The 72,089-nt window shown below is 42.2% G+C and overlaps 1 protein-coding gene across 2 annotated transcripts; it reads left to right on the plus strand.

Annotated features, from left to right (window-relative positions):
• Nucleotides 1–28,161: 28,161 nt before the first annotated feature.
• On the plus strand, nt 28,162–34,871 carry SEC61G (SEC61 translocon subunit gamma). Of its 2 annotated transcripts, none has more exons than XM_010331750.3 (4): nt 28,162–28,249; nt 29,803–29,902; nt 31,438–31,540; nt 34,598–34,871. In XM_010331750.3, exons 2-4 carry the CDS (start codon nt 29,809–29,811, stop codon nt 34,605–34,607), a joined length of 207 nt encoding a protein of 68 aa, XP_010330052.1. In that variant the 5' UTR covers nt 28,162–28,249; nt 29,803–29,808; the 3' UTR covers nt 34,608–34,871. The 2 variants fall into 2 exon arrangements, with proteins under 2 accessions (XP_010330052.1, XP_039318052.1); XM_039462118.2 differs by having other exon boundaries at nt 28,169–28,249; nt 29,800–29,902.
• The last annotated feature ends 37,218 nt before the right edge of the window (nt 34,872–72,089 follow it).

Below are 72,089 nucleotides of genomic sequence, written 5' to 3' on the forward strand. Positions count from 1 at the left end.
CAGGAGGGGCCTGAAAGGCACGTGCTGGGGTTTGCTAGAGGAGCACAGCTCTGGGGTGAAGGAAAGGGGACTGCAGGAAGGAACGCTGGAGAAGCGTTGTTCTTGGTTTTCAATGTGATCGACTGTTCCTGTCCTAAACCATCCCCCCCCCCGACCCCCCAACAGACACAGATGCACGCAATAGCTGCTGGGGGCAATGGATGTGTTAATGTGAAAATTATTACACAATGAGTATGTGTATCAAATTATCACATCTTATACCTTGACTGTAACCGCCTTTTAAAATATTTTGGTGGTTGCACTGGGTTTCTTTGCTACCCGAGCCATGAATTTCACAGACGTCCGGCAGGGCTGCAGAGTGCACGGGGGTCCTCCTTGTGCCTCGGGTAGGTGCTGGGATGGTGTAGCCCACGGCGTCGCCCTCCAGTGCCTCTCATGCCAAGAGGGTGAACTTCTGGGCAGCAAGGCCATGCTGAATGGCGAAGGGGAGGTTGGTTGGGAGTCCTCTCTGCTGGGCTTTTTCCAAGGAAGGGGAGTGAAGGCAATGTCTTCACCATCCACGTTGCAGGCTAAAAGCTGCCAAGGAGAAGAGCATTTCCACAGGGAGAGGGATCGTGTGCCAAGGACATCATGCTCTGCAGAAAGGCACTGAAATGCAGAGGCAGTCAGTATTAGTTCTCTTCGGGGGCAATACTTAAAACATTCAAGTGGGGCCGGGTGCGGTGGCTCAAGCCTGTAATCTCAGCACTTTGGGAGGCCGAGGCGGGTGGATCACAAGGTCAAGAGATCGAGACCATCCTGGTCAACATGGTGAAACCCCGTCTCTACTAAAAATACAAAACATTAGCTGGGCATGGTGGCGCGTGCCTGTAATCCCAGCTACTCAGGAGGCTGAGGCAGGAGAAATGCCTGAACCCAGGAGGCGGAGGTTGCGGTGAGCGGAGATCGCGCCATTGCACTCCAGCCTGGGTAACAAGAGCGAAACTCCGTCTCCAAAAAAAAAAAAAAAAAAAAAAAAAAAAAAAAAAAAAAAAACATTCAAGTGGTTAGGGTCTAACCATTCTAAATTAAACATACATTAACCCTGTGGCTGTTGGAAGGGGGAAAGATAGTGACAGGGTGACAGGGCACTGGGAAAGGGGTGAGTTTGGAGCGGTGGCCATTTACCAAGCAGCTGGAAACATCTCAACATTTTAACAAGAAGCAAGGCCATCTCAGCGCTTATTAACCAGTTACCATCCTTGGTCCTCCCTCTTCTATTCGTCTTCTTGGCGGCTACAGCCTCTCTCCGTTCTTTATTTGCCTTCACCAGCTGAGTGCAATTCCTTCTCCCTCTGTTCATGAGTCACGTCACGTGCTTCCCTTTCTGTATAGTAGGGACTGGGATCCCACATGTGAACTTATTGCTTAGGTGAGATGAGGGCAAGCCAGCAGTGAGGCAATAGCCAAACTAAGACCCATCATCACCAAGGAGGCCATGGTCTGTTCCTGTTGTGGCCAGGAAGCCAGAGGGCACCATAGTGGCCAAGCAGTGTACACAGGGACGTTCCCAGTGAGAAGCGTGTTCCATGGCAGGCACTGGCTCAGGCACACTTGCAAACCACTCCCCACCTGGATCACAGCGGGGGGCTGGCATGAATTCTCGTCCAGTGATACTGACTGAGGAGGCCCGACACTGGCTTTCTCAGCGTGGTAGAACCTGGGCTGGCAGCCTGAGACCAGGAGAAACCTCCTTCTGGTCTCCAGCTGGCCAGGCATGGTGGGCAGCCATCAGGTTGTCAGTGCTGGAGTCAGACGCTTTGGGGTGCAGTATCGGCTCCCCAGGTAACTGCCTGAGTGTCCTTTGGTTACCTCGTCGCTCTGAACCAACAGTTCCAAAATGAGAAGAGCGATTGTACCTACTGCCCTAGGTTAGTGTGGAGGTTAAATGAGTTTGTGTTTGAAGAGTGCTTGGTGCGCAGTAAGGACTCAGTAAAAGATCTCTTTGGTATTACCACATTCCTCCTGTTTTATGCTGGAGTTGCTGAGACTCGCTTGACTCCTTCACCCCAACCCTCTCTCAGTTACACTCACATCTGGATATTGACAGTAGCCTACTTTGTCCTTAGTTTATCAGCCTTTGTGGCCAGTGCAAACTTATGATAAGCACAAAAATAGCATGCGCGGTTCTCCAAGGGGATTTTGACCTACTTCTCTGTGGGACTCGCCCCAGGGGTGAGAATCGTTTATTTTTTAATGACAAATGGATCCCTTATTCAATTTGACTCTGAACAAAAATCCCAAGTACATGAAGAATTCATTCAGCATTGGCTCTTAGCCTTCCAAAGAAAAAATGTTACAGTACTTTGGAGGCCAAGGCGGGAAGATCACCTGAGGTCGGGAGTTCAAGACCAGCCTGACCAACATGGTGAAACCCCGTCTTAAAAAATGTTAGAGAACACTCACACAAATGCACAGAGATCTGAAGAGCTGGACCTCCAAGAATGACCTGCAGGGTGAAGCCTGTGATAGACTCCAGAGAACCGTGTTACGGGAGGAGGAAGGTGGACGTCAGGCTGAACAAATCCAAGAGGAGAGACAATGGAGTGTTGAACCAAACGATGCAAAGCCCAACCTCAGATCCAGATTCACTCTGGGAATAACCCCCAGAGTCTGGATCCAGAAGAGAAGGAAGAGCAGAAGGAGCAGGTGGAGAATAAGCAGAAAGTAGAGCCTGGAACAGTGCTATTGCCTGGGCCTGGCTTTCGCAGGGAAGGCTTGGAGGGGCCCGTGTCAGCACAGCTGGCCTTGAAGGACCAAGGACCAACCACACGGGAGAGCAGGCTGACACGTTATCTCCCGGACATTCTCGAACCCAGCTCTAGATTTTGTGCCCATGATGACACTTTAAAAGACCAAAACGGGGCCGGGCGCGGTGGCTCAAGCCTGTAATCCCAGCACTTTGGGAGGTCGAGGCGGGTGGATCACGAGGTCAAGAGATCGAGACCATCCTGGTCAACATGGTGAAACCCCGTCTCTACTAAAAATACAAAAAATTAGCTGGGCATGGTGGCACGTGCCTGTAATCCCAGCTACTCAGGAGGCTGAGGCAGGAGAATTGCCTGAACCCAGGAGGCGGAGGTTGCGGTGAGCCGAGATCGTGCCATTGCAATCCAGCCTGGGTAACGAGAGCGAAACTCCGTCTCAAAAAAAAAAAAAAAAAGACCAAAACGAAAATCACCATTTGACAAACCACAGTAGCAACTGTTGCAGGCAAAGGTCATTAATAGGTGTTAAAACCAGTAGGGGCGGGGTGGGGAGACAGTACCGAGAAACAGGACGCTTGCTTAGTTTCAGCGCAGCTCTCTATAAGACACTTAATAATTGCCAAGGGAAAAATAGTGAATGTTATGGTGGAGAAACCTGCCATATACTACCTTAACCCAGACACCAAAATTACTAGACTTGAGAAACGGAGCAGATCATACACATTCTGATATGACGCATTTAGGAGGCACAACAGTCACGGTGGGGGAGACCGAGACATGACAACTAAATGCCACTGTGGTCCTGACCTGGATCCTGAACTGGGAAAAAGGACATCAGTGGGGCATTGCAATCTGAATAAAGTGTACGGATGTATTCCTGGTATTCTGTCCATTTGACGTCCTTGCTTTGATGATTACACTGTAACTATTCAGGATAGTGACACGTTGGGAAGGTATGAAAAGGGTGTATTTTTTGCACGATTTTTGTAACTTTTTGTTGTCTAAAATGATTTAAAAATAAAATGTTAAAAATAAAGAGTAATTTTTAAAAAGACAAAGACCGCAGCAGTGGAAATTAGAGCCAGTGATTGCCGGGCACCGTAGTTACCTAATGGAAGTGGGGGTGGAAATTCCCAACCATGACGGAGCCGTGGAGGGAGGCTGGGACCCAGCCAGTAGCCCGCAGAAGCCTTGTGCTCCGAAATCAAAGATCCTGACTGACCTGGAGAGACAGAGGAAATGTATTAACCCTAGGGAAAGCGCTGCTACCTGTCCAGCCCAGCTCCATGCTAGAATGCAGAAGGGGTGGCTAAAGTCTATGCAGCCCCGGGGTAGAAGCCCTGTGCAGACAGCGAAGCTTTAGAAACCTGGGAGGTGAGTCACCCTTTCAGAGGACACTGTGTGGCTGCCACTAAGGGCACACGCTGCCTGTATGCAGGCTGCCTTCACACACAAAGAAAAGAAACTTCTACCTTGTTCAAGCTATTGCTAGTTGAAATCTTTGTTTTGCTATTAGTTGCAGCTACTCCTCTATTGCCATCTTGTCCTTGCCCAAAGATACTGCAGAGAACAGCACTCCCTCCACCACCCAAGAGCCTCTTTCTGAATGGTCACATGTGTACCCCGTTCTCTGACCTCACATGTACCACTCCTGTCATCTCCACAACCCCCAAAGGCCATGAGGCTAGCGCATGGGGAGCGAGGTGCACATGGCCTCCCCGGCGGTGCAGTGGTCACATGCAAAGTCCTGTGTCAAACAAGGAGAGGCTGTGTAGGGCCTTGGGGCCCTTGGGTTTCCGCCCCATCCATGCACACCCCCTCCTCCCGATCCTGTGCCTGTACCCCGTGCTCTCGGCACACTGTACACTTCCCTGCAATCTGTGGGTTCTCCGATGCCTCTGAGCCTTTGATATACAATACAGCTTCTTATGCCAGGAGCATCCTCGATTCCACCTTTTCACCTGTGCCACCTATTTTCTTCTTCAGGTTTCTGCTTAAATATCATCTCTTCCGAAAAGCCTTCCCTGATCTCGGAAGATGGGTTGGACGCCACTCTGGTGTGTGACTATTTTCACTTCATCTTCTCCATCACAGCATCCACCACATCCCGTTACGATCACTTGCTGATTTGTCCATGTGGACTAAGGAGCAAGCAAGCTGAATGCCCAGAACCTAACGCAGTACCTGGAATATGGAACGGTTTGAATAACTAATTGACAAATGGGTTAACGGCAGACTGTGTAAGTCACATATTGATCGTGATTTATCCCGGTGGTGTGAAATTGGACGGCCTGCCACACTTCTAGCTTCTCAAAGTTACAGCTATTGCTAGCTTTTGTGAGACCACCCAGACCCCCACCGAGCCCAGCTGTGGCACTGTTTCATAGCAGTGGATTCACTGGACCATATTCTGAAGTCGGGGTGAGACTGAAAATGGGAAGGCTTTATTGATTTCGTGAATCTCATCCTCACTCCATGCAACACCCACGAGAACGGAAAAGTGAAGTTATTTGTGCTGCTGTCTCCAATTCGAGCTGGGAGGGAAAAAAAGAAGTAAGTGTTTCACATCATAAAGAGAAACAAAGGAAAAATAACGATGCTTTCAAAGAGGTTGACGATTTCAACACCTCCAATCCACTCTCATTCATTCAGTACAGTAAACTCTACTTAGTAAAGTAAGACAAAAAATGTCCCGTTAAAGAAGCGCACGAAACATTTGCATTTGAATGAGTGAAATTCCAAAACCCCAGTCTGTAAAGCAGCAGCTGTGGTGGGGGAGAAAAGCTTTGGACTAGGAACTCCAGGCCTGGCTCTGCTTCCAGCAGCTTGGTGACTTTTCCAACTCAGCCACACTGGACTTGGGTTTTCTTTCTGGTATATGAAATGTTGAACTAAATAAATGACCTGTAATAATCCCAGCCAAGTTTATCTCATACCGTTGTGTGCAACAGACACAAATGGTAGTTTCTAATCATCTCCCTTAACTAGTCCCTGCCCAGAAGAGCCTGGAGGTCAAGGAGCGGCACCTTCAGGGAAGGATTAGGCAGCTATATTTTCCCCAGTGCCTCTGTTAGATCATGAGTAGCGGTGGAAATGCTCTCAAAACTGGAAGTCCCTGGGCATAGGTGAGAGGTGAGTCTTAGACTAATCTTATTTAAAGATCATAAAAGTCTATAAACATTTCTCACTTTTTTCTTTTTTTGCTTTGTGCTGCAAAATCTTCTTTTTCAGGAGCTGAAGAGTCAGAGAATGTTTGGTGTGTGGTGCTGCTGTGTCTAGGTGGGGGTTTCCTGTCTGTAATTTCTTTCCGCTCCAGACAATCTGGGTTCCTTGAGGAATGGCTGTCAGCACTGTTCCTTGGCAGACGGGGTGGATTCTTCATGGCATTTCTATTATTGTTTCCTTAAACTGTTATTTTAAACTATGACTGATATTTTACTTTACAGTATAAAAGTCTTGTGCTTCTAAGTAATAATAATTATGATTTGATGATAATGTTCCATGTGCAAGTTTGGGGGATGTAAGCTTTATATGCATGTTATAATTTAACTGTCAAAACGTACCTCTGACTGAAGGGGTTGTCTTCATTTTACAAAGAAACCAGAACTAAAGTAACTTGCCCCAGTTAAACAAGTGGAGGAGGTAAAATCCGGTCCCAGGTCACTGTTATCTTGGTTTCTCACCCACTCCTCCTCCTTCCAGAGGTTAGGATTCATATCTGTCACTTCCATGTTGGTTTTTTTTTGTTTGTTTGTTTGTTTTGTTTTGTTTTGTTTTGTTTTGTTTTGTTTTGTTTTGTTTTGTTTTTGAGACAGAGTCTTGTTCTGTCGCCAGGCACGAGGCTGGAGTGCAGTGGCGCGATCTGGGCTCACTGCAACTTCTGCCTCCTGGGTTCAAGCAATTCTCCTGCCTCAGCCTCCCGAGTAGCTGTGACTACAGGCACACGCCACCACGCCCAGCTAATTTTTGTATTTTTTTAGTAGAGATGGGGTTTCACCATGTTGGCCAGGATCCATGGTTTTTAATTCCCAAATTCTTATACATTTTTTATATAGAAGAAATATTTATTAGCATAAAGTGTATTTCATCCTGATACATTCTCTGTAATTTAAGTATAATGAATTTAGAGCCATATAAATATTGAAGAAGTCTTAGAGAGACAAGGTATGAGCTTACAGTGGTTCCAGCTGGAATATGATGTGTAGGAAGGAAAGATTCTAAGGAATTGCAGGCTGCTGGGTTGTTGGCTGGGTTCGAGTGTGGGATGCAGAAAGTTTCCCACACTTATCATTAGAAAGTGAATGACACCCATCCCCGTATGGGTATCAAGGGAGTACCTAGAGTTGGTGGTGGGGACACAGGAGCTGAGAGTGAGTGCAGTGTGAGGAACTTGGGGGGCCGCTGCGTGGTCATGAGTCCAGTTTTAGATGTGGCTACAAACGTTATTGAGAAGTTTGACTGAAAGCCTATATTTAAGGGAAATTGGAAGCTATGTGATCAGATGAGGTTAAAAAAAAAAATCAAGTATGAGAGGAGAATGGATTGATTGGAGATGATCACTGATGTTCAGGAGGTGATCAAAAAAAGAAACGTCCTGAAAAGCCCACAGGGAGCAGGAAGAGAGGAAGGATGGCGCCAAAGAGAAAGCTAAGGAAAAAGTAGTCAAGAGTGAAAAATGTCAGAGGTTGAGACTGTGTTAAACTAATCATTAGCTTAAGATAATTGCTTTAACGCTACTGCAATAGACTACTTGACTAGTAGAAACACATAATGACCTAATGGGTATAATTTCTCCATTATATGTAATTTTTTCAGTTCCTAAGAGCCTGAAACACAGATGATTACATTGGTGGAGAAAAGTAATTCCACTAATGGCCCATGACAGAGACCACTAAAGATTTGTTTTGCTTACTTAATAGCTCTTATTGACATTTTGAAAACAAATTTTGTCCATTTCACAAGTCAATCATATCTATTCCAAGGTTGGTATTTGTGAAATGAAGGCGACCAGAACATTGACTTCATCTCCAGGGAAGTGTCTTCCAATAAGAAACCCTCCCGAGGTGCATGTGGTCAAGCGCCTGATGAGTATTTCATGTGTATGTTAGTCATTCTCCCAGTGTTTAGCTCATCGCACACTTTTCCTTCATTTAACAAGGTTTTTCACTTTTCTAATTTAGAAGCATTTCAGAAATTGATTGTGATGCTATAAGCATTAACAGCTTTGACATTATCACCGTGGAAATGACTTCATTGTCACTCCTCTTGCCAAAATCCATCCAGGGCGGACTATGATGCTAGTTTGAGATAAACAAAACAGAATGAGAAAGATTTTCTTTTGTATGAAGGGAAATTGTCTCCCAAAGAATCCCAATCTCTTTCTCTGACAAAACTGAACGTGAAACTTGGCTTCTGATACCAAAGAGTAATTTAAGAGATAGCCTGAGTCAACTTGATGGTGGTAATTCCGTAAATGAAGCTGTGGGCAGCACAGGACCAACGTGGGTGTGTATGTAACACCGAGAAAGGAACCTCTAAGAGTTGGAGCCACATCAGCGGCTGCCCTCCCTCCCTCTGTGCTCAGCTGCAACGCTGCAGTAAATTAGACATCCCCTCCCCATCAGCTCCAGGGCACTACTGAGATTGCATTTCCAGTAAAGATGGTCTTTCTGTCTGCATTTGTTACTTTCGAATCACGACTGTATCATTACTCATTCTGTTATTCTCCCATGCACTCAACAAATTTTTTTTTTTTTTTTTTTTTTTTTTTTTTTTTTTTTTTTTTTGAGACAGAGTCTTGCTCTGTCACCAGGTGGGCTGGAGTGCAGTGGTGTGATCTCGGCTCACTGCAACCTCCGCCTCCCAGGTTCAAGCGATTCTCCTGCCTCAGCCTCCCAAGTAGCTGGGACACAGGTGAGCACCACCACGCCCAGCTAATTTCCGTATTTTTTAGTAGAGACAGCGTTTCACCATGGTCTCCATCTCTTGACCTGTGATCCGCCCGCCTTGGCCTCCAAAAGTGCTGAGATTATAGTCGTGAACAAATGTTTTTTGATTGCCTTTCTATGCCCCTGGTACTGTTGTAACTATAAACAAGATAAAGTCTCTTTCTTAATGGGGATGGTATTTTACTGAGGAAAGGCAGACGCACATGGCCTCAGGGACTCGGTTCCTCCCCGCCTTTATATAAAAACAGCTCAGCAGAGCACTTGGTAGGCGCTCTACCGGAGTCTCACAGGAGGATGGTAGCTCAGTAGAGAGCTTGGTAGGTGCTCTACCCCAGCCCAACAGGAGGGCAGGTGAGTGTCTGGTTGTCAGGTTCTGGAGGACCTTCCCTTCCAACAAGGCCACTTTCTCAACTAGGGAATGTGTGTGGTCCCTCGCATATCCTCTGCCCCTTCTCTTAAATAGACACCATAAATACACAGAGCGCCACAGGGACATCGTCCTTCCTTGCTGGTACTTTAGTCATGGTGCCCGAGACCATCTATATCCTAAGAGCTAGGGAATAACACGACTTAAGAAGACCACATACCCCACTATTCTGTGGCCTTTTTTCCTCCAGTAAACTCTTATTTTACACCTGAACTTTGTGGTGCTGGAACAAATAGACAATTTCCTTTTCTTTTCTTTTCTTTTTTTTTTAAGTCGGGTTTCACCATATTGGTCAGGCTGGTCTTCAACTCTTGACCTCAGGTGATCCGCTCGCCTCAGCCTCCCAAAGTGCTAGGATTGCAGGCATGAGCCACCGCGCCCAGCTCAAATAGACAATTTTCAACAGCGACCGCTAAGTGTGATGAAGGGAATGAACGTTACCATGGCTTAGACAGGGGCTGAGGCTAAGTGAGGAATACTTCACGTGGGCATCCAGGGTGACCTCTTTGAGGAGACAGTGATAGAACCAGAGCAGGAATGACAAAAGGCAGCAGCCTGGTGAAGAAAGAACATTCACGCACAGGACTAGCAAGTCGGGAGGCCTGGATGAGAGGGGAAGCTTGACACGTGTGCGGTGGCAGAGCCAGGAGCATGGTGAGGAGGGGAAGAGAGGGAACGGGGGTCCGGACGAGGGTAGGTTTGACTGCAGCCACAGCAAGCAGCTGTGTGAGAAGTGAAGGTGAAGAGCTACATGATGTGATGACCTTATTTAAAAGTTGAGCTCTTGGATGTGGAAGAAAACGGCACACGGAGCCATGAATGAAGGCAGAAAACCCAGCGAGGAGGCTGTCACCACTGCGCAGACAAGGGCGAAGGGCAGAGGGGCAAAGACCATCCAGGGCAGGGAAAGGTGGCAGAGCGGACGGCTCCGGATGCAGTGAGAGTGAGCGCTTTTAGTCCCTGCGCGCACGACCTCACAAAGTCATGTAAAAGTTGCCATTGACCGAAAAAAAAAAAAAAAGAAAGAAAGAAAGAAAGAAAAAAGAAAAAGAAAAAAAGACATATAGGAGGCAACAGGAAATGAAGATGACCAAAGAATCTCACGTAAATGCGAAGTCCGCAAGGCCACGGTTTGCACCAAGCAAGTGGTTCTGAAACATTGTTGGAACATGGGAGGTCTAGCAAGCTGGTGCTCACCGCAGAAGCGGGGCAGAAGAGTCTTCAAACCTGGATTTCAAAAAGGGAGACAGCCAAGATCACCACAGCTCGTGAGAAGCAAACTCACAGCGTTTTCGGAAGATCAGGACCGGAGGCCCGGCTGACTTGGGGGGCTGCCCCGAGAACTGACCTCTGATCGGAGCTAGTCCCAAGATTCCGGGGAAACCACAAAGGAGAGGTGGGAGCAGACGAACGGCAGAGCGCGCCCTCTGCATCCGGCGCTTCGCTCCCGTTGTCCCCGGGGGTCCTCAAAGCAGCCTCGGGAGAGACGTCTGGTTTCGTCTTTTCTCTGGAAAACGAGCTGAAGCTCAGGGAGCTTTGGGAACAAGCTGAAGGCATTAGGAGTCGCCCAGGGCTGCCCTCTTCCAGCCTCTGCCCATCTCTCCGCAGCGCGGGGGAACCTGGATGGGGCCGCAGGGTGGGCCCTAGCGAGGGAAGCCTGTCCGGTCCATGCAAGGCCCAGCTGGACAGCTAGCGTTTCCTCGCGGCCTGCAGGCCCCTGTCTCCGGGCTCGTCTATTTGCCAGCTCCCCGCCACCCTCCAGTGACCGGCGATCCTGAACTTCGGCCTCTGATTCTTCAAGGCAGTGGGGTGGTCACCATCTGAGCTCTCACCATCCACGTGGCACAGGCCGGGGGCCAACCCGATAGTACAAGTCGTGGAAATGGGAGGTTCACCCGGCGCCTCCTCCTGCGGGACCGTGCCCTCGGCCCCTGCCTACCTTCCTCTCTCCAGTCCGCCCTTAGCTGCTCTGTACACCCAGGGCAGAGTCCAAGGTAATCTATAGAGTTCGTGTGATGGACAAAACTTTGTCATTACAAATAAATACTCTTTTTCTTTTTCTTTTTCTTTTTTAAAGACGGGGTTTCACCATGTTGGTCAGGCTGGTCTTGAACTCCCGACCTGAGGTGATCCGCCCGCCTTGGCCTCCAAAGTGCTTGGATTACAGGTGCGAGCCGCTACGCCCGGCCACCCCCCCCTTTTTTTTTTTAAGATGGAGTCTTGCTGTGTCGCCAAGGCTGGAGTGCACTGGCATGATCTCGGCTCACTGCACCCCCCAACCTCCCGATTCCAGCAGTTCTCCTGCCTCAGCCCGGCATGACAGGCACACGCCACCACGCCCGGCTAGTTTTTGTATTTTCAGTAGAGACGGGGTTTCACCACGTTGACCAGGCTGGTGTGAAACTCCTGACCTCAGGTGATCCCCCCACCTCGGCCTCCCAAAGTCCTGCGATGACACGCGTGAGACACCGAGCCCAGCCCAAGAAATAATCTCTTAAACAAGACCTTCTGCATCTAACGGGTGGTTTCCAGAGTGAATCAATTTTCCTCTCCCCTCCGCGCTCCGGTAGCCTGGTCCCGGCTCCGCTGGCAGACCCGCGGCTGCAGGTGCCCCGCCTCCAGGGCAGGTGCTGGCACGCGCGCGTCTGCGCTGCCCTCCAGTGGCTGATCGCCTGAAACGCGAGTCGGGAGCTCCTTCCAGACGCGGGGCGCCTGCGGGGGCCTTCCGCTGCTCAGGAGCCAGCTGCAGTAGACGGGGGCTCCCGAATAACGACAGAGATGACTGATTGGAAACCGTTTACTTTTTCCACTTTTATTTGCAAAAGCTCTATTTGAAAGCTCTTGAGATGTTTAAAGGATCTGTGGCCTAGTTACTGAGTGCAGACAGTAATGAAGTATATCAGAGAAGACTCCCGTCAGCACCTGGAAAAGAAAGTACTGAGGATCAGTCGTGTCCGTCACGGGAAAAAAATGGGACCTTACTGAGAAGTGACATGGGACTTTATTGAGAAAGACACCGGACACTTGGCTTTCCCTGAGTAACACCGACATCTTGTGTCTTTTCTTCATACTTCTCATAAAACTGTGCAAACCTTTGCTACTCTGAGCACTTCTAAATGTTTTCTCATAGAAAAACGTTGGAATGTTCTTCCAAAGCTCAAACAGGAGAACATAAATACGCACACATTTTCTTTTAAAAAACTGCATTGAGTTGCAGTTTTTATTCAATAAACTGCACCTTTATATCAGTTCAAGGAGTTTTGGCAAATGTATACACCCCTTCAACCCCAAACAGGATGTAGATTTCCATCACCTCCCAAAGCACCCTTGTGCCTTTTACAGGCAAGCCCACCCAGCTCTTGTCCAGGAAAACATTGATCGGCTTTCCGTCAGCAAAGAGCCGTTTTGACTTGAAGAATTTCATCTAAGGAATTATATAGCATGTACTCTTTTGTGCCTATGTAAATACTTGGTTTTTCCATTCAACGTAACACTTTTGAGATCTGTTCATTTTGTTAAATCTAAGTGTCTTATTCATTTTTGCTTCTCGGTACTATTCTCTTGTATGAATATACCCCAATTTATTGACCCAGGCTCCTGTTGATAGGTATCTGGCCTGCTTCCAGTTTTTGACTATTATGAATAAGATTGCTATGAGCAAGTCTGTATAACAAGTGTGTACAAATACTCTCATTTCTCTTGGTAAATACCAATAAGCAAATTGCTGGGCCTTAAACTTAGTAGATGTTTAACTTTATAAAACAAACAGCCAAAGTATTTTCTAAAATAGTTATACTATTTTCTTTTCCTTTTTTGAGATGGAGTCTCACTCTGTCCCCCAGACCGGAGTGCAGTGGTGCGATCTCAGCTCACTCCACCTCCCAGGTTCAAGCGATTCTTCTGCCTCAGCCTCCAGAGTAGCTGAGATTACAGGTGCCTGCCACCATGCCCAATTAATTTTTGTATTTTTGGTAGAGACAAGGTTTCACTATGTTGGCCAGGCTAGTCTCAGACTACTGACTTCAAGTGATCTGCCCACTTCGGCCTCCCAAAGTGCTAGGATTACAGGCATGAGCCACAGCGCCCAGCCAGTTATACCATTTTCTATTCCCATGGCAATCAGTGAGAGTTCCGGCTGAGCATGTCTTTGTCAATATCTGGTACCATCATCCTTTTGAACATCATTGATTTCGTTGATATGTGGAGGTGACTCATGATGAGTTTAACTTGCGTTTTCCTGCTAATAATGTTGAGCATCTTTGCATATGCTTATTGGCTATTTGTATGTATTCTTTGGTTAAAGTCTGTTTAACTCATTTGCTTGTCTCCTTTATAAAATTGGGTTATTTATCTTCTAATTGTTGAGTCATAAGATTTATTTATAAATGATGCTCTATAAAAGTATCTTCCCACATATATATATAGAGAGAGAGAGTTACTATTTTTTTCCTAGTTTGTTTACTCTTAACAGTTTTCTTTAGGGAGCAAACATTTTAAATTTTGATAGTCTAATTTATCAGTTTTTAAGTTACAAATTTCTGTTATTTCAAAAATGTTTGCCTACATTGACATCACAAAAATTTTCTCTCATGTTTTTCCTTGGAGTTTTATAGTTTTAGTTTTTGCATTTTCACCCATGATCTTTTTCATGTTAATTTTTGTGCTGATACGTTGGAAGTACTAAAGTTTATTTTTTTTCTCATGCAGATATATAATTGTACCAGCATCAGCTCTGTTCCTATTCTTTGAGAAAATAAGTTCAGTCTTTTGCCATTAGGTATGATGTTAGCTGCACATTTTTAAAGTGTCCTCTATAAGCTTGAAAGTTTCTTTTTATTCCTGCTTCGATGAAAGTTTTTGTAATAAATGTGGCTAAATTTTGTCAAGTGTACTTTTTCTTCTAGTCCTAAGGGAGAAAAAAACATTTCTCCCTCCTATTAATATGAGGAATTGCGTTGTTTTTTCAAATTTTAAGACAACCTGGCACTTCTAAGAAATATTCCACCTGATTGTAATATATTGTTCTTCTTATACACAGATGGATTCTATTTGTTAATATCTTGTTAAAGATTTTTGCATCTAGATTCATGAAGAATATTGATGTAAAGTTTTCTGTAAAGTATTTGTCTGGTTTTGGTATCAGCATGATGCTGGCTTCAAAAATTGAGATGGAAAGAGTTCTCTTTATATTCTGAGAGACGTTATGTTTTATTACAATTATCATTTCTTTTTAAATGTTTGCTAAAATTCACCAGTGAATACATTTGGGCCCTGGAGTTTTGCCATAAGAAGGAAATTGTGAATTTGATTTCTTTAGTGCACATAGAGCTATTCAGATTTTCTGTCAACAGTTTTTCTTGTATGAGTAATTTTTTCATTGCTTCTACATTATGAAATTTAATGGCATACATTTATTTGTACTGTTATTATCCATTTAATGGTTCTAGGTTTGGTAGTACTGTCTTTTCTTTCATTCCTAATATGGGAAATTCCTATTTTTTTATTTTTTTCTCATCAGTTTAGCAATAGATTTATCGAGATTGATTTTTCAAAGAATCCTCCTCTTAGTTGTATTGATTTATCTCTGTTGTCTATTTCTAGGGGCAGCACATTTTTCTGTAAGCACCTAATAAATATTTTAGGTTTGCCGGCCATATGATTTCTAAGGCAGCACAGGGCAATAATAAGCAAATGAATGAATGGGACTATTTTCAAATACAAATATTCACAAAAACAAGGGTGAAGCCAGATTTTTACTTGAAAGTTGTGATTTGCTGACTCTTGTTTTATTAATTTCAACTCCATACTTTTTGCTTCTCTACTTTCTTTGGTGTTAATATTCCCATGTTTTCTCGCTTTCTCATGTACAAAGCATAATTCCTTGGTTTTGAAGAACATTCCAATGGAAATGGAATTCAAGGCTCATACTCCCTCCTGTCACTCCCCACTCCTACTAGTGGCATAAAGAGGTGATTCTGCCCTTAATTCCTTCTGATGATATATCTGCTGTTCCGTTGATTTTGTCTTTAGCGGATATATATGATGTATCTGCCGTTGGTTACATGATTATATGTGTACTTCTAAAAATCTGGCTATTTTTAAGATTACATTTTTCTATTATGTATTTTACTCAGGTTTTTGAGCTTATTGGATATGCCAGTTTCTAATTAATCAAATTTGGAAGAATTTTGTGTTCAGTGATGTGACGTTGGCACCTATGCCAATGTGAATCAGCTACAGTGGAAATATTTGCATCACGAAAATTGGCCAGTGCTACAGACTGAGGCTTTTTTTCTCCATAGAGGCATTTGTTAAAATTTGTCAATATATTTCTGCCCACAGGTCACTAACGTTGGGCTCATTTTCAACGTCCTTTTCTCTCTGTGCTTCTACCATCCTAGTTTCTATGGCTGTGTTCAAATTTACTGATCTTTTCTTCTGGACGTTATAGCTATAGTGGGAGTTTTTCATTCTAGATATTTTTTTTTAGCTCTAGAAGTTCTGATTGGTTCTTGTTAAAACATCTTCTTTCTTTTCTTTTCTTTTTTTTTTTTTTTTTTTTTTTTTTTTGTGAGACGGAGTTTCGCTCTTGTTACCCAGGCTGGAGAGCAATGGCACGATCTCGGCTCACCGCAACCTCCGCCTCCTGGGTTCAAGCAATTCTCCTGCCTCAGCCTCCTGAGTAGCTGGGATTACAGGCATGTGCCATCATGCCCAGCTAATTTTTGTATTCTCAGCAGACACGGGGTTTCACTATGTTGACCAGGATGGTCTCGATCTCCCGACCTCGTGATCCACCCGCCTCGGCCTCCCAAAGTGCTGGGATTACAGGCTTACAGGCCAGAGTTCTAGGGGCACAGGGACTCTGGAAATGCACTGAGAGCACTAAGGGAAGCCGGGCCAGGCAGAGTGGGTGGGGGGAGACAGAGCCCCCGACTCTCTGTGAGAAAAGCCATGACAAGATTATATTCTCTTCAGCTTTGAGTTTTAAATTTTTATAACATACATTTTTTAAAGGATCTACTAAATTTAAATTATGCAAACATGTCACTGAAATGCAAATACATGGAGAGGTGGCAGTCGCCCGCAGAAGCCAGATGAGGAGCCTGGTGAGCCGGCAGCTTGGAGACAGGAGGTCTCCATGGCCACTCACTGCAGCCAGAGAGGTCTAAGGCCTGAGCCCCCAAAACGCTTCCCCATCAGTGAACTAACCTAAAAACAAAACGAAACAGGATGGAAGACGGCCATACTAAAGAAAAAATTGAGACTCAAAAGAACATCACAGAATAAATTTAAAATAGCAAGAAACATAGTTAAAAACTGAGTTGATCAAGTACAAAAAAAAAAGGAAAAACAAAAAACAACTCTGAGCTAACCAAGTAAGTACAGAAGGTTTAATTAAGGTAAGACAACTAAGAAAATATAAAAATAACAAAGAAAAACTAATAAAAGGGTAGTCATCTTAAACAGATACTCCAACAGGTCAAACACAAAACATATTACAAGGTGTAAGAACACCACGCTTTCCCGAAGTGAAGTAAGAATCTAGCAGTCTCGGGAAAAAAATGATACAGAATGTCACTTTTCATTGAAATCCTGTTTGTCATTGAAGCTCAGTTGCAAAGAAAGAATCTTTTAACCACATCAAGGGGACAAGGATGGGACAGTCTGAGGTGGTGTCAGATTTCCCCTCTGAAACAGTGAGTGCTAAGATGTAATGGAATAGTTATCTTTCAGCTAGATTAGACAGAAAAGAAGGTGTTACCCATATTTATATGCACCCACGTCACTAAAGTATACAGACAGCCACAGTCAAACACACATCCACTCAGGAAAAACGGTGTCCTTAAGCTCCTTAAAGAAAACCTCTTGACAATGAAATTTAACCGATTAAGAAATAATTTTTAAAATGAAGTTTAAAAACTGTTAAGTATTCACATGACTATTCACAAAGCTCTCTTCCTAAGAGATTAGCTCTACATTGCAGCAATGGGGCAGGACACTTTCTGATTTTTATATTCCTATGAGATTAATCTGTGTGTCCAAAAATTACACTTGTTTGACTGTTCATATTTCTCTTAAGAAGCAGGAAGGCCGCCGGTGGCTCACGCCTGTAATCCCAGCACTTTTGGAGGCTGAGGCAGGTGGATCACGAGGTCAAGAGATCGTGACCATCCCGGTCAACATGGTGAAACGCCGTCTCTACTAAAACACGAAAAATTAGCTGGGCATGGTGGCGCGTGCCTGTAATCCCAGCTACTCAGGAGGCTGAGGCGGGAGAATTGCCTGAACCCAGGAGGCGGAGGTTGCGGTGAGCCGAGATCGCGCCATTGCACTCCAGCCTGGGTAACAAGAGCGAAACTCCGTCTCAAAAAAAGGAAAAGAAAAAAAGAAGCAGGAAGGAAAAAAAAACCCGCAATGAAACCTTGCCTTCTATGTGAGTTTATGAGGGCTGTCGTAACAAAATACCACAGACTGAGAAGCTTGAACAATGGAGATTGACCCTCTCACAGTTCTGGAGGCAGAAGATCTGAGATCAAGACGTTAGCAAGGTTGGTTTCTTCTGAAGACTCTTTTTATTTTGTGTGTCTTCTCCCGGTGTCTTCACGTCACCTTCCTTCTGCACATCTGTGTCCACAAGAACACCAGTTATATTGGATTATAGCCTACTCCCTGGCCTCATTTTAACTTTTAACTTTCTTTTTTTTTTTTTTGAGATAGTCTTAACTGTGTTGCCCAGTGCAGTAGCCTGATCTCACTACAACCTCCACCTCCTGGGTTCAAGCGATTCTCCTGCATCAGCCTCCCAAGTAGCTGGGATTATGGGTGGTACGACCCCACACCTGGCTAATTTTTGTATTTTTAGTAGAGAGGGGGTTCCCCATGTTGGCCAGGCTGGTCTCTAACTCCTGAGCTCAGGTGATCCACCTGCCTCGGCCTCCCAAAGTACTGGGATTACAGGTGTGAGCCACCACGCCTGGCCTCTCATTTTAATTTAATAACCTCTTTAGAGACCTTACCTCCAGTGGTGAAAGCCTGTCTCTACAAAAAAAATATGAAAAAAGATTAGCTGGGAATGGTGGTGTGAGCCTGTGGTCCCAGCTACTAAGGAGGCTGAGGTGGGAGGATCGCTTGAGCCCAGGAGGTTGAGGCTGCAGTGAACTGTGTTAGCACTACTGCACTCCAGCCTTGGTGACAAGGCGAGACCCTGTCTCAAAAAACACACAAACAAAAAGCAGAAAAATACCTCATCTCCAAATACAGTCAAATTCTGAGGTTCTAGAGTTAGGCCTTCAACATGTGAATTTTGGGGGTGACACAGTTCAGCACGTAACATCCTCCATACCTCAAATCATCTAAAGAAGTGACTGCATTCTGTCCTAAATCCTAACTCATCATACAGCTCCAGGAGACGCAGCAAAGAAGCCAGAACTCTTTGCCTTCTCTAAGTAAGTCAACACAAGGTTTGTGGTGAAACTGGACTCTGTCAACGTCTTAGTCTTGGGAAAGGCACTGGGCTTTTCAGAATCTTGACTGGCAGTCGAGGGAAAGCATGCAGAAGCCCCGACAGTGCTGGGCATGGCTTCAGACAGAGCATGAAGGAAGCGGTGAGAAGACTCCTGTTTCTCTCTTCTCCTAAGATCTCATCCTTTATTTTCAATTTTTACTAATAGACTTTAGGGTAGCTTTAGCTTTTCAGAAACATTAGTCAAAGGAGAGAGAGCTGTCATGACCCTTCACACATCCTTCCTGCACGGTTTTCCCTATTATTAATATAGTACTATGGAGCATTTGCTACAATGGATGAACCAACATTGATATACTATTGTTAGCCACAGTTCATAGTTTACCCTAGCGTTCACTCCGTAGAGTCCTTCAGCCTTTGACAAACGCATAATGGCATCCATACACCATTGCAGAATCATGCAGATGATTTCACCTGCGCTAAAAATCCCCTGGGCTCCACCTGTTCTTCCCTCTCCCCCTTCCTCCCTCAGCCCCTCAAGCCGGGCAGTCACGGATCTTTTCACTCTCTTCATAGTTTCGCCTTTTCCGGAATGCCACATCGTTGGAATCACACAGTGTGTATGTTTTCAGACTGGTTCCTTTTTGCAGCGGTATGAAGCTGAGCTTCCTCCCTGCCTTGTTGCGGCTGGAGAGCCCATTTCCTTTTAGCATATTCCATGGTTTGGGTTTATCACGGTTGGTTTATCCATTCATCTGCCAAAGGACATCTTGGTTGCCTCCAAATCTTGGCAATCGTGCATAAGGCTGCCGTAAACATTTGTGTGTAAGTTTTTGTGTGAGCGTAAATCTTCCAGTCATTGAAATACTGACGAGTGCAGTTGCTGGTCAGCACGGTGGACTGCCTTGAGCTTTGTGTGAAGCTGCCCACCTGCCTTCCGCAGCGGCCGTGCCACTGGCACTCCCACCAGCAATGAAGGAGACTTCCCGCTGCTCCACATCCTTGCCAGCACTTTTTTTTTTTTTTTTTTTTTTTTTGAGACAAGTCTTGCCATGTTGCCTGGAGTGCAGTGGCCTGATCTCGACTCACTTTAACCTCCTCCTGGGTTCAAGCGATTCTCCGGCGTCAGCCTCCCAAGTAGCCAGGATTACAGGCGGCGTAACCTCAGGCCTGGCTACTTTTTGTATTTTTCGTAGAGGCAGGGTTTTAGCAGAGATGCCAGTGTTTTGGACTTCAGGCATTGGAATAGACTTCCAATGGTAGCTCGTTGTTTCAGTTTGCAATCCCCTGATGACAGGCAATAGTACCTTTCTGTATGATCATCTGCCATCTGTGTATGTTCTCTCATGAAATGTCTCTTCAGACCTTTTGCTTGTTTTTTTAATTGGGTTGTTTTCTCCTGAAATATACTAAGACCCCTCAACACGCAGTAAAGCTCTGCACCCTGGGGAGCCGGAAACCCTGCACAACTGTGTGGGAAGAACCCGGCCCTGCTCCAGAGCCAAGAGACTGGCCTGGGCAGAAGTCAGCATGGGGTCAGCCCAGAGGGTGCTGTGCGTGTTGGAGCAGCTAGACCTCCCTGTCTAATACAGACGATGCAGGAAAAGAAGTCCGCTAAGCAGATTCAGTAAAAGATGTTTTTGTTTGTTTGTTTGTTTTGTTTTTTAAGAAAATGGTTATGAAGTACAGGGAACAGTATCAGGAGGAAGTAGTAAATTGAAACTGTTTACTGTCATTGATAACATAGAGTCACTGACAATTAATTCTGTGACATCTGAATCTCTCAGTCATCTTTACCACCCTATTCTGGTTATGGCATTTTTGGCTAAATAAGATGGAATAACTTTTTTTTTTTATAGTAGTTAAAACCCTGTTTTTTCAAAAAGGATTTGAGGAGGGAAGAAAATGCTATTTCACCAGATCACATTTAACTCTAAAATATTTCTTTTTCTTTTTCTTTTTTTAAAGATGGGATTTCACCATGATGGCCAGGCTGGTCTTGAACTCCTGACCTCAGGTGATCCACCCACCTTGGCCTCCCAAAGTGCTAGGATTACAGGTGTGAGCCACGGCGCCCGGCCTTAAAATATTCCTGTCTAAAAGACTCTGTGTTTGTACCTAGCTCCAGTCTTTAATTTTTCTTGGGGAACTGCTGACACTTTTGTCATTTCAACCACTCTAACTGAAGAAGGAGACCCTTAATCCTCTTAAGCTTCTAAGACCCCTTCCCCCTAGACTTCTACATTGCATTTCAATAGGAGGAGCAAAGGCTGGCAGACGGGGTGCCAGCCTTATTCGCACTCCTGAAGATCACAGGCGTGGTGTGGAGGAATCTTTCCGGAAGGCATTGTTTCTGGTAAAACAGGATCAAACCCACACCTAGTCACGTACCCCATGCCTACTTCATAGATCAGATTCTTTCTCATGTAATTTCTAGGACTGTAAGCCTTTAAAAGGGCAAGGATTTTCTTTGCCAGGGAGCTCCGTTGTTAAGGTATTTTCACCTGCCGCAGCTCCCAGCTGAATAAATCACCACTTCCTTCTCCGTTAGGTGTTTGGGCGGTTTGTTTGTGGCCGCTCCTGCTTCATAACCACGTATCTGCTATAATTAAGGTTTCAATGTCAGCTTCATTTTTTAAAAGATATAGCTCTTTCCACTCTGTCATAATACCTAAATGAAGTAATACAAAACAAAAAGACAGGTGCTGTGCAGTCCCTGGTTCTCGACAGAGCTTCTTAAGCTTTTTCTTGCTTCAGGCAGAGATTCAAGAATATAATTGGAATATTAGTTCAGCTTATCTCAAATGCTGTTATTAATATTTCAGGTATTGTAAAATTGACGGGCAATTTAAAATTTCTGCTATACATACATTCAATTTATATTCATTATAGTTTATGTCAACATTTTTGAAACTTGATTTGGTGATCTATATATAGGCCATCTTATTACAAACATTCTTATACAGAAAAATTGAAAGAATTACTCAATGAACATCTTACACCACAGCTAAGTCTACATTTAACATTTTATTGTATTTGCATTAGCAGGAGTCTATTTCTCTATTAATGACTCTGTCTTTTTTTAAATCAAAATAAGCTGTAGATACCTGTACGTTTCCCTCCTAAATGCATCGACAATTGTATCATTTAACTAAAGCCCATATTTGTTGAGGCTTTTTTGTTTGTTTGTTTGAGGCAAAAGGCACAGACCCCAAGAGTGCTGTTTGATGAGTTGTGACACACACCTGCTGCAATGGACAGACTGTTTGTGTGACTCCAAATTCAATGCGGAAGCCCAGATGTGATGGCGTTTGGAGGAGGGGACAGTGGGAGGTCATTAGGTCAGGAGGCTGAAGCCCCAGGATGGGATTCGTGTTTTTAGGAGGAGGAACAGAGCTGGTCCTTTCTTTCTTTTTCCTCCACCCTCAGCCATGTGAGAATGAAACGAGAAAGTCGCTGTCTATAAACCACGAAAAGCCTTCACAAGAACCTGTCCATGATCTCTGACTTCCAGTCTCCAGAACTGAGAGAAGTAAATCTTTGTTTTGTAAGCCAGCACTCTCTAATACTGTTACAGCAGCCCACAGTGACGAAGTCTCCCTGAAACCCTAAGCCCTGTTAAATTACAGAGCATTCTTTTCACTCCCCAGTTCCCTCACCCCACTTCTTCATCTGTCCCCCAAGGCAAACACTGTTGTGATTTTTTTCCACCATTAATTATTTTTGCCTTGTCTAGAACTTCTTGCAAATGGAGCTGCACAGTGTGCCTTCTTTAGCACGGGCTTGTTTCACTCACCGTACCTGTCACTCTTCAGGGCGGTGGCAGAGTTTTCTCTCCTCAGCTACAGAGCACAATTCCATTGCGGGACTATCCCTGTATGCTTATTCATTCTATTGATGGTACGCTGTTCTTTTAGTTCTGCTAACAATAAAGCTATTATGAACATTCCTATAACGTCTTTTTGTGAATTTAGTTTCATGTATCTTTGATAAGTACCTGGAATTGGTACTGTGGAGCCATAAGTGGTGTATGTATGCTTAGTAATATGACAAACTAAGCATACATTTCCCAAAAGGGTTATACCATTTTATATACCTGGTCACCAGGAAGGAGAGTTCTAGAGTTCTAGTTGATATTTTTTTGCACAATTTTTTTTTTTTTTTAAAGAGATGGAGTCTTGCTCTGTTGCCCAGGCTACAGTGCAGTGATGTGATCTCGGCTCACTACAACCTCTGCCTCCTGGGTTCAGGTGATTCTCCTGCCTCAGCTTCCTGAGTAGCTGGGAGTACAGGCGTGTGCCACCACACCCAACTAATTTTTGTATTTTTGGTAGAGACGGGATTTTGCCATGTTGGCCAGGCTGGTCTTGAATTCCTGACCTCAGGTGATCCGCCTGCTTCAGCCTCCCAAAGTGCTGGGACTGCAGGCGTGAGCCACCGCGCTGGGCCAGCCTTTTAAATGTTAACCATTTCCACGGGTATGTACTGATTATCTGGCAGTTTGATATACTATATTTTCATTACCATTCAGTTCAAATTATCCAGTTGAAATTATTTTCCAATTTCATCTGTGACTTCTTTGAATCATGGTTTATTCAGAAGCATGCTGCCTTAATTTTCAATACCGAGAATGTTCTTTTTATCTGGTTGCTTATACTTCTAATTTAACTGTGGTCAGAGAAAACAATGTATGATTTAAACATCTTTTTAATGACTTTTTAAGAGCAGTTTTAGGTTCACAGCAGAATTGAGAGCAAGGTTCAGAGATTTTCCATATAGCCCTCCCCCAGCAAATACATAACCTCTCCCTGTCATCAGCATCCCCACCAGGGCGCTGCATTTGTTACAACCGGTGAACCTGCACTGACACATCCTAATCACCTCAAGTCCACTTTTCACGTTAGGGTTGACTCTTGCTGTTGACCATTCTGTGGGTTTGCAGCAGTGTGTGATGATGCGTAACTGCAGAAGCCCTGGAATGGCCTCGGCCAACCCAACTGGTCCTAATTCTCAGGCAGAATGCAGCATTCTGAGATAAAAATGAAATGTTTGGGACAAGCTGGCTCGGTCAGCATCTCTCCTGGAGCAGGATGTCATGCAACACCTGCGTATACTGAGCCCCGCTGTGTCCAGCGTATAAAACTCAGAGTGGAGCTCTTTGGGGTTCCTCAGCTGTGGGGCAGAGTGGAGTAGATGCAAACTCCATCCACGCTCAACAGCTTTCCTGAGCTTTACGAAACTGGTTCACTGTGGATCCCAGGCTGCCGTTTAACCCTGCTGCCTGTGTTTGAGTAATAAATTGACGTTGCCTAACATGCCATTTGTGCTGTTTGGCCAGACTCTCACTCTGCTCGCTAGGTTTGTCAGAACCTCCTGCCAGGTCTGGGAACCTGTGCAGTATCCATCATTACAGCATACAGAGTACTTTTACTGCCCTAAAATCTGTGTGCTCTCTCAATTCACGTCCTTCCATACCCCCACTGCAATATAACCACTACTCTATTTCCTTTTATTTTTATTGAGACAGAATCTTGATTTGTTGTCCAAGCTGTAGTGCAGTGGCATGATCTTGGCTCATTGCAACCACTGCTTCCTGGGTTCAGGCGGTTCTCATGCCTCAGCCTCCCAAGTAGTTGGGATTACAGATATGCACCGCCATGCCTAGACAATTTTTATATTTTTAGTAGACACGGGGTTTTGCCACGTTGGCCACGCTGGTCTCGAACTCCCAACCTCAGGTGATCTGCCCTTCTTGGCCTCGCAAAGTGTTGGGATTACAGGCATGAGCCACTGCTCCCGGCCTTATTTTCTCCATAGTACCACTGTCTAGCCATTCACCTACTAAAAGACATGTTGATTGCCTCAAAGTTTTGACAATGAGGAATAAAGCTGCTATAAACTTCCACGTGCAGGATTTTGTGTGGACATAGTTTTCAGTATCTTTGGGAAAAAACCAAGGAGTGTGATTGCTAGATGGTACAGTGAACTTGGTTCTGTTTTGTAAGAAAGTGCCAAACTGTCCTCCAAGGTGGCTGTACCATTTTGCATTCCGATTTGAACCTTTTTGTATTTACTGAGACTTGTTTTATGACCCAGTATATATTTTATCTTGGTGAAGTTACCACGTGGACTTGAAAAGAATTTGTATTTTGCAGTTTAGGGGGTAGGGCACGGCTCCATGCTCCATTTATAGAGCAATTAGATCAAGGTAGTTGATAGTATTGTTCAGATATTCTGTTCCTTTACTGTCTTTTTTGCCTAATTTTATCAATTGCTGAAAGAGGACTGGTAAAAGTTCCTACAGGTTTGTAGATTTGCCTATCTTTTTGCTAATTTGTGCTTCACATATTTTGAAACTCACTGATTAGAAACGTAAGTTTTTGTCTGTTACGTGTTGTGGACAAACTGATCTTTTATCCTTATGAAATGCTCTTCTGTTTTCCTATGTTCAAGTCTTTATCACCTAATATCATCTGGTATCAACAGACTCTAGTGCCAAATTCTGAGTGTCTTCTCGTTGTCTGCATTTTCATTTATGTACTTATAACCTGTATATCTTTGCCATCAGCATACAGCTAAGTCTTAGTTTAACTGTTTGTTTTTAAAAAGTCTACTCTGACCATCTTTAAGGGGAATTTTTAAACATAAAAATTACATAAAATTTAAATGTAATGGAATTATACCTCTGGCTATATTCTCCCATTTTGTTGATTTTGCCTCCCTGCTGACCCTGCTTCCTCCTTTCCTGCCTTCTTCTGGGTAAGTATCTCTTTACAGGAGCTACTTTTGCAGTTAAGGGTGGGGGGATGCATTCTTAAGGCAGTCTTAATACTGTACCACTTCATGAGAAAAATAAGAATGTTGCAATAGTCTAGTTCCATTTATCCCTTCCATGGTCAAAGGCTATGTTATGTGACAGCATTTCCCAAATCAATGTCTGTGAGCTCTGAATTCAAAAAGAAACTCTAATCACTTATGTGTAGATATAGCAATTCAACTCCACATATTCCAGAATACTCACTGGTCTCGTAGTGTTTGTGTGGTATGGTGATAGGCACAACTTTCTCTAAATAAGATCCTAAGTTTTCTAAATATGTGACGATATGATTATGGTTTTTATCCATGTCAAAGCAAAACACTGCAGTCTATTACTACTTGTTTCACAGTTCTGCTGGTTGCAATATTCATTGGATATGAAGCAGAGTATAAATATTCTTCCAAAGCACAGAAGTCTGTGTATTTCCTTTTATCTTTTTTTTTTGAGACAGAGTCTTGCTCTGTTGCACAGGCCAGAGTGCAATGGCACGATCTTGGCTCACTGCAACCTCTACTTCCCAAGTTTAAGCAATTCTCCTGACTCGGCCTCCCGAGCAGTTGAAATGACAGGTGTGCTTCAGCACACACAGCCAATTTTTGTATTTTTAGTAGAGATGGGGTTTCACCATACTGGCCAGGCTGGTCTCGAACTCTTGACCTCATGATCCACCCTCCTCAGCCTCCCAAAGTACTGGGATTACAAGCATGAGGCACTGCACCTGGCCATATTTCTTTTTAATCTTAACAACGGAGGCCGGGCGCGGTGGCTCAAGCCTGTAATCCCAGCACTTTGGGAGGCCGAGGCGGGTGGATCACGAGGTCAAGAGATCGAGACCATCCTGGTCAACATGGTGAAACCCCGTCTCTACTAAAAATACTAAAAATTAGCTGGGCATGGTGGCGTGTGCCTGTAATCCCAGCTACTCAGAAGGCTGAGGCAGGAGAATTGCCTAAACCCAGGAGGCGGAGGTTGCGGTGAGCCGAGATCGTGCCATTGCACTCCAGCCTGGGCAACAAGAGCGAAACTCCGTCTCAAAAAAAAAAAAAAAAAAAAAAAAAAAAAAAAAAAAAATCTTAACAACGGAGCATAGCAAGGGTATCTGAGGAACGATATAACTCAGGAATAGCTGACAGAACATTAAGAGGTGTTACAACTCTCAGTGCTTCTTAAACTTCAGTAACTAAAATCTCCTATTAAGTTTTTTAGTAGGCCAGGCGCAGTGGCTCATGCCTGTAATCCCAGCCCTTTGGGAGGCCGAGACGGGCGGATCACGAGGTCAGAAGATCGAGCTTGCAGTGAGCCGAGATCACACCACTGCACTCCAGCCTGGTGACAGAGGGAGCCTCTGTCTCAAAAAAAAAATGTAAAAAAAGTTTTTTAGTAAATGAAATTTGTAACCCCTGAACCTCCAGATATTGATTCAGTGGGTCTGGGTTAGAGGTTACACACCTCGGTATATCTCACTGTAGGTGGTCCATACACACTACACATACCTTGCCTTAGCTTTAAGAATCACTTTTAAATTCTGAACAGACTGAGATGTGTTTGACTAGGACTTCAGCCCATGTGACATCTCCTTAGAGCCTATGGTGATCATCTAAGTCAATTCTGTCTCCTTCATGCTCTTTTTTCCTCTTTCACAACACCCTCTTTTTTTGCTGCAGAGCATGCATATTCACATGTAATTATTTACTTCTCAGTCAGCCTCCCTGCACTGTAAACCCCCTTACTTGACATAAGCGCCAAGTGAGAGTAACGTGTCTGGATTACTCACAGCACCTAGCAAAGAGTTAAACCTTAAATGCTCAATAAATAATGTTCAATAAATAATACTCAACAAATAATGTTCAAAAGAATAATTTATTCCAAAAAACATAAAATCACATGTTGGGAAGTTCACCAACCACCAAATGTCTGAGTTCACAGTATTTTCAGCAAAACACAGAAAATCAAACAACACGGTGCTTCCCCTTAGCCAAGAAAATCTGGTTCAAAAAGAGAAGTGTACCAGAAAATAATTTGGGAGAGGCCACATTCAAGTAACTTTTATTACAAGTGTATTGTTATAATTGTTCTATTTTATCGTTGTTAATCTTTACTGTGCCTTTATCACAGATACGTATGTATGGTACCGGAAAAAGCAGGGCATATACAGGGTTTGGCGCTAGCCGAGGTTTCAGCCATTCACCGGGGGCCCTGGAATGCATCCCTGCGGATAAGTGGGGAGCTGTGTGTACATTATGACCACTCCCCTAACCAAACCTACCGTCTGACAAAGAATGGCTTCCATTGTCGTGAATGACAGCCGAAGTCACAGTTTGGGGTGGGGAGACTATTTTGACTTAGATCACAACAACGTATTGCTCATAAGCTTTATTTCCACCAACATTATATACGTACAAAAAGTATGCACCGTAAGGACACACACCAAGCTGGACCGCAGGGAAGAAATAGACTGCTTAGGATTTACCTAGTCAGCCGCTTCTAGAGAGCCAGCACCGCGCAAAGCCGCTGGCGCCCATGCTGTGGACGCGAGTAGGGTGAGGCTGGGCTGGCGGGGTAACCCCGGAGCCAGCCGGGAAAACACGGCCGACGCCACACTCACACTCCTAAGGAAGGCCAACGCCCTGGCAGCGAGCTCCGCGGTGCAGCTCTTCCCGGAAGCGGCGCTGGGACTCGCGTCACGCTGCGCTTGCGCACTGAGGTTTCGCGTAAGGAACCAATAGGACGGAGGAGTGGGCGGGCTGTCGGCAGAAACCCGGGTTCCGGTTCCGGTTCCGGCGGGCCTCCATCAGTCCACTCCAGTGCTACGTGTCCCTGGCGTTGTAGGTGGAGGTTGGGCAGGTGAGTTTCTTCCCCACCGGTGGGCACAGGCGACCGGGGCAGCCAAGCCTTTGCGACTCGCGGGGGCGGCGGGCGTGGACGAGCCGGCGCGTCTCCCCGGGCGGCCGTGGTGCGGCGGGCGGACAGTGGGCCCGTGGCTGAGGTCCGGGGCCGGGGTCTGGCCGCGACATCCCACCAACCCGGCCTCCGATGGAAGGCAGACCCAGGGCCGCGGGCTCCGGGGGAGCGGGGTCGCCGGCCCGCGGGCCTCCAGGGCTTAGCGTTCTGGCCGGGTGTCTTCTGTGCTGCGGGGAAGGATGACGGCCTGCGTCCCGGATCCCTTCGGGGCCGCCTCTGTGGCGGGTGTGGAGTCCTGTCCGGCGAGAGCTGTACTCAGCTCTGGCCCTGCCGCCGCTCCGTGGTTTAAAGTGAGAGCACTGGTCTAGTCTATTTCGAGAAATCGTAGTTGGTTTTTGGCTCTCTACCCCTGACATTGAGTGCAGAATTGTGGGTAGCCTGCATTTGTCTGGATAAAGAGTTCTTAGCTTCCTTCGTGACAACTATGATGACAAAAAGTTTAAGCCCTTTGGATTTCAAGAGCAAAGTTAAGTGAAATACGGAAGAAACAGACGTTACTGTATTTTTGCCCCAGCATGTTGCAGTTCCTTGTGTTTCATTGACATTTTGTTGTTTATAGCCTACATTAGGCTAGGGAACTGGGAATTACAGAGATTTACATTCCATAGCCAGTGATTCCAACCACCACCTGGCCACTGTTCTGAGTACTAGAAATGGAGGAAAACACAAGTAACACCCTGGCCTCTTTACTTACTATAGCCGTGGCTCTCAAAGCTACGATCGAATGATATTTCTCTTGGGTAATAGATTCCTCAAAAGAACCTATGTGGTAAAATATATAGCTCTTTTACCTTAGAAGATATGTTCAAACCGAAAAGTTTGGAATTTAGATAATAGCTTCACAGAATCTGCATCTTGCTTTAGCCATTCTTTATAGTTTAGAAAAGTATGTTGTATTGGTACGTTTTAGAAAAATCAGATTGAAATTCACGTTTGCCTCCATTTTAGGCTCTTGCAGCAACCATAGTTGGCATTCACTGTACAAGACACTGGCTTCTGCATAGTTTAAAATATAATATGGAAAGAAATTGTAGGATTTGAACGTTGGTGGTTCTTTAGCAGGAATGGTAATGGATGGGACTGCAGAGTGAGAAAAGGAATGGATTTATTATCCATTAACCTTTTTAACCTTTTAATAGAGATAGGCTTTTTATATTGAGTGTTCGATTCTTTGTCAGAGATGAGTAAGATCTTTGCTTATTGCCTTTGATCCCATACTTAACTGAAATTTACAAAAAATAATATCAATTTAGGTTTTGGAGTTTGTTTTTTGTTTTATTTTAGGAGCTGGAATTAACCCATATTAGACGTGAATTCAATTCACGTCTCATTTCTCTCTGGTCCCATTTCTCTCTTGATATAAATGAGCAAGTCCTTACTATATGATAACCACTATATACTTACTATATGAGTATCTTTGTTTTTTTTTTAAGCAGGCAGTCATGGATCAGGTAATGCAGTTTGTTGAGCCAAGTCGGCAGTTTGTAAAGGACTCCATTCGGCTGGTGAAAAGATGCACTAAACCTGATAGAAAAGGTAATTACTTGACCATGAGAGAAAAAATTAAGTCTTTACATTTTCTAAGCCTTTGGTTTGATTAACATCTTCTTGATAGCCATTACATTACATTTATCAACATTTTTATTGATTGATACTGCTCGACGGCTTCTTAACATTGTCATTTCTTCCTAAATTTTTTACTCTGATCTAAATTTTTATTTTATGTATTTTCAAGTGGTGTAAGATTATTTGTTACAGCCTCATGTTCCATGTTACATTCGAGTTAGTAATATTTTGACTTTAGTGTCTTACATATTTCCTCTTTGGGAAAGCTTTGGAGTTCTCCCTCCTCAGCTCCCACCCCAACAAACAAAACCTTAACATGAAACCAACAATATAGTTTTTCCAAGCTAGAAAGTTAATTTTGTTATTTATCATGATTCATGTGTTAAATTGCTCTACTTTTATTCATTCATTGAGTTAGGAGCTGGTAATATAATAGAGAGTATAACATGTATGTAATGTAGTATATAAATAAAGAGAATAGTCCTTGATGTCATGGAGCTTAGAATCTATCAAGGAAATGCTCATAAACAAATTGTTGCAATTATGTTTTTTAATTACTGCTATGGTAAGTATTATGGAAGATAACTAGAAGGCAGTTTTACAGCACGTAACAGGAAGACTAACCAAGTCAGGAGATTAGGGAAAGCTTCTCTTAGGAAGTAACATAAAATGGAAACATTACCAGGGTAATGTTTTGTAAAATTGTGCTCAACTCAGTTTATTTTATTTTTTTGAGACAGAGTCTCACTCTGTTGCCAGGCTGGAGTGCAGTGGCACAATCTTAGCTCACTGCAACCTCCACCTCCCAGGTTCAAGCAGTTCTCCTGCCTCAGCCTCCTGAGAAGCTGGGGTTACAGGTGCACGCCACCATGTCTGGCTAATTTTTGAATTTTTAGTGGAGTCTGGGTTTCACCATGTTGGCCAGGCTGGTCTCAAACTCCTGACCTCAGGTGATCCACCCGTTTCTGCCTCCCAAAGTGTTGGGATTACAGGCGTGAGCCACCATGCCTGGCCCAATTTGAGTTTTCAAGCCTTAATATTGTCTTCATTGTAGTATCAAAGACAATGGACCCATTTTTTTATAGTGTACCAAAAAAAAAGATATGTTTCTGCCTGTATAATCAATGTGTTATAATAAAAATCACAATGTTACAGTTTAAAACTTAAGAAAAATAATGTATATTTCTTCTATCCATGACCTTTTTTTGGTATATTCTGGTTATTTGTTAAGAAGAAAAAATATTTTTAGTACTTGTTGATGAACTCACTAGCACAGACACGCACTATTATTTGTTTCCTTAAATATCAACAAAATGTGGAAATTTAAAAACCTGTCAAAAAAGTTGTTTACTGTTAATAGTCTCAGCTTTTTACTTTTAAGTTACATATCCGTTAACAGGAGAAATGTATACTAGTTAAGTTCATTTATGTTGCTGATAGTTTTTTTTCCCCATACTTTCAGTGACAGTGCAAAAAATATGTGAATTTCGTGTTTTTAAATGCAGAATTCCAGAAGATTGCCATGGCAACAGCAATAGGATTTGCTATAATGGGATTCATTGGCTTCTTTGTGAAATTGATCCATATTCCTATTAATAACATCATTGTGTAAGTAAACTATATTAAATAGACTAGGATTAAGTGAAACTTGAAATCATTTAACATGACAGCCTGCTATTGTGTTAATACAGAGATACATCTCTTGACTTTTTAGTGCTATTGGAGTTTACTAATATTTACAAGTACCTGTTAATTGAGTGCTTTTAGATCTTACATGGTCTTTCCAGAAATTCTATGTGCTAGGCACTCTTTTAATAAAATTTTAGAGTCCAAAAAGTATTAAAGGCACTCATATGTCACAGAACCAGCATTGAAACCTGTCCTCTTTGTGGTGTATCTTGTTAATTTCTAAGGTGCAGAGGAAATGCTTCCCATTCCCGAAATCACTGCTGTGATAGAACTCTGGACCAGATTGCCTGGGTTCAGATCATTTTTCTTGTTAAGCAGTAGCTGTCCTCTCTGTGCCCAGTTTAGTCAGTGGGATGATAGTTCTTAAATTACGACTTTTAAGTCAAGTAAGGCCCTAGAAGCAATTTGAGTAAGAATAGAAGTGAAAGTTGTTACTGTAATGAGCCACTGATACTGATCCTAATTTAGGTTGAGTTTCAGTCTGTACTTACTCTGTGATTTTTTTGTATGCATTTAATCTCAGCCTCATTCACTGTTTGGAGGTAATAAAATCTGTTATTACCTGATAATATCAGTTAAACACTGATAAAATGTTTGTTGAATTAAGTGAACAACTTCAGGTTCTTTGCCTTTTCTGCTGGTGATGGTGGCAATAATATTAGTGAACGTTCATTGAGAACTTTCCATATACTATAGATATCTATTTAATATCAATCAGTAATATCAGTTAATCTTAACGGGGTGGTAAAGTTCAAAGCAGTGATTTAAAAAAGCTTTGTGAACTGTAAATCCCCTAATAACTGGGTACTTTATCACAGATACTAGTACAGGTTGCCTTTCAAATGACCACGATGTATGTTGCCAGAGGGATTTCTTAAGTAGGTCACCGTAGTTATTAAGCAGAAGTGCCACAAAGTGATATTCAGACTCATGAATAGTTAAGAGCTAGATGGGCCCAAGTCACTGAGATCTCCTTTGTCAGTTCAGAAATCCCTTCTGTTTTACCAGTGAGAAATGCCAACTGTGGAATTGTGGAATCATGGGGAGAATACTGAAGTAGAATGAGGAAATCAGTATGAAGTGGCAGTCTCTGTCAAGTCCCTTTTGGTACTCAGTACTGCTGCTCTTCTTGCTTCCTATTCTGTCATGAGACAGATTTAATTGATAGGAAGTTGTTTCTTCACAATGATAACAAAGTTAGTTTCCTGTGATAATCATCCTTCATTGTTCTTAGTGTAGTACCCTCCAGAAGATCACGTAAGCCCAGTTTTTCCAGTTTTTGGTATACAAGCAACTTTCAAATTTCCCCCCCCTTCACTTAACCTATATTTTTGTCTCTTTTGCCAGACATCACCTTCTGCCTTGTGTCATACTTATATAGGTCCTTCTTTCACATTAGATGATGAGTCGTGAGGCATGCCTGCCTTTTTATTTATATTACGTGTCTCTCCTATAGAATCGAGTCCAGAGCCCTCTTGGATCCCTTAAAAGCGCTAAATTAAGTGTTTGTTGAATTAAGTGAGCAACTTCAGGTTCCTGCCTTTTCTAATGGTGATGGTGGCAGTAATAATAGTTAACATTCATTGAGAACTTTTCATGACTCTGTCAACTCATTTAATCTTCATGGGGAAACTGAGGGATGAGGAGATTAATTAAGTAACCTACTTGGATTGCATGGCAACATAGGAAACCTTTCAGAAGCTACGTAGAAAACTTTCCTTCTAGTTAAAAAAATGGTTTCATCATTTAAGGAGTTAAAAATCTATCTTTAGATGTTTTTTACTTTAATGTGAAGGCCAGTTAAAACCTTTCATGAATGACACTACAGAAAACATACTCTTTTCTCATTTTATGCCATGATAGCTGTAAAACTGAAAGGAATTTCTCTTTCCCTACATGAAAGAGCATAAATCATTGTTTAAATCATTTTGAGGAAGTAGCAAGGGAAGTACTCATTGGGTTGAATTATCAGTTTTTTCTTATGATTTTTTCTTTTTCTTTATAATTATAGTAGTCAAAATTAATATTCACAGTATTAGAATTTAAGATAATTAAGCACTTGCTGGCCTTTTAATTACAGCAATACTATTTAATAGCATAAGCATTTAAAATACTAAGCATTAAAGTATATACTCAGGAGTATTCTATTTAATAATTTTTTTTCTTTTTTTTTTTTTTTGAGACAGAGTCTCATCACCACACCTGGCTAATTTTTTTTATTTTTATTGTTAGTAGAGACAAAGTTTCACCATGTTGGCCAGGCTGGTCTTGAACTCCTGACCCCAAGTGATCTGCCTGCCTCAGCCTCCCAGAGTGTTGAGATTACAGGTGTGAGCCACCATGCCTGGCCTATTTTACATAATAATTTTCACCTGGTAATGGAATTATTTTTCTTTATTTAACGTTACTACAATGTATATCTGATTACACAGTTTTAATGTTTGTTTTAAAACTCAGAAGTTCTTCTGTAGAAAAGGTGATTTTTGTTTCCATCATGACTAACCCAGATTTTTGAATGATTATGGTAAGATACAGTGCTTGAGCAGATTGTTGAATGATTATGGTAAGATTCAGTGCGTGAGTACCTCGTGCTCGTCTGCACTCTATTTTCTACTGGTGTGTTCTCCTGGTGTGTCATCGTTACCAAATTGAAAAGCTGCTCAACTAACCATCCTGTCATGTAATTGATATTTTTTGTTGTGTTCGGAAAGGCATTATGCTAGACGGTTCCAAAATGGAAATTCCTGAATGAGCATTGTGAGTTTAAAAATAGACCTCTCCCAGGAGCCACATTATCTTTTCAGGTTTAGGATTTTCAAGTTCACTGCGTCATTCTTTTTGCTGTCTTTAGATAAAGTTAGGTGTGGTTCAAGTCATGGCTGTTGACCCCTTAAAATGATAGCATATTGCATTTCAAATAATGATTATTAAAATCTTACCTGTGCTCAGAGGTAACAATTTTTCTTTCTTTTACAGTGGTGGCTGAATACATTTTGGAAGAGAGTTTTTCATCTTAGAGACTGGTGAACAAGTGTGAGGGTGTGAGAAGCTCACAGAATACAAATTTGCCTGTATGTTTTTTGGGTTTTTTCCTCCTTTCAAGACGTTTTCTATTTCTAAATTAAAGTAATTTCAAAGTAAATAAATATCTCATTTTTCTGTCATAGATACCACATTTCAGCGATAGAAAATAGTAGATTCTTTCTCTGAATAATTTGGTTTATAAAAGAAATTAAAGGGTCTGGTGAAATAATACTCTTTCTGAGAGCTCTTCTGTTTTAGTTCCTTTGTGCTGGTATTATAATATACCTGAGTCTGGGTAATTTATAAATAATAGAAATTTATTCTCACTGTTCTGGAGGCTGGGAAGTCCAAGATCAAGGTACCAGCAGGTTTGGTGTCTGGTGAGGGCGTGGTCTCTGCTTACAAGGTGGCACCTTAAATGTTCTGTGCTCACATGGCAAAAGGGACAGAAGGGCAAAAGGAGCAAGGGCTTTGGGAAGCCTCTTCGATAAGGGCCTTCATCCCATTCATAAGAGAGGAGCCCTGTGACCTCCTCACCTCTTAAAGGTTCTACCTCTTAATACTATTCAATTGGAGATTACATTTCTTTATATATATGACATATGTATATGCGTGTATATACGTATATATACGTGTGTGCGCGCACACAAGACCTAGAGATAGGGTCTTGCTCTGTCACCCAGGTCATAGCTCACTGTGACCTCAAACTCCTGAGCTCAAGCCGTCTTCCTGCTTCAGACTCCCAGGTAGCTGGACTGCCGGTACATGCCACGATGTCTGGCTAATTTTTTGTAAAGGTAGGGTATCACTATGTTACCCAGGCTGGTCTTGAACTCCTGGCCTCAAGCAGTCCTCTGACCTTGGCTTCCAAAGCACTGTGATTACTGGGCCAAGCCACTGTGGTTGTCTGGAGATTGAATTCCAATATGAATTTTGGAGGGACATAAACATTCAAGTTATAGCATCTGCTATCAGATAAATGTTTTTTATGGTCAAAGAAGAAACAGCAAGTAAAAGATGGTGATTCCCTGTTAGAATTTGAGGGTAGGGCAGGAGTTTTTCTGTAAGCACTTAAATTTTTTTTTTTTTTTTGAAACAGTTTTACTCTTGTTGCCCAGGCTGGAGTACGATGCCGCCATCTCAGCTCACCACAACCTGCACCTCCCCGATTCAAGCAGTCCTCCTGCTTCAGCCTCCCGAGCGCTGGGATTACAGGCATGCACCACCACGCCTGGCTGATACTGTATTTTTACAGAGAGAGTTTTACCATGTTGGTCAGACTAGTCTTGAACTCCTCAAACTCAGGAATTTTAAACAGGTAGTCAAAATTATTATAGTTTAGAAGCTACTTGAAATAGTTTCCTAGAATTATGATTAAAACTTAAATATGAGAAGTCCTCTTCTAGATGTACTGAGTCAGTCACTCTCTCTTGAGCACTGGAGTTCTGAATTTTATTAAGAATTCACTGAGAGAGTCTGAAATGAAAAGGGGATTTACCCTCTTTCCCCTTTTAAAAAAAAAGTAAAGCCAGGTGCAGTGGCTCACACCTATAATCTTAGCACTTTGGGAGGCCTAGACAGGAGGATTGCTTGAGACCAGGAGTTCAAGACCAGCTTGGACAATATAGCAAGACCCAAACCCTACAAAAAAATTTTAAATAATTATTTAGCCTGGTGTGGTGGCACACACATGTAGACCCAGCTATTTGGGAGGCTGGGGTGGGAAGATCCCTTGTGCCCAGGAGGTTGAGGCTTCAGTGAGCCATGATTGCACCACTGCACTCAGCCTGGGTGACGCAGTGAGATCTTGTCTCTAAAAATGAAATAAAAATAGTAATTTGAATGTGAGTTTGTTCCCCCTTTTTAAAAAAGCAAGTGCATATCTTCAGTTTGTTCAGTCATTGTTTAGTTATTGAGCTTTATTTCCCTGCTTCTAATATTTTTTAAAAACTTGTTAGCGACACACGTTTAAATGTTCTTTCATCAAAGGCCGGGTGCGGTGGCTCACACCTATAATCCCAGCACTTTGGGAGGCCAAGGTGGGTAGATCATGAGGTCAGGAGATCAAGACCATCCTGGTCAACATGGTGAAACCCCATCTCTACTAAAAATACAAAAAATAGCTGGGCATGGTGGCGTGCACCTGTAGTCCTAGCTACTCGGGAGGCTGAGGCAGGAGAATTGGCTTGAACCCAGGAGGCAGAGGTTGCAGTGAGCCGAGATTGTGCCATTGCACTCCAGCCTGGGTAACAAGAGTGAAACTCCGTCTCAAAAAAAAAAAAAAATGTTCTTTTATCAGTAAGACAGGGAAGTGTCTAATTAACGTGGTTGGGCGGTATTCCTTAGTTTTGGAATCCACAGTTCAGGTCTGTTTTTGTAGTAAGAGTAATAGATTTTTCTGCCTACTTATGAAATGTTGACAGTGTTTCAATTTTGAATGAATTGATGTCTTCCAAGATAAAAATACAGTGAAAATTTGGCCATCTCTAAGCTTAAGGAGACCATATAGGCACATTTATAGCTATTAGCTGCTCAAAGGCCAAAATTGTATGTGTACATGTATGCAAGTGCGTATTTGTTTATGTTTACATCTATGTACGCATGTGTAGACATTTACATACATGCACCTGTATACATGTATATTTTAAACACTTAACGGTGGAAATTCTAAAATGGAGACTTGTCGCTGGCAAACGTGTATTTTGTTGTTGGTTGAGATGATTCTGAACCAATTCTGTTAATATTTTTTGACGTAAGATAATTGTAAATTCCTATTTATAGCATGCATTTTGACATAAGATAAATTGTAAATTGATAATTGTAAATTCCTATTTATAGCATGCATCCAGGCTGACTGTTTTGATGACCGACTTGGTTCTTGACACATGAGTGGATAAGGTATTACATAAATATTTCGTATGTATACATGTAAGTGAAATGAGGGCTGACCAAGAAGTCTGGTGACAGAGCAGAGCAACCTTCACAAGCAACAGTTGCATTTCTCAGTAGGAAAGTATGAGTCGATTTTTCTTAATTCACCCTCCTCCTAGCATATATGAGAGCTGGCATGTTAGGCTTAAAACAGTACTTATTAAACTTCACCATTCATGAATCCCCTGAAGGAATTAAACATTTTCTATTTTTAAAATGCCTGTAGCAAAACATGCTAATACTTTTCCTGTGGCAGTTCCGCAGTTTCTCGTCTTTGCAAGCAAAGTCATCTCATTTTTCTTCAGGTTGTGTACCACAGGTATGAGTATGTAAACAACGCGTTTCTGTTCACCCGTTTTTAACGTCACATAATTGGAATCATGCTGTTTGCATTCATCTGTGACTTGACTTCTCTCAAAAATAGCATTTTTGAGGTTCATGCATGCTGATCACAGCTGCAGTAGCTGTGGTCCGTTTATTCGCACTGGCATATAACTTACTACTATGAAATTCTTCCATAACTTTTTCATTTGTTTTATTATTGACAGACATTTGGGTTGTTTTCAGCTGTTTGCTTTTAACAACTGTTCTTCTAAGTGTTCTGCTGAGAATGTGAGTAGACATGTCTTCTGGTATAACTGTGCAAGCATTTCTTTTGCTCTCACACCTAAGGGTAAAACAGCAGCGTCAAAAGTATGTCTGTGTTCAGCCTTGGTAACACCCATCATTTTCTGATAAGGGGTAGAAGTTGTGCTAATTTCTTCCCCTCTAGGAAGAGACTTCTGCTCTAGCTTCTCCCGTTAGTACGTTGTGCCTGTCTTCTTTTGTTTTGGTAGGTGTTTTCATTTACTTTATGATATTTTGGGGTGAAGAAATTCTCAATGATAGTTTTTTTAACTATATAAATGTTTTCACTTCACATTTGTAACTTTTGTGTCTATTATTATTAATATTGTCAGCTTCTTACAGGATTACAGGATTACCTAGTCTCAGACCAATGCTTTCCACCTTTCTCAAATACAAGAGTCACCTGGGCACTTGGCCCACATTACATCTACCACATCGACATCTCTAGATGTTGGGCCTTGGCTTCTGTGCTTTATAAAAATGCTCTGAGATGGTAATTCTTAACATCAGTTGAGATTGAGAAACGTTACCCAGCCACACAGCTCATCCTTTCAACTGAAGCCCAGCTGGAGGTCTCTAGCTTGTTGTATTAGGACTTTTGTGGTAGAAAATGCTCCCATGTAACTAGCTGCCGTGTAACTACTCAGAAACAGCCTCATTCAGAAAAGAATCCTTCTGAAATATGACTGCACAGTTGTCACGCTGAGTTCATTAAATGCTTAGCTCAGGCACTATGCAGAGCAGGGCGGAGGGTCAGTAAAATTAAAATCATTGTATTTCTGATTCTTTTTTAAGGCAGCCGCCAATGCATTATTTACTCAGAACCTTTCTTGTCTCTGAGGAGTTGATTCTGACAATAAATAGGTCATCTGCCAACTTAAAGTACAGCTGGGTGCGGTGGCTGTAATCTCAGCATTTTGGGAGGCCAAGGCAGATGGATCACCCAAGGTCAGGAGTTTGCAACCAGTCTGGCCAATATGGTGAAACTCTGTGTCTACTAAAAATGTAAAAAGTTAGCTGAGCACGGTGGCATGTGCCTGTAGCCCTAGTTAATCCGGGGGCTGAGGCAGGAGAATTGCTTAAACCCGGGTGGTGGAGGTTGCAGTGAGCCAAGATTGTGTCACTGCACTCCAGCCTGGGTGACAGAGACTCTGTCTTGAAAAAAAACAAAGTAATTTGTATTTCAGTCTCAAAGCATCTGAACTTCAACTAGGCATCAAAATATTTCTCCTCTGTGAATAATTATATACAACTCACTGACAGTTGATACAGGCCTGGTGAGATTGCAGTTGCTAACATGGGGAGGATGAGGAGAAGTGTAGATGTTGGAGAATGGCTGAGAGTCTGGTTTGGGAAATACTAGTTTGAAATGCCTGTTGGATAGTGAAGTAGAGGACAAATGTGCAGATGTTCCAGCTAGAGATCCAGATTTAGGAATCATGAAGCCAGAAGAAAGCGTTTCCAGGAGTCTGAGCAGGAAAGCCAAATGCGGCTGATAGGTTGTATAAGATAAAGATCAAGATTTGACACAAATTTAGCAATGTAGAGGTTGGTGGTGATCTGGAGGTCCTGGTTGGGTGCTTCAAGAGACAATGAGGGGATAGGCATAAGAGTTAAGGAGTGTGGACAGACCGCTCCTGTGATTTTTGTAAAGGGCAGTAGGTTACAGGGGTATTTTGTTTGAGAGAGGATTTATTTTTAATATGAGAGAAAGAGCAGTGTGTTTTTATGGTGACAGGAATGGTCTGAGGGGAAATGGATAAGGAGGGGGTGAGAAGAAAGGGGGTCTGTGGTTCAAGTAGCAGTGGGAGTAGCTCATTGTGGCTGATGAGGGAGAACATGGGTCCAGAATCAGACTCTGTCCAAGGAGGAGACGACGGGAAAAGGCAGCCGGGTTGAGGACACAGTGTGACAGAGAGTGACAGAGTGATGCTGCATGGAATTCAAGCTGGGTAAGGAGTAGAAGCCAAGATAGGTGTGACGGGCAAAACAGACCGTGTGCCCGAGACGGGTAAAGGTTTGTTTAACCTGGGGTGCTAGAGAGAATTAACTGGAAAGGTAGAATTGGTGCTTGCAGAGAATGCTTGGATCCGAATTATGGAGGGCCTATAGTTATTGGTAATGACCAGTGAAAACACTGGAAAGACCGTGGGATTCATTAGCAAATACAGGTTGAAAGTCAAGCTTCTTGGAGGTGAGGAAGTCCAGAAGCTCAGAGGCCAGTGTATGAGGAGGATGATGTTTGTGGGTATTGAATCACCATGAATTACCGAAGAAGTAGGGCGGGGAAGAGGGACAGCTAGGCGCCAGCGTGTTCCCGGAGCAGGGTGGGAGGGCACAGTGGGGGAAGGTGAGTGCTGTTTCAGATGAATACTGCTAGGATGGGTAGCAGATGCTGCTGACTGATGATACACAGGTCAGAACTGGAGGGTGGAGGTGTGAGAAGAGGATAATCAAGTTGCTTTGAGGAACGAAGAGAAGCTGCCCGCCCTCCGGTCCCAGCGTTCTGAATAGGATGGGAGAGGGAATGAAATCCATGGATAGGGCTACAGTCTATACAGTGCTGGAACAGCATAAGGGGAAAGGAAATGTTCTGAAATGAGGTTGAAATGTTTGTGATTCTCTATGACTGACCATGGAGTCCGAAGGGCAGTGTGGAAGGGTTTCCGAAATTAAGGAAGGGTGAACAATGGAATCAGAAAAAAAGAAATAAGAGAGCGGCTTATGAGGGATTCTCAGGAGTCTTGGTCTTCTGGAGTAAGAATTGAGGGCATGATGGTTTTTGCCCTTCTTTTCCTGAGTAGTGAGGCAAGGTAGTGAGATTCACTGAGGCAAGGCAGTGAGACTGGAGACGGGGGAGGTGTGATTCTGAGGCCTCTCTTCACATGCTGGTGGCGCTGGGAGCAGAGCTTCCCACAGTGCAGGGTGCACGTGAACCACCTGAAGGCCTTGCCGCAGATCCCAGTTCAGGAAGTTTGGGAGGGGGCTGAGATTTCACGTTTCTGTAGAGTTTGCGTAGACTTCCAGGTGTTGCTGATGCTGCTTTGAGGAACAAGGGTAGAGGAGACAGAAGACTTAGTTTTATCAAGAGCCCGTTGGCTGTTTATGCTTTAACACTCTCCTGGCCCCCATGTGACCTGCCCTATGAGGACAGTTCTCACACCTTTTCAAGAACCAGAACACTCAGAAGCTCTCCAAGGATGGTGACCTTGGACCCCTGAATGCCATGAAATGTGGAAAGGGTGACACACAGGTATGTTATAACTACTGTAGTTATAAAGTGAATCCCTATAAACGTTTTCAGAGGCCATTTTAGGGTGTAAACTCTACAAAAGCAGAGATCTTTGCTGTTTTCATGGATGCATTCCACAAACAAAATACTGCTTGACACAGGATAGAGGTTCAAATATTTATCGATGAATGAATACAAATGGTTACTATATTAATTTTCTTAAAATCCCTTGCATGTTAGAGAAGGCAGTACAGAAAAATGCTTCAGTGAATTTCCAGCCAGTCTGTATCCTAATGAAAAGTCCCCCATAAGAGTAGATGTGGGGAGGTGGCTCACGCCTGTAATCCCAGCACTTTGGGAGGCCGAGGTTGGTGGATCACGAGGTCAAGAGATCGAGACCATCCTGGTCAACATGGTGAAACCCCGTCTCTACTAAAAATACGAAAAAAAATTAGCTGGGCATGGTGGCGCGTGCCTGTAATCCCAGCTACTCAGGAGGCTGAGGCAGGAGAATTGCCTGAACCCAGGAGGCGGAGGTTGCGGTGAGCCGAGATCGCGCCATTGCACTCCAGCCTGGGTAACAAGAGCGAAACTCCGTCTCAAAAAAAAAGTAGATGTTGGGGAGGGGTCTGGTGCTGGCCTCCACGGATCATCAGTGTAGGTGGGCACGGTGCAAGCAAGACAAAGAGGCATAAGTGACTGCCAGGATAGGGCACGAGAAAGCTCCCCTGTAGTGGAATGAAAATTATTTTAGCCAAGGCCTGTTGGCACAGTAAATGGTCCTACATTGCCATTCACAGAGTCTCATGGTCTAAGAGCTAAGTGGAAGTTTCGCTTACGTAGTAATAAGAGAACAGCGCTCGTAATTTGGGTGATGGGTCCACTTGAAGCCCAAACCTCACCATTGCATAATTTATGCGTGCAACAAGTCTGTACATGGTGAGCCCTGAAAATCTGGGACAAGTCTTAAGTTAACTTAGTTTATTTCCTGGTTCCTGTTACCTTGTTCTATATATAACCTTTAAATAAGCTTTGAATTAGACAAAAATTTTTAACCTTTTTTTTAAAAAAGGACACTTTTTTTTTGCAAGAATGTTTTCCTACAATATATATTTATTGGAAAATACCCAAATAATGAAATATCTATTAATTTAATATAACTTTATATTCTGAATTATGATCGATTTGTCTACAAGTATTTATCCCATTACATTTATCTAATTATTTTAATTGTTTATCTAGATTATTTATGAAAACGCTGATAATCATGAATTTAAAGTTATGAAAGTGCCATTGCAAAATTATAACTGAGATGGTGAAAAAAGATTTGACCTAACTGACTCCATCTTGCTCTTTTTTTTTTTTTTTGAGACGGAGTTTCGCTCTTGTTACCCAGGCTGGAGTGCAATGGCGCGATCTCGGCTCACCGCAACCTCCGCCTCCTGGGTTCAGGCAATTCTCCTGCCTCAGCCTCCCGAGTAGCTGGGATTACAGGCGCGTACCACCATGCCCAGCTAATTTTTGTATTTTTAGTAGAGACGGGGTTTCACCATGTTGATCAGGATGGTCTCGACCTCTTGACCTCGTGATCCACCTTCCTCGGCCTCCCAAAGTGCTGGGATTACAGGCGTGAGCCACCGCGCCCGGCCTCCATCTTCCTCTTAACCTCCAAGCTGTCCTTGTTCAGTCCTGGGCATCAACTGAACTAACTTTGGGAGGAACTTAGTTTATAGTTTAGCTTTGAAACAAAGATGCTAACAGTCCTTTCCCAAAATAGACCTCCTTATTGCCTGTGGACTAGACTGCCTAAAGCCCCAGGATTAAAAGTGATGGTAATCTTAACTAAATTCAAGATGCAGCTATTTTCATTAAACCCATATCAATGTCTTGTTTATGAGATGGAGTCTCCCTCTGTTGCCCAGGGTGGAGCGCAGTGGCACAATCTCAGCTCACTGCAACCTCTGCCTCCTGGGTTCAAGCGATTCTCCTGCCTCAGCCTCCCAAGTAGCTGGGACTACAGGTGCGTGCCACCATGCCTGAGTAATTTTTTTTTTTTTTTTTTGTATTTTTAGTAGAGATAGGATTTCACCGTATTGGCCAGGCTGGTCTTGAACTCCTGACCTCATGATCCACCCACCTCGGCCCTCCCAAAGTGCTGGGATTACAGGTGTGAGCCTCCACATACGGCCGTAAATGTCTTATTTATTAAAAATTACACAAGCAAACATCATTCCGTTTTGGGTTGGCTTTATAGTTTTGAAACCCTTATGACAAATTTTGACACCTTCTAATATTTGGTAGGGATAGATATGAAATTGTTTGATCAATAAATGCAAAACAAAACAAATGTATGGTGGCAATTCTTGAGACATTTCTAATTTTTTTTTTTTTTTTTTTGAGGCAAAGTTTCACTCGTTGTTCAGGCTGGAGTGTAATGGCACGATCTCGGTTCACTGCAACCTCCACCTCCTAGGTTCAAGTGATTCTCCTGCCTCAGCCTCCCAAGTAGCTGGTATTACAGGCGTGTACCACCACTCATGGCTGATTTTTGTATTTTTAGCAGAGATAGGGTTTCACCATGTTGGTCAGGTTGATCTCGAACTCCTGACCTCAGGTGATCCACCTTCCTCGGCCTCCCAGAGTGCTGGAATTATAGGCCTGAGCCACCGCACCCAGCCTCTAGAATTTCCTTACCAATCATTTTAAAGTTGGCCTATTTATTAAAGATTTTACTTGTTACATAAACTTGAAAAAGCATTTGGCTAGTCTTTGGTATCTAATTTAAGTGCTTTTATTTTTCTTCAAACCAGTTAATTAGAGCTTTTTAATATATTTTTAGTAGTGAAACATTTTGTATTACAACAGATAAACACATATAAAGACATATTAGGCATACCAACAGAAGTACATTTTATAGATTTTTAAATACCCCCCACCCCCAGCTTAGACTTTCAGATTCTTGATAACCTGTTTCGCAACCCTAGGCAGCTAAATAGGCTTAAATTTGCACACTAAAGGAAACTACTCAGGTGAAAATCAAATAGCAAAACTTACTTCATAAGGTACAGAAAGGAAAAGCCCGGTGGTGCTAGAGGGAGACGCTTTTATTTTTCTTTGAGCCAAACTAAACAGAAGATTAAACTACACTCTGAAAAACCCAAGAGTACCCTCTGTTGCAATAACTAGTTTAGTTAAAAATTACGTGAAAATTCAGTAAACTGGAAAAAAGGAATTAAAGCTTGTACTCAAAAAGACAAGGTTCTAGGAGAGTCAAATTTTTAATAAGCTATCCTCTAACACAAATATGAAGGCCTTTCAGATACAAACATGCACGCGCACTCACACACACACACATACATCTTGGATGTTAGTGTTTGAGTTAAGATGACTTTTAACCACTGAGCTTCTTTTTTAAAAAAACTTTTTAAAATCTTACTACATTTCAGCTAGGACAAAATGCTGCTAAATCGACAGCGATCACACAAACTATACAATTTCTGAGCACTGTAAGCGGAAGCAGAAATTAACACCAGCTGGTTGTTAAATGCCACCTTTAGCCATTTAAAGGGAATCTGCAAGCCAGTATTCCAAAGCAGTTTCTTACCTAGTCACGGGTTTCAGGCTGTAGACTGCCCTCTACAGTGGTACAAGCAGGAAAACTCGTCTTCCCTGTTGGAAGAGAGCGCAAACTTCATAACGGAGTTACAGCCACTGCTCGGCTGACGACCACGGTCGGGCCGCGGAACGGTCGTGAGTTGAGGAGGCTGTATGTACAGTTGAAATGGTGCACGCGGAGACGGTAGTGCTGCGGGACACGCCCAGCTGGGCAACGTTTGCGCTGCCAGACTCGGAGCAGTCGTGGCTAGCGATTGTGGTCGTAAAGTCGAATGGTCGTAGGTGGCATAGGTCGTAAGTCGATCAATACCTGTACTTGCTTTCCATCATCACAGAGGCAGGAAAAACTTGTCTTCCTTGTGTTGGAAGTGAGCAAAACTCCAAAAAAAAAAAAAAAAAAAATAGGAGTTATACAGCAAAATACACTTTAGAGCTCAAATTTGGGAAGATCAGGGATTCTCTGGAGGTGGTGCGGTCAAACCTCAACAAATTGTCCTTTTGGTTTGAGCCATAAAGTTAGCTCATGCTGGTACCAAGCACCAGTAGGAGATTTGTCAAAGGTCAAGGGCATCTCCACTCAGAATCCCCCCGTGGTTATGAAAATATGAACCGAGAGATTCTGAGACAGGTCTCAGTTAATTTAGAAGGTTTATTTTGCTAAGGTTGAGGATGAGCCGGTGACACAGCCTCAGGAAGTCCTGTTGACATGTGCCCAAAGTGGTCGGGGCACAGCTTAGTTTTATAGATTTTAGGGAGACGTGAGCCAGCCATCAATATTTTTAAGCAGTACATTGGTTTGATCTGAAAAGGCATGACAACTTGAAGCCGAGACTGGAAGGCTGGAAGCAGGGAGGGGGCTTCCCGGGCACAGATGGGTGAGAGAGGAACTGATGGTTGCATTCTTTTGAGTTTCTGATTAGCCATTCTAAGAGGAGGCAATCAGATATGCATCCGTCTCCGTGAGCAGAGGGGTGAGTTTGAACAGAGACAGAGGCAGGTTTCCCCTCAGCAGTTTCCAGCTTGACTTTTCCCTTTAGCTTAGTGATTTGGGAGCCCCAAGATTTATTTTCACAACAGGTACCCTCTTTCACAACATGTACCCCCAGAATCTCTTTAAAAAAAAAAAAAAAAACCTCCCCAGGTGATTCTCATGTGCAGACAGGGCTAAGAACCGCTGCCTACCTCTCACTGACTTTGGTTCACTGCTACACTTTTACTTAAAATGAAAATTTTGCCAGGCGCAGTGGCTCAAGCCTGTAATCCCAGCACTTTGGGAGGCCGAGGCGGGTGGATCACGAGGTCAAGAGATCGAGACCATCCCGGTCAACATGGTGAAACCCCGTCTCTACTAAAAATACAAAAAAATTAGCTGGGTATGGTGGCACGTGCCTGTAATCCCAGCTACTCAGGAGGCTGAGGCAGGAGAACTGCCTGAACCCAGGAGGCGGAGGTTGCGGTGAGCCGAGATCGCGCCACTGCACTCCAGCCTGGGTAACAAGAGCGAAACTCCGTCTCAAAAAAATAAAAAAATAAATAAATAAATAAAATGAAAATTTTATTATTTTTGAATAGGCAATGGAATTACAGATTTCATAAGTAAAAACAACATTAAAAACATCTAACTAGAAAAATAAAGACAATCCTCAGATTGGAGACAATAAATAGTACTTTGTGATACTTCACATTTAAAGAAGGCACTAGGCACTCAGGAGGAGGCATTTCTGGTATGTTTTCTCAGAGAAGATGGACCAGGCGCGCAGCCCAGGGGGTTTGGCACAGCGGGTCCGCACATGTCAGTGAGGCTCAGCTGTGTGGTGCCCGGCATGCCGCAAGGCCATGGCTTTCTTCTGTCTCTGTGGTGCAAAACCGTCTCCTGCGCCTCCTCTCCTTTCCCCTTGGCTCTTTTTCTGGTCTCAGTTGAAAAGTCCCATCTCCCGGGAGAACATCCCTGGCTGAAGGTTGAAATTGTGTCCTTTCCTGTGTACTACTCCAGAACTCTGTTCCTTTCGCGGTAACCCACAACAGGGCTTGCCGTACACGTGAGTTCATTTGTGTGTGTGTGTGTGGCTTCCTGCTCCCTGGTCAGGACCTTTGTCGCCCTTTCTCCTCCTTCCCTGGTGAGCCGCGATGCCTTGTGTGGGGAGCCGCAGGGAACAGGGCCTTTGACAGATAGTTTGGCTTCAGTTCCCAGTTCGTTCCGCTGGAGCCCGCCCCTGTCTCCCTGCGACTTCGTGTTCTTCCTTATGAGACCCCTTCAGCTGAGCTGGCCGGAGTGCCTTGCTCTTCTTTGCAACTCAAGGGCCCCGGTAAGGCAATTGAGGAGTGGACACTGTCCTTGCAGAGTCAGCGTTCGTCCATCCCACCAGTATTCGGACAGAACAGATTGAAATGCTGTTTCCTTTGAGAGTACACGACTGGACACGTTTTTACAAGAAGTGTGAAGTGTCCGGTGAGCACACTGCCCGCTCCACTGTTTCCGGTCCCTGCCCCAAACCCAGCAGAACACGGAAGACTGGAGGTGGGGCAGGTGTTTTCCTTGCTCCTCATTGCCGTCGTCACCATTCTCCCTAAAACCCCCAGCGGCTACTCATTCCATCATAGAATATCACCCACACTTACCATCTTCTGATAACAGGTTTTTGTGTCTTTGCTTTTAAAATGTTGAATTAATTTTGATCCCGCAACTCTGGATACCAAGTTTACACATACTTTTTTTTTTTTTTTTTTTTTTTTTTGAGACAGAGTTTCGCTCTTGTTACCCGGGCTGGAGTGCAATGGCGCGATCTCGGCTCACCGCAACCTCCGCCTCCTGGGTTCAGGCAATTCTCCTGCCTCAGCCTCCTGAGTAGCTGGGATTACAGGCACGCGCCACCATGCCCAGCTAATTTTTTGTATTTTTAGCAGAGACCTGGTTTCACCATGTTGACCAGGGTGGCCTCGATCTCTTGACCTCGTGATCCACCCGCCTCGGCCTCCCAAAGTGCTGGAATTACAGGCTTGAGCCACCGCGCCCAGCTACACATACTTTGTAATTACGATGGGTGAAAATTCTTCAATCTAAAGATTGCTGAGAAGCGCCCCTTCCCCACTATGCCAGCCCATTTAGACTAGGCCTTTGCTTTAAAAACACACATTGAAAATAGGCTACCGCTCTCAACAGAAGAGCCTGCCCCTGGGCAGCTGCTTAAGGGCTCTGAGTGTTTCTGTAGGGTCTTTGACTACCGGTGACATTCTCCATGAAAGATAAGAGTCTTGGTAGATACGACAATGTTAATGTTATATAGTATCACACACCTTTTTATAATTAGGGCACATATAACTGCATGTCAGAAACCATTCGTCTGTGGTTTCAAAAGAATGTACAGACATCCAGGTGTTTTTGGATCTTGAGTTGAGTGCAGTGTTATGAAGACCACATTGTCATTTGTGGAAAAAGTGGTTTGGGCATCAGACATTCCTAGGCTCTCGAGGCTTCTGTAGAATCAGTTTCCTATCATTAGCGCTGCAAATTTAACATTGTCTTCATATAGAAACCCCTCTTCTCACATAATTTGTGCTCTCAACTGATCTTGGGTTTCTCAAAGCTCTCATTCTGGTGAGAGAGAAATCCAGGGCTCTCTTCTAGTCTGTTTCTCAGAAACACACCTCTGCCCATGCAGTCCCTTTCCCCATGGCAGTGCCAACTCTCAGGCCCATCTCAGGGCACTCCCAGGGGCTCTTCATTGTGTGCAATATATGCTGTGGTTCTAAGATTTGCATGTATAGTTAGAAACTTGTGAATATTTAATGAAGAGTACTATTTATGTTCCTGTGTCTATAACAGGGAATTGGAATAATTGGTTCTTTGCTTCACACTTGCTTTAGAAGACTCAAAATTTATAGTGATTCAAAATCTAGGTTTGTTTCTATTTAGGAATAGTTTCGTTTTATGGAAAGAGATATTTTCATGATTTGGTAGAAAGCGTAATAAGTTTGAGCCTCAAGAATTACTGTGTGTATATGTATGTGTTTATATGTTGGTTAATTAAGTCCTTAATAGATTTTCTAATAAGTAGTATGACTTTGTATGGATAAAGAAAAGAAAATTTGTGTAATCTTCATTATTATTCTAAGTTGTTTAGTGTTCTATAAATATACTGTTCAAAGCAGCAGAAAAGTATCGATGTTTTACCTGACTTATGGTAAAAGTTTTCTATAGTGTTGAAAAATTGTCCACACTTGGGAAGCCATTGCCATCTGAATTTCATTTATGCAACGTTTTCTCAAGAGACTACCATATTTTTACATTTATCTTAATTTTAAATCTACATTTGCAGTTTCATTTTTTCCTCTCTGTGGTTTATATAAATGAAGACATTTATTACAGGATTCAATTTATTTGCTATTTACTTAATAGCCAGTTTCACTTAAAGTGACCTTTACTTGATAAAAAGGAAATAGAGCATCAATAGTTCTTTCATCAATAGGATACAATTACCTTGGTGATGACTTAATGGAAGAATAATGTGAGAAGAGCTGTGTTGGAAGAGCTATTTTAAGACCAAAAGACAGCTTCATGAAAAAAGCACTCACAGAAGGCAGGGATTTCATTAGACTGTAGTTGGCAATGAGCAGTGACCCTCTGCTCTTTTCTTACTTCATGCTTAAGCAATCATCAGCATAAATGATATGCACGATAAATATAGTTTATTTCTACAAAATTAGATAAAGAATGATGAGTTTAGAGAAAACTTCAGTTCTTCATTTTCTAGAAACTTTGCAGAAACAGCAGCCACCAACAATAAATCTATTTTTAATAGGATCCTCCCAACTCATTCTCTTCCATGCAACCTAACACATCTTGTGGGCAATTATGTTGAAATGCCTGAAAATGGCTTTATTGCCTTGATCTGTGAGGGGCTGTGTTAAGGAAAAAAACCTGTCTTCCCACGTCCATGACGGGCGTGGTTTCAAAGGCAAGAACTTCCCAGCGCCATGCCTCCATCCACCTCCCCATCCGGGAACCTAGAGTTTTTGTCTCATTTCCGCACCTGGGCTAGGTAAAATTCCACATGTGCTCCTATGTTTAAAAAGCCCGTGAAAAGCTCTGGGAGGAAGCGCTTCTGTTGTGGGCCAGACAGCCAGTCCAGCATCAGAGTCGAAGATCAGTCACTCCAGAGGAAGTTTGAAAGAACTCTTATGGGACAAGAACATGAAGGGGGCGGGAATAACTTCTCAGTTAAAACTCCACTGCACCTTACCTATGCGGATTTCCCTCTGGGATCCCCTCCCACGACAACGTGGTGGCTGTCTTTCCCTTTCGACCTGTGCGGATATCCCCTTCGGATTCCCCTCCCACAGCATGGGAGCGCTCTCTCTTCTCTCTCTCTCTCTCTCTCTCTCTCTCGCTCGCTCGCTCGCTCGCTCTCTGCCTAATACATCGCTTTCTGCTAGACCCTTTGAGTCGGTGATATCTATACTCAGGGTAAGCTCACCGCAGCCAGGGCCTTTTCCCCATTCCTGGGGCACATCAAATCGGGGAGGGAGCTGAACCCTGTCCCGTCCCAGTTACATCTGGACAAACATAAAACAAAAATTATTGTGATATAATGTGAAATGTGTTATGTGTGTAATAAAATCAACATTTTAAGAATTTGTTCCACTTTTTTTCTACAACCTGCAGTTAGAATTTATGAAATGTCAAAAGAGTGAAAATTTGCAATCTTGGATGATTATTGCTGAAGGCTCTATTTGGCATCAGCACCAGTGGTGTCATTTTTAAATGCCAGATTCAAAGACCCATGGGTTAAAAAACTGAATTCATTCAAATGTGGGAAAGCACTTGGTGGGATTCCTCAGCCAGAAATCTATAGATTATTTTCTTCTACTTAAGAAATTTAACTGTATAAAACAGATGTGGTGTAAATGTGATAAAACTCACATGAAATTCAGTAAATATTTTCAGAAACTGGTTGAACAAGTCAAGATGATTATCTATACACCTTTTAACCCAAAAAGGAACCAGTCTCCAAATACCAATGCGTATGAGTTTTAGAATCAATTTGTAAAACATTCATAATTGTTTAAATAATTTTTTATTTTAGTCATGTCAGCTTAAAGACTGTCATTCTACTTTCTAAGGTTTTTTTTTTTTTTTTTTTTTCTCTTAAAAATTATGATGTAGGGCCAGGCGTGGTGGCTCAAGCCTGTAATCCCAGCACTTTGGGAGGCCGAGGCGGGTGGATCACAAGGTCAAGAGATCGAGACCATCCTGGTCAACATGGTGAAACCCCGTCTCTACTAAAAATACAAAAAATTAGCTGGACATGGTGGCGCATGCCTGTAATCCCAGCTACTTAGGAGGCTGAGGCAGGAGAATTGCCTGAACCCAGGAGGTGGAGGTTGTGTTGAGCCGAGATCACACCATTGCACCCCAGCCTGGGTAACAAGAGCAGAACTCCGTCTCAAAAAAAAAAAAAAAAAAAGTTATGATGTAACCTTTTTTTTTTTTTTTTTTTTTTTTTAAATTCCTTCTTTCTGGGTGTGGGGCAGGACCCTCTCTGGAATGGAATCTTATGGCCTACAATTAAACAAGTTAGGTCAGATAATTTCTTTTTTCTTTTCCTTTCTTTTCTTTTCTTTTTTTTTTTTTAAGAAAAAAATATTAAGAGGAAGAAAGAGAAAGAGGAAGAGGGAGAGAGAATGGGGATATTGCTTTATTGCCCGGGCTAGAATGCAGTCTAAATATGAATATGCCTATAATTTTGCTTAATAATGGAGACATGAAAGAAAATGAGGGAAGAGAATAACAAACAAGGAGCCAATCAATATTTCGTTTAAACTTCTAAGTTGATATGATGTGGTACTGATAAGAGTGTATATTTTGTGTATTTAAAGTGGAGAGTTCTATAAATGTTAATTACGTTTACTTGTTCCAGATCTGAGTTCAAGTCCTGGATATCGTTGTTAATTTTCTGTCTCATTGATCTGTCTAATGTTAATGTTGAAGTCTCCCACTATTATTGTGTGGGAGTCTAAGTCTCTTTATTAGTCTTGTATGTCTGGGTATTCCTGTATTGGGTGCGTATACATTTAGGATCTTTAGCTCTTGCTGTTGCATTGATCCTTTTATCATTATATAATGTCCTTCTTTGCTTCTTTTGATCTTTGTTGCTTTAATGACTATTTTATCAGAGGCAAAAATTGTAACTTCTGCTTTTTATTTATTTATTTTAGCTCTCTGTTTGGTTGGTAAATCTTTCTCCATCCCTTGTTTTGAGTCTTTGTGTATCCTTGAATGTGAGATGGGTCTGGATGCAGCATACTGATGGGTTTTAGTTTTTCATCCAAATTGCCTGTCTGTCTTTGGATTGGGGAATTTAGTCCATTTAAATTTAGAATTAATAATGATATATGTGAGTTTAATACTGCCATTTAATATTAGCTGGCTGTTCTGCCCATTAGTTGATGTAAATTCTTCATTATATTGATGCTCTTTTTGGTATTTTTTGGAAAGGCTGATACTATTTGTTCCTTTCTATGTGTAGTGGTTCTTCCAGAAGCTCTTGTAAAGCAGGCCTCGTGGTGATGAAATCTCTGAGTGCTTGCTTGTTCACAAAAAACTTTATTTTTCCTTCACTTATGAAGCTTAGTTTGGCTGGATGTGAAATTCTTGGTTGAAAGTACTTTTCTTTAAGGATATTGAATATTGGTCCCCACTCTCTTCTGGCTTGTAGGGTTTCTGCTGAGAGATCTGCTGTAAGTCTGATAGGCTTCCCTTTGTGGGTAACCTGACCTTTCTCTCTGGCTGCCCTTAGCATTTTCTCCTTCATTTCAATCCTGGTGAATCTGACGATTATGTGCCTTGGAGTTGCTCTTCTTGAGGAATATCTCTGTGGTGTTCTCTGTATTACCTGGAGTTGAATATTATCCTGCCTTACTAGGTTGGGAAAATTTTCCTGAATGATGTCCTGAAGCATATTTTCCAGCTTGGATTCATTCTCTTCGACACATTCAGGTACACCTATCAAGCGTAGATTAGGTCTTTTCACATAGTCCCATATTTCTTGGAGACTTTGCTCGTTCCTTTTTATCCTTTTTTCTCTAATCTTGTCTTCTTGTTTTATTTAATTGAGTTGGTCTTCGACCTCTGGTATCCTTTCTTCTGCTTGATCAATTCGACTGTTAAAACTTGTGCATACTTCACGAAGTTCTCGTATTGTGTTTTTCAGCTCCATCAATTCACTTATTTTCGTCTCTAAATTGTGTATTCTTGTTAACATTTCGTCAAATCTTTTTTCAAAGTTCTTAGTTTCTTTGGATTGGGTTAGAACAAGTTCTTTTAATTCACAGAAGTTTCTTATCCACTTTTTGAAGTCTGCTTCTGTTATTGGAACACACTCGTTCTCCATCAGGCCTTGTTCCATTGCTGATGAGGAACTGGGATCCCCTGCTGAGGGAGAGGCGTTCTGATCTTGGGTATTCTCAGCCTTTTTTGGCTGTTTTCTTCCCTTCGTTGTAGATTTATCCATCTGTGGTCTTTGTAATTGGGTTTCTGAGTGGACGTCCAATTTATTGATTCTCAGCGCCGAAATCTGAGCAACCCACTGCACTGATTAAAACAGCAGCGTTATGATTGATGGTGCTTTTGTGACTCTGCACAAAGAACCAAAGCTCCAAGGCGCCGGCAAAACTGCCTCGCTGGTCACAAGAGTTGCGTCACAAGAGTCGCGCTGGTGACCCGTGGGGCTCTGCTGGGAATCTCCTGGTGCGTGAGCAACAAGAATTCATCTGAAATTGTGGCGTCCTCTCGTTCTCTGCGCTTTCACTGGGAGCTACAATCCCGAGCTGCTAGTGATCAGCCATCTTCTATGATGTAAATTTTCAGATAATTGACCAATTGTCTTTTTCAATGGCACAGCCAGTTTCTGGTCATTAGCTAAGTGTCATTTATTATTATGTAACAAATCACCCCCAAATTTGGTTGCCTCAACGTTAACAATTTATTATTTCTCACAGTTGCATTGGTCGGCTGGGGCTCAGTTGGGTGGTTTTTCTGATGGGTGGTCATGTTGAAGTCTGTTATGCAGAAAGCTTGGCTGGGATTGGAATATTTAAGGTGACCTCTAATTCTACATGACTTCTCTCCATATGGTCTCGTTCACTTAGTACTCTAGTCTGGATTTCCTTATATTCAAATGGCCAAGCTCCAGGACAAGAAAGTGGAAGTTATAATTATGTTAAGACATAGGCTTGGAAGTCCCAGAACGTCAATTCCACTGTTTTCTATTGAACAAGGCAAGTCTCACAATCAGTCCAGATTGAAGGGGAGGAAAACAGATTTCATTTCTTGATGGGATGAAAGGCATGCTTTTACAAGAAGAAAAAGAATTGATGTCAGCTTTCATTAAGCACTCGAGTGCCCTAGGGTGGTAATATTTGTTTGTTCATTGTAACACATTTATTAAGCTCTGGGATGCAAGATGGAGATAGAGTTAATACATTGATGTAATTCCGATCTTTCTGATAGTTAACAAGGGTTATAGAGAAGATTTATAATGAAGCATGTGCACAGTATTTGCATTTCTGGCAACATAGCAGGTAAAATAACAAAACGCAGAATAAATTTTGACCGAATTTGTGAATGCATAGCTAGGAAATTTCAAATGACATAAATAAAGAGAAAATTCATTTGAAGTATGTTAAGTATGCAAAGTAATATTGTGGTGACTTACCAGGACATCAGATAGGATATGAACTTTAAAGCTAGAGGTGGGGATTTGAACACGCACACAGGATACACCAGGTAGAAGGCAGAAACTGAGGTGACTGCATGTTTTGTGTGCTGGGCCTAAAATTTCTAAATGAGTAATAAGTTAGCTTACTTGTGTAAAACAATCCAGTGAAATATTGAAACTGTAAACCAGAGCAACCCTTGGGCAGACAGACAATATGAGGTAGACGAATCAAAGCTAAAAAGTTGACACAAAAACTGGTTATATTTGTGAAATCTTAAGATCCTTGGGGCATCAGATAGAAATTAATACAAATATTTTCTGTGACAACACCTGAGATATACAGAGCACAAATAGTGCCCATCATAAAAATGGTTCTCAACAAAGTTCAGCTCACAATAAAAAATTAGACACCATAGATTTTAGTTCCTTAAGCTGCTCATCAGCATGTCTGGGTTTTCCCCTTTTTAGGCACTCAGTGTTAATGCATTCCTTCATCCTCTTGAATGAAATGAGACTTGCTTTAGCCAATAAAGTAGCTTGGAAATGCTTTGTGTCGCTTCTGTGTGGAAGCACTTAAGAGTTTGTGTGCTATTCTTTGTGGGTCTCCTTCTGCCAAGGTGGTTGCTTCTGGAAGCGTGTGTTATAAAGAATGTCCACCTCAGTCTTCATGGGGATGGTACTACCAATAGAATGATTTACACTCATATCCCAATAGGAGTTTTAAAAATGTTTAAACTTTCAGATTACTTGCTTCTTAGGCATAACTTAACATATCGTAATTAATAAACCACATAAGGAAATAATCTATTTTAAGTCAGTAAACAAATAAAACATGTCCAATTGTAGTACTTAGAAGACTTGAGATAAAAGACAATCTAAACATGTCAGTGAGGAAATATTAAGTATTTAAATTGAAAATACTAATTTTTTAAGTGGTTATAAATGTAAAAGACGAAGTAGGCACTATAATGAAAGAAAAAGACAACATAAAGGCAGGTTTTAAAAATAGTCAATAGAGTTTTTAGAAATACGAAAACATAGTTATTTAAATTGAAAACTTGGACATCACACAAAATCACCAAGCATGTCTGTGTTACAAGTAAAATTTTGATGCCACAAAAGAAATAGCCCAAAGATAAATCCTCTCAGCAAGGCAGTTAACTTCTATAGAAGGGCGTGGTGCATGGATGGAGCAATGGCAGCGCACACTTGTGCAAGGGAGGAAGGGGTACTTATGCCTGATGGGGGTCGTCCCTACTGCTGTGTCGTTCCCCTATTGGCTAGGGTTAGACTAGACTAATCCCAATTGGCTATTTTAAAGAGAGCAGGGGTCTAAGCTGGAGTGGCAGGGTGGGTGTTTTGGCAGGAAGGACAGTTATGGGCAGGTCAGAGCAGGTAGCCAGGGGTGACCAAGGTCAAAGAAGGGGACCAGAGCAGGTGACTGGAGCAGGTGACCACAATGAGTCAGGATGGAGCTGGGGCCAGGGAAACAGATGTGAACTACTGATTAGAACTGGTGGAGAAGGTTGTTTACTGGAATTACAAGGAAGTTAAACTTTAAAATAGAGAATTAAATAATAAGACAGCTGAACATACTGACATACTGATTCTTCGAAGACAAACTCAGCGTTCACTATAATATCTGCAAACAAGACCAAGTGACTGATAACCAAGAGTAATATCAGACAATAAAAATAGAACTAGAAGTAATTCAGACATTGAGCTTAGCAAATTAAGTAACTATGGTTAGTTTCCTGTCAGTGTCAGGTGATGGGCATTTCTCAAGACAGCTAGAACAAGTACTCCAAGTAGGACTAAGAGAAAGAAACAGACATATGAGGTGAAGTCAAAACGAAATATCCACGAACACAATAATCGCCCTTTATCACATGCTGACCCTGGAAGGAAGCAGCAAGAAGTAATGTGTTCTGAAGTGTGGAAGTGCTGTACTTATAAGACTAGAATCGTCCATGGGGTCCACAGTGATTCTAATAATGACCTATGCTAACATCCTGATGAAGAGTACTGTGCTCATGATAGGGCTTCATCATTCACCAGAGGGTCTTAAACTCAATTAGGTGTTCAGACTCATAGTTACCATAGGTCACTCTCAGCAGCATAATCACTTAGGAAGCATAGCATGCTATCAGTGCAGTGACAGGTATTTCTCTTCTGTGATATTCCTTGCAATAGCCCATAGATGTATCTGGTGAAAATATTTTTGGTCCCCAGTAACATTTTAGGTGCAAAGAATTAAGATACTTATTGATTAAGTTGGATGAACCCCTGGCTTGAAAGCCTCAGCAGGCACAGGAGCTAAAATCCCTTGTAATATTTGCACTGGCATAGCTTCTAGGGTATCCATAAGGGAGAGGCCCAATTTCAAGTCACTATATTTATAGAAGCCTATTTATATGGTTTTTCTGGGTACTTGTAATTCTCGTAGTCAGGATGCATTTTTACTATTTAGGGTTAATTTTTACCATAACCTGTATTGTTTAAAACTGGTTGACATTATGCCTTTAACATGTCTGCAGATAATTAGATCTAGACATTTTACTAAAGGTCAAATTCTTATATGGAAAAGGGAAGAATTTGTTAGCCATTATTTATGCTAACTCATGTAAGCAGTGATACTAGTCCAGTTACTCACTATCTTTGGACCACAAGGAGGAAACAATGTTGACTCCAAACTAGATTATAGATGGAAAACTTCAAAACTCAATAAAATTAAAACAGATTGATAGTAAAACTTAACATATGCAAACCAAAATGAAAGCTACAAATTTTATCTCAAATATCGATGCATAAATTTCTTAGATGTATACTTTTTTTTTTTTTTTTTTTTTTTTTTTTTTTTTTTTTTGAGACGGAGTTTCGCCCTTGTTACCCAGGCTGGAGTGCAATGGCACGGTCTCAGCTCACCACAACCTCTGCCTCCTGGGTTCAGGCCATTCTCCTGCCTCAACCTCCTGAGTAGCTGGGATTACAGGCACGCGCCACCATGCCCAGCTAATTTTTTGTATTTTTAGTAGAGACGGGGTTTCACCATGTTGACCAGGATGGTCTCGATCTCTTGACCTCATGATCCACCTGCCTCAGCCTCCCAAAGTGCTGGGATTACAGGCTTGAGCCACCGCGCCCGGCCTACATTTTTTAACTAAGACAATATTATATTTCAAGAATGACGCTACCATGACCAAGTAGGCAATAGGAGAATGGCTTAATGTTGGAGAATCAGTGAATATGGTTTATTTAATATAGGTCAAGGAAAAACAATATGCATGATTTTCTCAAAGTCGGTACCCTTTTTATTTTGAGACAGAGTCTCACTCTGTCACCAAGGCCGGAATGCAGTGGTGTGATCTCAGCTCACTGCAACCTCTGCCTCCCAGGTTCAAGTGATTCTCCTGCTTCAGCCTCCTGAGTAGCTGGGATTACAGGTATTCACCACCATGCCCAGCAAATTTTTGTAGTTTTAGTAGAGACAGGGTTTTACCATGTTGGCCAGGCTGGTCTCGAACTCCTGACCTCAGGTGATCTGTCCACCTCAACCTCCCAAAATGCTGAGATTGCAGGTGTGAGCCACCATGCCTGGCCTCAATGCCCATTGAGAAAAATTAGCATAAAATTATGGTGAAGAATATATATTTCTCTAAAAAGAACACACATAATGGGGTAAAATGCCATACTATTTTAAATAAATTTGTGAGAAAGTCAAGAATGCTCCTTATCCTCTCCATTCTTTTATAATTACTGAAGAATTTCTGGACTCGAATAAATTAAGAAGCAGAAATAAGAGTAATACTATCCCAAAGGGAACAGACAAGTAACATTGTTTGGCTCACATCAGGCTGGCAATCACAAGAGAATCAACTTAAAAACAACACAAATCATTTAAATTAGTCATGTACAAGATTAAGATATCTCTAAAAGCACACCATAAAATCAATAGTTTTCTTAAGATTTCTAAGATAATCATTAAGGTAATGTAAAGTGAAACAAAAACTGATTTAGCATAGGGACAGGAATATAGGATACTGTATAAATCAGGGAAGACTAGCTGCTATAACAAAAACAAACAACGTAGAACCTTAGTTGGTGAACAACAGAAAGGTTTCTCTTTCCTGTCATAATGCAAATGAGTTTGGAGTGGACAGTCTTTCTCGTAATGGTTTATGGAGGTCCAAATTCCTTCCCTCTAGCTGCTTTACCTCTCTAGGGCTTTAGCTCTTCCCATGGCATCTTCAGCATCCAACCAGGAGAACACGCAAGACGGAAAGAGAATGGCAGAGTGTAGATTACTTTTACTCACATCTCACTGACCAAAATTCAGCCTCATGGTCCCATCTTACAAGGAAATCTGGGAAATACAGTCTTCTCTGTGCTCATGAGGAAGGGGAATAACATGTATATTGGAGAGATAAATATTATTTGCCACAAATATTTAGTAAATAGCTATGAATAGATAGCTTGGATAGAAAGAGCTAGTATTGTAAAGATGTATTTCTTACCTAAAAGTATAAAATACAATAAAATATACAACTTAATGTAGTTCTTATAAGAATACCAATAAAAATTAAGTTTGTTTTGATACTTTGAATATTATCCTACAGTTCACCTGCAAGACTGCATTGGAAAGATAAGCTGAGACACTTTTGCAAAACGGGAACAATGAGAATATATTTGACCTTTGACATAAAACATGTAAAGGCAAACATAATTAAACACATAAATTTCATGAATGAAAGGATTATGGAACCAAATGGATAGTGTGGAAACAGGCCCTACTCACCAGATGATAAATAAGCTAAAACAGAGCAGAAAGAAAAGGATATTCCATGAAAATTGTTTGAAAAGGTTTGTATTTCTTCCCATCACATACACAAACACAAGACCAGATACCTTAAGGCAGGTGTCAGCATCCTGTTACCCAAAGTCCAAATCCAGCCCGTCATCTGGTTTTGTAAGTCAAGTTTATTGGTACATGGCTGTATTTGTTTGTTCTCATGCTGCTATGAAGAAATACCCAAGACTGGGTAATTATAAAGAAAGAAAGATTTAATTGATGAACAGTTCCACATGGCTGGGGAGACCTCAGGAAACTTACAATCATGGTAGAAGGCACCTCTTCACAGGACAACAGGAAAGAGAAGGAGTGCCAGCAGGGGAAATGCCAGATGCTTATAAAACCATCAGATCTCATGAGAACTGACGCACTGTCACGAGGACAGCAGGGGGAAAATCGCCCCCATCATTCAACAACCTCCCAATGAGTCTTTCCTATGACATGTGGGGATTATGGGGATTACAATTCAAGATGAGATTTGGGGTAGGGACACAGCCAAACCGTATCAATGCCCATGCACATTGGTTTACATATTGCCTATGGCTGCTTTCCTAGGTAGAATTGTCACATACACCCTATGGCTCACAGAGCCTCAAATAATTACTATCTGGCCCTTTACAGAAAAACTTCACTGAATTCTAAACTAAAACTATTAAAATTGGTCATGAAGTCCTTGCCTACGCCTATGTCCTGAATGGTTTTGCCTAGATTTTCTTCTAGGGTTTTTATGGTGTTAGGTCTTATGTTTAAGTCTTTAATCCATCTGGAGTTAATTTTAGTGTAAGGTGTCAGGAAGGGGTCCAGTTTCTGCTTTCTGCACATGCCTAGCCAGTTTTCCCAACACCATTTATTAAACAGGGAATCCTTTCCCCAGTGCTTGTTTTTTTCAGGTTTGTCAAAGATTGGAGGGTTGTAGATATGTTGTGTTTCCTCCGAGGCCTCTGTTCTGTTCCATTGGTCTATATCTCTGTTTTGGTACCAGTACCATGCTGTTTTGATTACTGTAGCCTTGTAGTATAGTTTGAAGTCCGGTAGTGTGATGCCTCCTGCTTTGTTCTTTTTGCTTAGAATTGACTTGGCTATGCAGGCTCTCTTTGGGTTCCATATGAAGTTTAAGGTGTTTTTTTCCAGTTCTGTGAAGAAGGTCATTGGTAGCTTGATGGGAATAGCATTGAATTTGTAAATTACTTTGGGCAGTATGGCCATTTTCAAGATGTTGATTCTTCCCTAACCATGATCATGGAATGTTTCTCCATCTGTTTGTATCCTCTCTTATTTCGTTGAGCAGTGGCTTGTAGTTCTCCTTGAAGAGGTCCTTTACGTTCCTTGTTAGTTGTATTCCTAGGTATTTTATTGTCTTTGTAGCAATTGTGAATGGCAGTTCATTCTTGATTTGGCTCTCTTTAAGTCTGTTACTGGTGTATAGGAATGCTTGTGATTTTTGCACGTTGATTTTGGATCCTGAGACTTTGCTGAAGTTGTTTATCAGTTTCAGGAGACTCTGGGCTGAGACGATGGGGTCTTCTAGATATACAATCATGTCATCTGCAAATAGAGACAATTTGATTTCCTCCTTTCCAATTTGGATACCCTTTATTTCTTTTTCTTGCCTGATTGCCCCGGCTAGAACTTCTAGTACTATATTGAATAGGAGTGGTGAGAGAGGGCATCCTTGTCTAGTGCCAGATTTCAAAGGGAATGCTTCCAGTTTTTGCCCATTGAGTATGATACTGGCTGTTGGTTTGTCACAAACAGCTTTTATTATTTTGAGATACGTTCTGTCAATACCTAGTTTATGGAGGGTTTTTAGCATAAAGGGCTGTTGAATTTAGCAACAAAGGCCAAAATAGACAAATGGGACCTAATCAAACTCCACAGCTGCTGCATGGGAAAAGAAACAGTCATTAGAGTGAATTGGCAACCAACAGAATGGGAAAAAAAATTTGCAATCTACCCATCTGACAAAGGACTTATATCCAAAATCTACAAAGAACTAAAACAGATTTATAAACAAACAAACAAACCCATTCAAAAGTGGGCAGAGGATATGAACAGACACTTTTCAAAAGAAGACATATATGAGGCCAACAGACATATGAAAAAATGCTCATCATCACTGGTCATTAGAGAAATGCAAATCAAAACCACATTGAGATACCACCTCACAGCAGTTAGAATGGTGATCATTAAAAAATCTGGAGATAACAGATGCTGGAGAGGATGTGGAGAAATAGGAACACTTTTACACTGTTGGTGGGAGTGTAAATTAGTTCAACCATTGTGGAAGACAGTGTGGCGATTTCTCAAGGACCTAGAAATAGAAATTCTATTTGACCCAGCAATCCCATTACTGGGTATATATCCAAAGGATTATAAATCGTTCTACTGTAAGGACATATGCACACGAATGTTCATAGCAGCACTGTTTACAACAGCAAAGACCTGGAACCAACCCAAATGCCCATCGATGATAGACTGGACAGGGAAAATGTGGTACATATACACCATGGCATATTACACAGCCATCAAAAATGATGAGTTCGTGTCCTTTGTAGGGACATGGATGAACCTGGAAACCATCATTCTGAGCAAACTGACACAAGAGTAGAAAATCAAACACCGCATGTTCTCACTCATAGGCGGGTGTTGAACAATGAGAACACATGGACACAGGGAGGGGAGCACTACACACTGGGGTCCATTGGGGGGACTTGGGGGAGGGACGGGGGTGGGGAGGTGGGAAGAGATAGCATGGGGAGAAATGTCAGATACAGGTGAAGGGGAGGAAGGCAGCCAACCACACTGCCATGTGTGTACCTATGCAACAATCTTGCATGTTCTTCACATGTACCCCCAAGCCTAAAATGCAATAAAAAAAAAAACAATTAAAATTATTGAAAGAAAACGTCAATGAATGTTTACTTGCTTTGGAATAAGAGTTTCTCAGTATAACAAGAAACCAAAAATACAACATGGTACCTATTGGACATATTAATTCATTCAACAAGTAAACAATGCTCTTAAGTCCAATGAAAACCTGGTAAGCATATTTGCAAAGATGATCATTACAATTCCTCTCATCCTATGTGCATGACTTCATTATATGCCCCAGCCAAAAGTAAACTTGATTTCTTATCCATTTGATTTTGAGCTGGCTCTGCGACTTGCTTTGAACACGACAATCTGGTGACGTGGGGCTTTATCACTTTTGAGCCTGGCCTCGAGAGAGTGTGCAACTTGCAGCCTAGCATTGGAGTATTTGGAGCATGGCACTCTCTGTGAGAGCCCGGGCTGGCTCCTTGAGGATGGGAGACCGTATGGAGAGAAGTCCTGATCTTCAGCCACCTTAGCAGAGTTCCTCAAGTGAGTGAAGCCATCTGGGACCAGCCAGCCTCCAGCTGACCCACAGCTGATCCACAGCTGACAGCAAAGCCTGAGTGTACTCAGTCCTAGCGGGCCCCCTTGCACCTCCTCCCAAATTACTGACCCCTAGGGCTGTCAGGAGAAAAATGGCAGCTGGAAGTCACGAAGGTTGGGGGTGGTTTATTTACAATAAACCAAGCCCCCACAGTTGCTCTTAAATGACAAAGGGCCAGAGTTCTTAGGAGATAAAGATTGTTAGAATGTCAACACTGTTTTCCTGTTTCCTTTGTGTAGAATTGCTTCTGACGTTCCCCTGCATTTCCAGTTTGGATCTGGGGAGATGCCTTCTGAGTCACTTATCTGAGCGGTAACTGCGGTTGGCATTCACACACGCTTTCATTTCACTCAATGTTGACATGCACGGGGATTTGTTTGTGGTGGTGTTCCAGCCAATCTCAGTTATTGAACCTTTTCCCTAGTGTTCCTCCTCCCTTTACATGTTATAAATGGGCATATCACTTAAATGCAGTCAAGTGCACACTACTTGAATATACAGCTCAATTAACTTTTTACATATTTATTCTCTTAGGTCAACACCACTCAAATCAAGACATAGAGCTTTCCCAGCATCCTCTCTGTTTCTTCAGAGATGATGTTGCTTCTAAATTCACAGTCTAGCGTGCCTGTTTTTTGATGTTGTACACTACCCTCATGTGATTGTGTGTGTGTGTGTGTGTGTGTGTGTGTGTGTGTATTGTCTTTGTAATCATCCTTGAACACAGAATAAATGATACCCTTTGGGAGGTGACCATATAGTCACCCCTATGGTGCTTCCTAGAGGGGCTTGCTATCCTCCTCAGAGCACGGTGGGGTGAGCACAGACACACACAATGGGATGTCAGACCACAAGCAACGTTGCTGAGAAATTCACAGAGGAAGCCACAGGAGAAGATCAGTGGAACTCTGACTGGGAGCCTATAGAGGACCGAGGTTTTTCTATGATAACCTAAACCACTTAAAAATATTAAAGAATGAGCATTTGAATAGAGGGCCAAACGACATGGCAGAATGCTTAATGACAGAGACATAGAACAGAAATGATTGGATCATGATTTTGGAAATAGAGTACTGCGTAACTTGACCTAATATTGGAAAGATTTTTCTAAAATGAATATTGAGCATATTCCTAACTCAAGCTACAATGCCTTATGCCTTGGATCCTTTGGCAACATTGCAGTGTTAAAACTCCATATATACGGTATGTCACAGAATCTCCCTTATACATTTTTCTCACTTTGAATACAGCTGCACACATCTTCAGAAAACATCGCTGATCTTTGTATACTTTTTCTCTGAACCTGAATTTCGCTGGCAGTATTGTGGGAAAAAATACAGGTGTTTAGGTCTTATTAACAGTCTATGATTGTTTATTAGCTAATGTTTGATCTTCTTTGCCTTGGCATGTAAGTATCTGCCCTCCTGCTGGTTCAGTGTCATTGATGTCTCTCTCTCCACTCATAATTAATATTTCATATAATAAAGGGCTTTCCTCCCTAAAACTCAGGACAGTCTGTTTGTGCCAGGTCACTGAGACAACGCTGAATTTCATTATCTGCTACTCTTTTCTGAGGGGGCAGGGAACTTGAAAAGATTGTAAATCTTAAATATGATGCCCTTTGAATGACCTTGAAGGTATTATTTTTTCCTGCTGCGGGTGGCGGCATACTGTGTGCAGGACACGAAGGGCACCAGCAGAGACATCGGCAAACAGAGCAAGCCGTGAGGTCGTGCTGTGGAGCAGCATGTCAGCGGGAGGGAAGGGATGTTCTCCTGCATTCACCCGCTGAGACCATCCTGTGTTCCCTCAAGTCTTACATACTCTGGCTCTGCTTTTCCACTTAATATTTTTGTCAGTGAGCAAGTTATACTGTGTACTAATAAAAACATGAATTTTAAAAGAGGCGAAAATGTTCACTTTGGGAGGCGGGCGCATCACTAGAGGTCAGGAGTTTGAGACCAGCCTGGCTAAGGTGGTAAAACCTCCTCTCTACTAAAAATGCGAAAATTAGCCGGGCATGGTGGTGTGCACCTGTAATCCCAGCTACTCGGGAAGGCTGAGACAAGAGAAGTGCTTGAACCCGGGAGGCGGAGGTTGCAGCGAGCCTGTAGCAGGAGCGGCCGCCAGAAACGGAGGTCTCGAACACCCAGTGGGAAGGAAGAGGTTTATTATTACCGCCGGCAGCCGGGCGATGATTTGTCTAAACCCAGCTCCTCTAATAAAGGAAGGTTTTGCCTTTATATAGGCTTACACATTAGCTATGACACGTGAAAGAATCTTAGGTTTACAGCCCTAGAAATCACGAGCGAAAGGGTTTTTGGATTTACAGCTTTAGGAATCACATATGAAAGGGTTTTGGGTTTACAGTTTTAGGAATCACATGTGAAAAGGTTCCGGGCCCCAGATGGAGGTTTGATCTTGTTTAAGTAAAAACTATCTTCCCAAGAGTTTCCTTAATACCAAGCCTGTTATTTACAGGAGGGTGATTCAGGAGGTGCCGCTCCGCCGGCCTTTTCTTCTACTGCCATGCAGTGTGGAAGCCGAAGGGAAGTTGATCCCTGATGCCTGGGTCTCCTTCCTCAAGCCGAGATCAAGCTACTCCAACCTGGGCGACAGAGCAAGACTCCATCTCAAAAGTAAAAAAAAAAAAAAATCACGTTGGAATTTTGATTTTACCATTTATTAAAAGTTTGAGTTGTGAGAAGTTAGGATACTTCCATAGACACCTGCAGTCTTTAAAAAATACACTTTAAAAATAATTACAAATGCTCTTAGAAAGTGAGTAAGCACCCCCCAAAAAGGAATGACAAATCTCTCTGGATTCCACTCCAGACAATAAACACAGTTGAGCTTGGTGTGAATACTTTCAGTACTTTTTCTTGCCTACACCTGAACTTATACTTGCTTTAACATTAGGTTAGAGCATACATGTATTTACTTTTAATTCAACTTCATTTTTACTGACTGTATCTTAGGAATGTACTGTTATTTATTTCACTAATTAGCTATTGTTTCACATAAATGCACAGATATACACACATCAATGACGTTTTCTGCTAAACATATTTTCCAAGTGGTTTTCTCCAAATTTATGTCCATAATTGTCATATATGACTAATGTATAATAGATGTCTATTGCTGCATATTATGGTTCTTTAAAGAATGTATGCTTTTTGATAAACAAAAATATTTCTTGGTTGCTATAATTTGCTTTTCATTGATTAATAATAGGATTGGACTTGTTTTCGTTTCTTTACCTACACTAGTATTTCTTACTTTGTGAATTTCATGATTGTGGCTTTTACCTATGTTGCTACTCTTAAAAAATATTTTTCTTATTAGTTTGTTAGAGTTCTTTATGTAACAGAATTAATGTTTCCATGTCCTGTGTTCATTTCAGGGATGACAAACCAAAGATTAGGAGCCTTCTTCTTGCAGAACTCTAATTTATTCATTGCTTTTCTGTAAAAGGCAGAGAAGATTCAGGAGAGAGACTTTAGTCAGAAGTTTGTACTTTTTTTTTTTTTTTCTAATGGTCGTATACTCTTTAAACAAATAGCATTAATGACTGGCTGCAATCCGCACTGACTTTATAGTTTTGTTGGCAAGGTTTATTTCTTTGGTCTGTTTCTGACCCAAGCAAACTTGGAAACGACTTCTCTTTTCAGAGGAGGGGACAGACATGAGGTGGGTCAGTGGTTTTGTGGACACAATCCTTTCACTGCTTTTTTTTCCAAGATGAAGTGACTTGACTTTCTCTATCATATGTAGGATGATTGACAGTAATGGCATCCAATTACGGCAGTTTGTCTCATACAGGGTACAGAGGGCTGGACTTCTTTCCTACTCTAATGGAGACATTATAATAAACATACATGATGAAGATATTTTGTTATACAAAACAAGCTATAACTGTTTTTTTTTTTTTTTTTAATCTCATACTTTCATTCTTTCTCTCTCTCTTATAACTTATACATAAGCCTGTGGCACCGTCATCCCCCATGCCAGTTTTCCAGGATTTTCTTTTTTCTGGATAAAGGAAGAATGCTTTTAATTTGGAAAATGACCAAAGCATTTGCAGGCTCAGACAAGCTTTGTCTGGGTTCTCTGGCACAGTAAATTGGAAATAATATTGTACAGGGTATAATTTCCCTTTTACTTTTGTTAATAGTGTAATTCTCCACAATCTCATTGGGAATATTTTTGAACACCCAGAAGTAACGAACTAATACAGTGAATACTTCTGTGTCTTCTACCTGTCTTCACTAATCGTTAACCATTTTTCATATTTGTTTGATTTGTGCTCCTTGTATTTCTTTAAACCATCCGAAAATAAACTGCAGAAATTATATATCCGTAGGAATATTCAGTTTTCTGCATAAACACATATCATTGCTATCCTTATATCCAATCCAACTATGGTATTTTTTGACATATAGACATTCATATTTTAAAATCATTAAAGCTACTAATATTTTCCTTTGAGTTTCCTTTCTTTGGTGATATGCTTTAAAAATTTCTCTACTTCAAGAATTAAAAATATTTTGTTATACACATCTGCATTCTTGTCCTTGTGTGATCTTTTCTCCATTTGAATTTCTGATTTATCTATATCCATTTGGTTGTGTGTTCCAAGGTAAAAAATCCAATTTTATTTTTTCTATACTCTTAGATGATTATCTTAGTACAAGTGACCAATTCATATTTCCTCTACTAATTAAAAATGAGATATTTCTAATTTATAAAAATTTATGAAGTATTTGGGTCTCATTTCACCACCCTGTCAATTCCTCTGCCAGCAATGCACAGTTACAGTTTCATAGCTTTGTCTTAAGTTCTAATATTAGATATCCATTATGCCCATTCCCGAAACCCCTGTCAATTTCTATCTCTATTTCTCTCACCACCTTCTACCTAGTTTGGTCCTACTTTTACGTAGTGACTAGGCATTCTTGAATGCAAAACGTCAGTCATATCTGCCATGCGCAAAATGTTGGGAGTACCCGCATTTACTGTGACAACTGAAATCGCCTACAGGAATTTCCAAAGTGCCACCTAAGGGATCATCCAGTTTGAGATCACTTAGTTGGAGGCTCATTTTATCTAAAATGTCATTAAGCATCATTTCATTAAGCAATGTCATTCTGAAACAGAAGCTGAGTCCTTTGGTTGCATACACCAAAGCACATTTATACTCCCTGAAAAATATTAATCATTCCAGATTTGTCCTGCTCATCAGCACCCATTACATACAGTGTCTGACAGTTGGTGTGTGTTCAATAAACATTTGTTAAGTGTCCAATGAATAGAAAAACAATATAGAAACTGCATTTGAAAAATAAATTAACATTGGCAGCAAAAGTCTATACTATCTATTCTAAACAATGTGTGAGAGCTATATAAAACCATTTAAATTATTACTAAAACATAAAACAATACTTGAATTAATTGAGAGAAGCAAATTGTTTATGGCAGAAAATATCAAATATTATAAAGATACTTTTTTTTTTTTTTTTTGAGACGGAGTTTCGCTCTTGTTACCCAGGCTGGAGTGCAATGGCGCGATCTTAGCTCACCGCAACCTCTGCCTCCTGGGTTCAGGCAATTCTCCTGCCTCAGCCTCCTGAGTAGCTGGGATTACAGGCACATGCCACCATGCCCAGCTAAGTTTTTTTGTATTTTTAGTAGAGACGGGGTTTCACCATGTTGACCAGGATGGTCTCGATCTCTTGACCTCGTTATCCACCCGCCTTGGCCTCCCAAAGTGAATTTACATTATGAATGTAAATGGTTTATTGGTTTAATGCAATTTGGATTTTCTAATTTTATAACATTAAAATAAAACTATTGTTCAATAATTCTGAAAATCTTTGGAAAATAAATAGATGAAACTCGCCAAGCAATGTTAAAAAATTAACCCTGCAAAATGGTAGGGCCAGACCCAATAAATAAAATATTTTAAAGAAGCAGACCCCAAAGAGCCCTGTTGTGTGTGTCTGAGTACTGAGCCTCAAACACAACAGGAGGGCAGAGCCCGTCTAGCATGCAGCTTTGGAAAAACTGAACAGGTATCTGGAATTTTAAAAGATAGATGCTTAACTCTCATCACACTAGGAAATAATTTTTAATATGGAATAGTGAGCTAAATATTAAAGGTAATAAACATTTTATTTATTATTTACATCCTTCCTTCTAATGAAGTAGATGAAAATAGGAAAGGATGACACGAAGCACAGGGCACTCTGCTGCCATGGCCGTGAACTCGAACTTCGAGTCATGATCTCTGTTCTAGACTTGGACCTAAGTCTGACCTTGGACGTTGATTTTGGACCTGTATTTTGGGTCGAGATCAGGACCTTGGCTCTGGATCTGGCCAAAGACATTGGGAGAGGGCTTTGGAACTGGACCTCCAAACTTCAACTGAAACTTCAAATCTGGACTTCTAACCTGCCCCTGAACGTGACCATGGATGCAGATCGTGGACTTGGACTTCACCTCTGGAGACGGATCTCGGACCGGGTGTTTGACTCTGCACCCAGAACGTGCTAATGAAATTCAGATCTCATTTCTAGGCCTCAGACCTGGAGATGTTTCTAAACAGGCCTCCGAGAGCTAGAACTGGAATGCGCACCTAAGTATCATTCCTTAGACCTGAGCCTGGGCCTCGTGCCTGGAGGAACACTTGGACAATGACACTCAGAGTTGGACCCTGGACACAGGCCAGGGCTTCGGACTTCAGTCTGAACTGTGGACCATGACTTTGACTTCGGATGTCGGCGTAGGACCTCAGCCCCGGGCCTGGCTATGTCTGGAACCTTGCGTCTGACCTTGAACTTGGTCATAGTCATGGACTTGAGACTTGGATCTGGATGTCGGAAGTCCCTCTTGGACCTTATACCTGGACCTGGACACAACCTTGGACCTGGAACTTGTTCTTAGAACGTGATCCGCGACCCGCACTGTGGACTTGAACCCTGAACTCACCCTAGACGTTAAACACGGATTTGTAATTGTTTCAACCTGTACTCTGGAACTGAACCGAGACCTGGATTTTGGACCTATTTCTAGGACCTTGGGGGTCAACCTTGTAACTGCTTCTTGCCGCGGGATCAGGCAGTCAGATCTGACCTTGGACTCGACACGGGACTTCATCTTGGACGTGGATGTTGGCTGTAAAACTTGGACCTGGGATTTCAATTCTCTTGGACATGACCTAAAACCTGAAATTTGGGTCCACTCCTTGCACTTGACTATCAAGGCTGGAACTATACCTGGACCTTGCGTTTGAACCTGGATCTTGGACTCTGTACCACAACTTGATCCAATTGCGGGTCTGAAGTTTACTGAAAATATTATATAATAAAAAAATAAAAGAGAAACAATGGATTTTGTGTCTCTACGGTACAGGCTCCACATTGACATCTGCTGAAATGCTGCACTGGTAAACCTTTATGGCCTTAATCTATACTGAACCTCAAATAATTATTATAGTTGGGGTCCCACTAAATTTATATAGGTTATCCTATACTTGGGGACCTCGGTACGTTTAAATAAGATATCGTCTATAGTCTTAGAGGAACTGCAAATATAAACGAGAAGAAGCATAGGTATGCCACACCTTAACAATCAGAACTATTGCGTCATCCAAATTCCCCGAGGACATTGTGCCAATTGTCTTAAAAATATCCCATAGCAGGTATGGATCCTCTGACCCAATGTGTAATATATTGGAATTAAATTCAGTCTTCGGCACTTACAATGGCCATAGTAGAATGTGCCCCTGTGGGTTTGTTCTCATATATCATAATTGTTACCACAGCACCAAATAAATTAAATCAGGACCCTCAAGGATTGAAACCCACTATAAAAGTCCTATTTGGGTTCAATTTCGCCTATTCTTAAACCTGGAAAAAAAATGAATTGTGTCTCACAGTGAGTAATGCCATGGGTCTACCCATTATGATCCCCGTAATCAGTGTTATTAAGATGACTGACTTCATCCAATGAGCAGCTGGAAAATAGCTTGCAGTCATAGCTTTGACTGGTATGTTCTGTTCTTCACCTGTTGCAACAGCTTCTTGGTGGCCTTCACCTTCACCGACATAATGCACAGTTACCCAGCTGCCCATGGGATACCTCGACAGCCTGACCATCACGCAGCCTGTGTTTGTCCTGACCATCACACAGTCTTCGTCCCAACCATCATACAGTTCTGTCTTTGCAGGAAAAATCTTAGCTACAGCCACCTTCCTCCAGGACCATAGGCATGATATTCCTTTGCTGAATTTCTTCTTCTTCTCCAGAGAGATTCATCTGACACGCTTATTTAGGACACACAAATATTCACAAAGGAGCTCACAGAAAATGATGAACTACTCGCCCACACACAGAACAAGACCCTTCCGCCTTAGGAAAATGTTTGGGCTTTATTTGATCATTTGAGGACCACCTCATCCTTGACACTGTCAAGAAACAATTGACCCTGCCAGCCTGCATGATGTTAGATCATTTGACATCTTTTAGGACTTTCTGGGTTTGGGTTTCATTTACGTTTTAACCAAGACCATTTATTCTGTCACTGGCTAATTGACCCACTTTGAATGAGGCCTCCTACAATGAAAGGCTCTCGTAGATGTTCAAATGGCAACAGAACAGACACTCCCATCAGGGACCTCCAGAGATTCCTTCACTGTAGAACTTTTGCAACCTCTTTTGCTGTCTCCTGGAGTCTGGCCGGAATGGCCAAAATTGCTGTGGGCTCCTGCCTGCCTGGGCCCCTTGCTATATTAACTATATAACGGCTGCACATTGGGTTTTTCTGGGAGAAGTCTCTCACGGGCGCTGAGCTTTCCACTATCCCTTGGGCCATGGAGGAAGTACCCTGCAGGCTTGGTATGGCCACTGAAACCTTGCTGAAGGAAAAATGGTATTTTTTAGGATAGGGCAAGATCTGTGCCATCTGGCATATCATCTTTGCAGGAGAAAGCTAATTCCCTTGTCCTCAGTCACTTGCCATATAGCCCTGGAGGAAATCATTCCTTTCTTGGACTCAT

Source organism: Saimiri boliviensis, chromosome 10, assembly GCF_048565385.1.
Source record: "Saimiri boliviensis isolate mSaiBol1 chromosome 10, mSaiBol1.pri, whole genome shotgun sequence".
Taxonomy (NCBI): Eukaryota; Metazoa; Chordata; class Mammalia; order Primates; family Cebidae; genus Saimiri; species Saimiri boliviensis.

Coding starts and splice junctions, on each gene's coding strand:
- SEC61G (XM_010331750.3), top strand. CDS start 29,809: ATGGATCAGGTAATGCAGTTTGTTGAGCCAAGTCGGCAGTTTGTAAAG. Junction 29,903..31,437: donor CACTAAACCTGATAGAAAAG/GTAATTACTTGA, acceptor TTTTAAATGCAG/AATTCCAGAAGATTGCCATG.